The 71496-nt window shown below is 39.2% G+C and overlaps 5 protein-coding genes and 2 long non-coding RNA genes across 13 annotated transcripts in view; 2 read left to right on the forward strand and 5 right to left on the reverse strand.

The window, feature by feature from the left end:
• Positions 1-13247: 13247 nt before the first annotated feature.
• LOC130730413 (uncharacterized) lies at positions 13248-16271 on the reverse strand. Its single transcript, XM_057582425.1, has 2 exons — positions 15065-16271; positions 13248-14887 (listed from the first exon to the last, which is right to left on the reverse strand). Exons 1-2 carry the CDS (start codon positions 16269-16271, stop codon positions 13248-13250), a joined length of 2847 nt encoding a protein of 948 aa, XP_057438408.1.
• Positions 16272-16349: 78 nt separating this feature from the next.
• Positions 16350-17372, reverse strand: LOC130730423 (uncharacterized). The gene has a single exon (XM_057582432.1). It carries the CDS (start codon positions 17370-17372, stop codon positions 16350-16352), a length of 1023 nt encoding a protein of 340 aa, XP_057438415.1.
• Positions 17373-36922: 19550 nt separating this feature from the next.
• LOC130734188 (serine carboxypeptidase-like 40) lies at positions 36923-39680 on the reverse strand. Its single transcript, XM_057586536.1, has 8 exons — positions 39150-39680; positions 38951-39058; positions 38556-38830; positions 38206-38463; positions 37913-38121; positions 37699-37804; positions 37440-37604; positions 36923-37226 (listed from the first exon to the last, which is right to left on the reverse strand). The coding sequence occupies exons 1-7, from the start codon at positions 39499-39501 to the stop codon at positions 37446-37448; spliced, it is 1467 nt and encodes a 488-aa protein (XP_057442519.1). The 5' UTR covers positions 39502-39680; the 3' UTR covers positions 36923-37226; positions 37440-37445.
• Positions 39681-42136: 2456 nt separating this feature from the next.
• On the forward strand, positions 42137-45234 carry LOC130730456 (uncharacterized). Its single transcript, XM_057582470.1, has 5 exons — positions 42137-42334; positions 42420-43597; positions 43688-43998; positions 44081-44943; positions 45049-45234. The coding sequence occupies exons 1-5, from the start codon at positions 42194-42196 to the stop codon at positions 45232-45234; spliced, it is 2679 nt and encodes an 892-aa protein (XP_057438453.1). The 5' UTR covers positions 42137-42193.
• Positions 45235-45458: 224 nt separating this feature from the next.
• LOC130730464 (protein MAINTENANCE OF MERISTEMS-like) lies at positions 45459-48047 on the reverse strand. The gene is made up of 5 exons (XM_057582482.1): positions 47753-48047; positions 47024-47191; positions 46179-46939; positions 45891-46086; positions 45459-45514 (listed from the first exon to the last, which is right to left on the reverse strand). The coding sequence occupies exons 1-5, from the start codon at positions 48045-48047 to the stop codon at positions 45459-45461; spliced, it is 1476 nt and encodes a 491-aa protein (XP_057438465.1).
• Positions 48048-65664: 17617 nt separating this feature from the next.
• Positions 65665-68058, reverse strand: LOC130734189 (uncharacterized). Of its 4 annotated transcripts, none has more exons than XR_009017814.1 (5): positions 67537-68058; positions 66768-67430; positions 66526-66615; positions 66201-66358; positions 65665-66078 (listed from the first exon to the last, which is right to left on the reverse strand). It is a non-coding gene; the product is annotated as an uncharacterized LOC130734189 (long non-coding RNA). The 4 variants fall into 4 exon arrangements; XR_009017815.1 differs by having other exon boundaries at positions 66768-67139; positions 67301-68054; XR_009017812.1 differs by having other exon boundaries at positions 66768-68051.
• Positions 68059-70301: 2243 nt separating this feature from the next.
• Positions 70302-71496, forward strand: part of LOC130731716 (uncharacterized) — a 3952-nt gene continuing 2757 nt past the window's right edge. For 2 of the 4 annotated variants that reach the window (XR_009016791.1, XR_009016794.1), the window contains exons 1-4: positions 70312-70775; positions 70866-70932; positions 71031-71136; positions 71258-71387. This is a non-coding gene — a long non-coding RNA (uncharacterized LOC130731716). Of the gene's footprint in view, positions 70776-70865; positions 70933-71030; positions 71137-71257; positions 71388-71496 lie in introns of all 4 variants that reach the window. The other 2 variants (XR_009016792.1, XR_009016793.1) reach the window with 2 other exon arrangements.

The raw sequence follows: 71496 nt of genomic DNA on the forward strand, positions 1-71496 counted from the left end.
GCGAGGGGAGGACGGATAGGGTCGATAGACTTGGTCGTTCTGGATTCTGATTCAGACGACGATCATGCTAGCACATAGTTCTGAGTGTTGGTATGAGCTCCTCGAGTTAGGATTAGTGTAGGAGTAGAGTTTTAGCTCTGACAGTCTTGCTTCTTTTGTTACTTAGGGGACAGGGTAGATCCGCCTATAGCTTTTTGTGTGGTTTCCTTACGGGGATCACAGAGAGTTGGTTGGACTTAGGAGGTCTTATTTTCAGGCCATTGGGTCAGCTGATTCTCAGTTTTGAGGGATGGTGTTGCGGGCACTTCACCCTTTTCATTTGGTTTGTATATATTGCCTACGGGCGCTACTCTTCTATTACCGTCACTGGAGGTTTACTCGTGACGAGGTTACTACTACAGCGGGGGCTGTTTGTATATTGTATATTAGTTTTATTACTTTTCGCATTTGGGTTTTATTTAATTCAGTCTTGTCTTAGTTATTATCAAAAAAAAAATATTCACGTTTTCCGCATTAAGTTTACTTTTGGTTACTAAAGTGACGCCACCGAAATCGGGGTGTTACATTGTGGTATCAGAGCACGGTCGAGTCTTTCGGGAGTTGTTGGGGAATAGGTCTTCTGTGCTAGGTTGTGTGACTCTGCAAAGAGTGAAAATTGATTGTCTGCAAGCGATTTTTTCGCTTAAAAATTGATTGAAGTTATTGCTTACTCATATTGTATAGTGATGCTAGATGCTATCTTATGATAAGTACTGACTGTTTGCTTCCTTTAACAGAATATGGTGAATAATAACCAGCTAGCTGAGATGATGGCCACTATGGCCCAAGCGGTAACAGCGCAGGCCCAAGCGGTAACCGCACAGGCAAATGATAATGCCATGAGGCGTGCTACTGAAGAAGCACGTGAACAACATCAGCGCCAGAGGGAAATAACTCTGGACCAGAACAAAGGCCTCAATGACTTCAGGAGGCAAAACCCACCAAAGTTCTCTGGTGGTACTGATCCAGACGCAGCGGATCTCTGGATCCAGGAAATCGAGAAGATTTTCGGTGTTCTGCAAACTGTTGAGGGTGCCAAGGTGGGCATGGCGACCTATCTTCTGCTGGGAGATGCTGAATACTGGTGGAAGGGCACCAGGGGGATCATGGAAGCCAACCATGAAGAAATTAACTGGGACTCGTTCCGGACCGCATTCTTGGAAAAGTATTTTCCGACAAGTGCCCGGGATGAGAGGGAGGCGCAGTTTCTGACACTCCGACAGGGAGGTATGTCTGTACCGGAATTTGCTTCGAAGCTGGAGTCTTTGGCGAAGCATTTCCAATTCTTTAATGATCATGTTGACGAGCGCTACATGTGCAAGCGTTTCGTGAATGGACTGAGGCCGGATATTGAGGACTCAGTGAGGCCACTGGGAATCATGCGATTCCAATCATTGGTGGAGAAAGCCACTGAAGTGGAGCTGATGAAGAACCGGAGGTTGAACCGGGCTGGAACTGGAGGGCCGATTAGGTCGGGCTCCCAGAATACTCAGAACAGGGGGAGGTTTCAGAACAGGAGGCCGTATCAGCGTCCTGCTGGTAGAGGGTTTGCATCAGGATCTTACCGGCCCATGGTGGGTGCTGCTGGAGGTTCTGGAGGTCAGACTCAGAACAGGGAACTGACGTGCTTCAAGTGTGGGAAGCCGGGGCACTTTGCTCGTGCTTGTTCCGACACGAGGCCTCAATGCTTCAATTGCAACAAGTTGGGGCACACTGCTGCACAGTGCAGGCTACCAAAGGCGGAACCAACCGTCAACACTGCTAGAGGAAAGCGTCCTGCTGCGAAGGCGAGAGTCTACACCATGGATGGTGAAGATGCTGAGGGAGTCGATGGACTGATTAGAGGCGACTGCGGGATTGACGGTAATCTTCTATCCGTACTTTTTGATTCCGGTGCAACGCATTCTTTTATCTCTAGAGAGTGTGCAATCAGATTAAGACTTCCCATTACTGCTTTGAGCTTCGATCTGATAGTTGCTACTCCTGCCAAGACTCTACTTGCTAATTCAGCATGCATGTATTGTCCGATAACATACAACAATAGGATCTACCATGCTAACCTAGTATGCCTAACTCTTAAGAACCTAGATGTTATCCTAGGAATGGATTGGTTGTCCCGCTATCATTGTCTTTTGGACTGCAACCGAAAGAGAGTGGTATTTCCTGATTCGGATCTTTCCGAGTATCTATCTGCCAATCACATCAGCGTCGCTTTGAACGAGGGATCTCAGGAGTATTCTGTTTTGCTAAGCTTGGAGAGCAAAGGGAACCCAGAAGTTGGCAGTATTCCAGTGGTGAAGGAATTCACGGATGTTTTTCCTGGCGATGTACCTGGATTGCCGCCTGTACGCGACATTGAGTTTGCGATAGACATCGTACCGGGAACAGGGCCGATATCGATTGCACCATATCGTATGGCACCTGCGGAGCTAGTGGAACTGAAGTCCCAACTCGAAGATCTTCTGTCGAAGGGATTCATACGACCAAGCGTTTCACCTTGGGGAGCTCCAGTCTTATTGGTGAAGAAGAAGGACGGGAAATCGAGATTATGTGTCGACTACCGGCAACTGAACAAAGTAACCGTCAAGAATAGGTATCCGTTACCTAGGATTGATGATTTGATGGATCAACTGCGAGGAGCTACGGTATTCTCGAAGATCGACCTGAAGTCGGGTTATCATCAAATCAGGGTCAAGACCGAGGATGTCCAGAAGACGGCATTCAGAACCCGTTATGGACACTATGAGTACTTAGTGATGCCATTTGGGGTAACGAACGCACCTGCAATATTCATGGCTTACATGAATATGACTTTTCATACGTTCCTGGATCGATTCGTCGTGGTGTTTATCGACGATATCTTAATCTACTCGAAGAATGCCGAAGACCACGAGGAGCACTTGCGACAAGTTTTACAAGTGCTGAGGGAGAAGGAGTTGTATGCCAATCCTTCCAAGTGCGAATTTTGGCTCGAAGAGGTAAAATTCTTAGGTCATGTGATCTCTAAGGAGGGAATAGCTGTGGACCCAGAAAAGGTGGAGACCGTATTGTCATGGGAACGGCCGAAGACAGTGACGGAGATCAGAAGTTTTGTCGGTTTGGCGGGATACTATCGCCGTTTTATCGAGAATTTTGCGAAGATAGTTGGACCTTTGACTCAACTGACGAGGAAGGACCAACCTTTTGCATGGACTGAAGCGTGCGAGACTAGCTTTCAGACGATGAAGGAACGGTTGACGACGTCACCTGTACTCGTCTTACCGCAACCGGAGGAACCTTATGAGGTATACTGTGATGCTTCATATCAAGGTTTGGGATGTGTGCTGATGCAACATCGGAAGGTGGTTGCTTATGCTTCAAGACAACTGAAGGTGCATGAGAAGAATTATCCAACTCATGACTTGGAACTAGCTGCGATCGTATTTGCACTGAAGATTTGGAGGCATCACTTGTATGGATGCAATTTCACTATATTCAGTGATCATAAGAGCTTGAAGTACTTGTTTGAGCAGAAGGAGCTGAACATGAGGCAGCGTCGGTGGATGGAGTTTCTTAAAGATTACGAGTTCACTCTACAATATCATCCTGGAAAGGCGAACGTTGTTGTTGATGCCTTGAGCAGGAAGATGCACATCTCGTCGATGATGGTGAAGGAGCTGCAGCTGTTAGAGCAATTTCGAGATTTGAGCTTGGATGTGAGATTGTCCAAGGGAGAACTGGAGTTCGGGATGATCAGAATTACCAATGGATTGATGGAAGAAATCCGAGATCAACAGTTACAAGATGAGTTTCTGCTCGGGAAAAGGAATTTGGTAAGTCAAGGTAAAGACCCAGAATTCAAGGTAGGAAGTGACAATATCCTACGGTGCAAGGATAGGGTTTGTGTGCCTAACAACCCTGACTTGAGAAGATTGATTTTGGATGAAGGTCACAAGAGCAAGTTAAGCATTCATCCTGGAATGAAGAAGATGTATCAGGACTTGAAGGTGAATTTTTGGTGGCCAGGAATGAAAAGACAAGTGGCTGAATATGTAGCTACATGTCTGACATGTCAGAAGGCGAAGGTGGAGCATCAGAAGTCTTCAGGTATGCTACAAAGCTTGGATGTGCCAGAATGGAAATGGGATAGCATATCGATGGATTTCGTCGTGGCTTTGCCGAGAACTCAGAAGGGATACGATTCTATTTGGGTAATCGTGGATCGATTGACTAAGTCGGCTCATTTCGTACCGGTGAGGACTACGTACAACGTGGAGAAACTATCCGAGATATATATAGCGGAGATTATACGACTTCACGGAGTACCGACAAGTATTGTATCCGATCGAGACCCGAAGTTTACATCACATTTTTGGGGAGCTCTTCAAGAAGCTTTGGGAACGAGGCTGAGACTAAGTTCTGCTTATCATCCGCAGACTGATGGACAGACTGAGAGAACTATTCAGTCGTTGGAAGATTTGCTACGCGCTTGCGTTCTGGACAACAAGGGCAGTTGGGATACCTTATTGCCATTGATTGAGTTCACATACAACAACAGTTTTCATACGAGCATTGGTATGGCACCGTATGAGGCTTTGTATGGCCGCAAGTGTAGAACACCTTTGTGTTGGTACCAAAACGGAGAAAATCTGTTGGTAGGACCAGAACTTCTGCAACAGACCACTGAGAAGATCAAGCAGATCAGAGAGAAGATGAGGACTTCTCAGAGTAGACAGAAGAGTTATGCAGATCAGAGGCGCAGAACTCTGGAGTTCGAAGAAGGAGATCATGTATTTCTGAGAGTTACTCAGACGACGGGTGTTGGTCGAGCAATCAAGTCAAAGAAGCTTACGCCCAAGTTTATTGGACCGTATCAGATCACTCGTCGAATTGGACCAGTCGCATATCAGATTGCACTACCTCCATTTCTATCAAATATTCATGATGTATTCCACGTGTCACAACTGAGGAAATATATTGCGGATCCGACACATGTTATCGAGCTGGATGATATTGAGTTGAAGGATGATCTGTCTTTCGAGACACCGCCAATTAGCATTGGTGACACCAGGATAAAACAGTTGAGAGGGAAAGAGATCGAGTTAGTGAAGGTCATTGGGAATAAAGACACTGGTGATGCGACATGGGAGCTGAAGGAGAAGATTCAAGAACAGTATCCAGAACTTTTTACTAACCCATAAGTTTCGAGGTCGAAACTTTCTTTTTGGAGGGTAGTAATGTAAGGCCCGAGTTTTTAAGCTTATGCTAAGTGAATAAACTTCTTATTCACGATTAGGGTTGATGTGATGTGAAGGGAAACCTGAACGAAAGTTTATTAAATGAAATATATTTATGAAGGAGAAAGTTCAGGAAAAGTTCAAGGATTTCATTATGATCGATAAAAGTTATAGCACGAACGTTTTACGCTTAAACCTAGGTCAGAAACCCGAATAAATAGCTAGTTTTTCACTTTTAGGCACGATAGCAGTTAATTCCAAAAATCTTCAGAGAAGTGTTAGAACTTTTCTTTTTCCTTATATCACAATCGTTTCGAGGCGAAACTCTAGGATCTACGAACGTCCGATTCCAATCATCGGAAGTTTGCCGAAACCGAATCCCTGGTATTTCAAAACCCTAGAATTTCTCGACAATGAAGACTTTATCTATTCAGAGCTTCAAATGGATATTCTACACGCGTACACCCATTTCTCTTGATGATTTCAATCTTTCTTCAGAAGGAAGTTTTCCATTCCGACATTCGATGCAAAAAGCAACTTATCGGGTAAAATAGTTTTACACCGACTTTGCACCGACTTTGCATTAGTTGCCAAAAATACAAGGAGACCTCTTTATAGTTTTGGAATTCTTTTGCCAAAACATATCTTATAATTCATGGAGAGTGACGCCGGAAAAATCAGATTCGCGAAACTTTCTTTTTCCCGCGAATTTCCACCTTCTATATATAGCAAATAAAGGAAGAAAAAACCAAATTTTCTACCCATTTCCCCACCCAAACCCGCGGCCACAAAGAGGAAGAAGGAGGAGGAGATTTTGTTCATCGTTTGCTTGATCGTCGATCAATCAGTTGCTACTTCAAGGCTTCGAGGTATAGTCGCTAATCCTTACCTCCGATCGCTTTTTCCATATTTTTTCTGTAGAGTTTTCTGAGTGGATAGTTTATGGGTTTTTGCAAAACTATCCTGAATCTTTCATTTCTGATTCTAAACCTCTTCTATGTATGCCCAAGATCACTTCTGCCGGATTAGATTTTCCGTTATGTCGCCGGAATTCCGTCGGAATCAATTTGAGCCTAAAATACCCATTTATGTAGTTTTTGGTGTAAAGCTCCAATCTTTAGGCTGTAAACTATCGCCTTAGCTTAGTGCTAGTAGGATTAGTTGTTATGAACGTCGTTGGTGACGTCCCTGCAAAATTTTATTTTTGGGATTTCAGTTTTGAAAATCCTAAGTTAAAAATCATGACCAAAATACCCCTGCGACAGTTTTTGATCCGATAATTTTTCCGAGTTCAGAATACCCTTAGTTACGGCTTATGAAAGCATAGGAACCAAGTTTGATCGAAGAAAAATCGAACCCTACAATTACCTATAGTGGCCGAGAGCTATAAGGGGGGAGGAGGAAATTTTCCTTTTCCGAAAACTTGTCTTTTCGCGCTAGATTATCGTACCTTAGAGTATAGATTACTTCGAGTAACCTTAGTAAGTATCGATAGCTTAGTTTCCGATAGATTCTGATTGATTTTTGTGGTTTTGTTCTAAAGGTGATTTTGAGGAATTTCCTGAGGATCAACGCCTTGCTTGTGAAGAAGAGTTTGAAGTTTTTGCTGGAGAACCTTCAGGTGAGGGCTTCTCACTGAATCTCTAGTTAATGCTTAGGGTCGATATTTCGACATTGTTTACTGTTTATGCACTGAGATTGTGTGTGATTGAAAATGTTTTCTGAGGCTTCGGCTGACAATGTAGATGATTCATCTACTGAATGTTTTTGAAGATTGACTTACATGCTATGTGCTATGTGGGTAATCTAGGATGTGTGGTGCATGCTTTATATGCTAAGTGCTAAGTGTTTTTGATGCGATTTATTGATATATGACATGTTGTTGATTGTGATGATTTAAATATGCTTTACACTGAAAATCTGAGATTCTAAATGGTGAGAATAGCGGGCAGGTCATGCCGATTTTATTTTGAGAGTTTTGAGAAAGTTTGATAGGACGAACGAGGTTCGGGCCTTGTATAGGGTTTATGGATCGAGACATTCTCTGGAGTCATTTGGGGATTCGAAGATCCCGAGAACTTATAGGAATTGCGATAAGACTAAAAAGGATATTATTTTGAAAAGAAAATTCATAAGACATTAAACAACCTCTAAATCTTTAAGTAAGGGTAATAATCTCGAAAGGAGGCTTTGGATGAAAATCATAGTTTGGAAAACGAGAAGTGTCGTCGGATCCAAGTGTTGAGTCTGTTGTTGTTGTGCTGTTGGAGCAGCGTTGGTTGTTGTGCTGTTGGAGCAGCTATGTTGTGGGGCTATCCTGGGGATAAGTCCGGGGAACCTTTAGTTCCCGAGTATGTGATACTCTAGTGCTGTTGGAGCAGCGATGTGTGTTGTGAAGTGTGTCTTTTGTCGCAGAATCGACTTTGCCTTAGGGTAAGATTTTAGAGACTTTAATTTACCTAGAACACGTGGCGACGTGTCGAGTGAGGACGGAGACGTTGATTGACTAATCATCTTGCATTCATGCAACATTAATGAGGTATTAACACAGGACGTACTCTGGACCTCGTCGGTTTCCAAAATGGTCATAAGACCCGGAATGCCGTGAAAGAGCGTTTGTAGACGTCTCTTGTAGCAGACCGAAATGGCAGACCTACGGGTTTACTGCTGATCTGACTACCCAGTGGGAGTAAGAGACATCACGGGCCGAAATGGCACCACCGTGGCTGGTGAAGGGCTGATCCGATGATGTCCATCCGTTTCCGGATTGCATATTGGTTGACTGGGTTAACCTGCATACATATCACGCAACATGCATACTGACTTAGTTGATGAGTGTGGTTGCTATTTGATAAACTTACTTGGAACATGCTAATTGTTAGTATTGTCGTTATGATTTTGTGAAACATGCAACCCTAGGAATGATATCTCTAGTTATAAGCCTAAGTGGCTATCTATTACTTGTACCTATTGGGTTTATTATCTACATAGTTCTTTAGAGTTGACCCTCGCGTCTTCTGTGTGTGTTTTGGCGGACAACGCCTTTTGTCAGATGAATATTGCGGACTGGTACACCATGGTCCACCCTTCGGGGGGGATTAGGTATGAGATGATAGATCAGGACGACCCCGGGTCGTGGGTGGTTGACCCCGCGAGCCACCGAGCGACGTATTCGGGGCGTATCATGGAGGACCACGTGGATAGTGGAGGACTCTTGAGGTCAGGAGTGTTGAGGCGATGCTCTATCAGCTTCAACTTGCCACCGGGCGTTCACTGTGGACCAGGTCTTGGAGGAGCACCGCCGCCACCGTCATCTTCAGAGGAGGAGGATCCCTCAGAGGAGATTCCAGTGGGAGTGCCCTCGGCAGGGTCTAGTGCACCCTCCGTTGCGATCATTGATGATCAGGGTTCGGGCCCTAAGCCCGTGAGTCCAGCATCGGAGGGCGTTGCAGGAGCGAGGGGAGGACGGATAGGGTCGATAGACTTGGTCGTTCTGGATTCTGATTCAGACGACGATCATGCTAGCACATAGTTCTGAGTGTTGGTATGAGCTCCTCGAGTTAGGATTAGTGTAGGAGTAGAGTTTTAGCTCTGACAGTCTTGCTTCTTTTGTTACTTAGGGGACAGGGTAGATCCGCCTATAGCTTTTTGTGTGGTTTCCTTACGGGGATCACAGAGAGTTGGTTGGACTTAGGAGGTCTTATTTTCAGGCCATTGGGTCAGCTGATTCTCAGTTTTGAGGGATGGTGTTGCGGGCACTTCACCCTTTTCATTTGGTTTGTATATATTGCCTACGGGCGCTACTCTTCTATTACCGTCACTGGAGGTTTACTCGTGACGAGGTTACTACTACAACGGGGGCTGTTTATATATTGTATATTAGTTTTATTACTTTTCGCATTTGGGTTTTATTTAATTCAGTCTTGTCTTAGTTATTATCAAAAAAAAAATATTCACGTTTTCCGCATTAAGTTTACTTTTGGTTACTAAAGTGACGCCACCGAAATCGGGGTGCAACAAATCATCCGCTCTTACACTACTTTACTATGTTTGTTGATGTTGGGGGTACATCTTGTGTAATTCTGGTTGAGAAGGATGTGGAAGTGCATGACTATGGTGTTGTTGAGGATATGTCGTCCACGCCGGTAAAAACATATAATTCTGAGGAGGAGGAGGAGGAAGAGGAGGAGGAGGAAACAAATGATGAGGTGAAGGAGGATGAAGCCAAAGATGATGAATTATGGTTTGAGGATGTTGGAAAAATTATTTTTATTTTTTATATATAATTAATTTTATACAATTTATTATAAATTTTTAAATATTGTTAGTTTTTGAAAATTATTTTTATTTGTTAGTCAACATCCTTGCCAAAAGTTTTTAAATATATTTTAACATAAAAATACAGTATTAGTATAAATATTATTAATTATTATGTTATTAAAAAAATGAATGCCCTTTATACTATCATGCAAATTTATTTCTAAAAATTTTTACTATATAATAAATTCTCAAATAGTAAAATATTATATAACTAAAATTACTTAAAAATACTAAATAAAAAATAATTAACAATGATTTTACATAAATATTGAAAGATTCTTAAATTATCACATATTATTTTATTGAAAATTAAATAAAAATTTATTATAGTGTATAGTAAATTAATTATTAACGCAAGAAAATTATATACAATAAAACACAATTATCAAAAATACTTTCTATATCAATTTGTATCTTTATATATTAGCATATATAATTTAAATTATTAGGTATTGTACTTTCAAAAAAACAAAAAATTTATTAGGAATTGATGATATTTCTGTTAAAGAATCAAAATACAAAGTTAATGATACTTATTAATATATATATATATATATAATATTTATTAAAATATAATTAATATATAATAAAATAATAAATAATGAATTTCTTCTTATATGAATTAGTAATAATTACTCATAAAATATTAATATAAGAGTAAAGTACACTCACCCCTCTCAAGGTTTGTTAGAATTACATTCCACCCCATTCTTGTCTAAAATCTACACCCCACCCCATTTTATATAGATGCAAATTTAGTGACGAAAAATATTCTTCATTAATAATTAGTTATTATTTAAATTGTAAATCAATTATTTCAAAAAATATTTTCAATATAATCCAATAAATTTAAAAATGAAAACATCACAGTCCTCCTCATTCTCTCAATCGCGGTCTTCCTCCATAAATTCAAAATGCAAATTCTGCAATAGCACACCCGACCGGTTTACAAACCATATCTCGAACATAGGGAAACATGCTTGTGTTTTCATATTTGGTAATAATTCAATTTTAATCAAAATAATCTCTTTATACCTCAAATTTTGAAAATTGGATTGTAGACCCAAAAAGCAAGACAAATGGGTGAAGAAAATAGAGAAACAAAATTAAGAAATATGAAGTGGATCGGAGGTTATTAGAACCCAACGATGCGGTGGAGCACCTTTTTTAACAAAATCCAACGACATCTTAAACCAACAGAGTGTTCGCTTGCAACTTAAAGGGGGTGAAGTTCACAAGAAGTAGTTGAACATATAGCTTTGGGAATGTGCGATTCATGTTCTGTGGTTCAGGTCGCAACAAAACTTTGATGCATGGTGGTGTCATGGGGTTTCACATTCTGGGACAGTGGCCGTCGTGTTAAAGGGAGCAAAGGCTTGGTGGTGACCGTTTGTGGTGAGAAATATGATTTGGAGACAGATGGGACGTGGACTTAACAGACAGAGTGGATTGTTTTTTTAAATTTAATTCAGTAAAATTATTTTCATAAATTAATGTATGATAGTGTATATGCATTAAACTTATTTAAATTTTGACTAATTAGTAATTATTTTTTATTAGTGACGAATTTGTTTTCGTCACTAAATTTTGCCTTTATAAAAAATGGGGTGGAGTGTAGATTTAAAAAAAGAATGGGGTGGAGTGTCATTCTGGCAAACCTTGAGGGGGTGAGTGTATTTTACTCTTAATATAAATATGAAATATTATTATCTTTAATTATTTATTATATTAGTAAGAATATTAATACTTTTCCATAAAAAAAAGAATATTAATACTGAGCAAAATAATAAAGACTAAGCAATTAATATATTTGACTTGTTGATTACGTGGGATTGTGGAAGACTTATGATGATTATTTATTTATTATTTTTTATTACACTTGTTTATGTGCCCATGATTTCCTATTCCCACTATATAAACAAAGGCTTTTTCCACAACAGAAGAGTGAAAAACGCATGTAAGTATTCTAGATTTTGAATTTGATTTGTCTTGTCATTTGATTAGAGTCAGAGATTACTCTTTCAAACCTTTTACATGAAATTGAGATCACAATAGTATGTACGTTCATCTTAATATTTGTAATTCAGTGCTTAACAGGATTTTCAATTTTTGTTGCGGTTGTGAATGCATTGCAAATTTTCTAACTAATTCGGGTTCATGCGGTAACAATTGAGGTTGCGATGAAAAAACAAGAGTAAAATCCCTTTAAGTTGTGGCCGAAATTTTGATTGTTGACCGTAGTTCAAAACCCTAGTTCTTGCAGAGTTCATGAGATAGGGTTAGATTAGGCTTGACAATTTATTTTCACTTAATAAGTTCCATTTTATCTCTTTCATAGCAGGACATGTATTGGGTTTGAATGCTTCGGTGCCTCTCTTGATACTCCTTCGAATTAAGGTTAATTTAAGTTTTGACTTGTGTGATTTTGTGTATCCTGAAAACTACTAATCTTTATTCTTCACCCCATTTACAGATTTTGTCTCCTTGTACTTGGTCAAATTTTGCTGCCTGACTCGAGTCAACATGAAAGGCCAAACTCCGAAACGTGGACTGAAATGCAAAGGAAAAGAGAAAGTTTCAATGAAACAAGTCAATGACGATGGATCTAAGCAGAGCTTCGAGAAAATTTTGGTTCCAACCAAATCATGTGCAGAAAATTCTCCACCACCACAACAGGATATGGATTTGGATTGTGAAAAAGTTGTAGATGTAGTTCCCATCCCTTGTTCCAGCAAGAGAAAGAAGCCAAAAACCAGCAAATTCAAAGGTGTTCGTCGTAGGTCATCTGGGAATTTCGCAGCAGAAATTCGAGACCCGATTCGAAGGGTCAGGTTGTGGTTGGGTACTTTCAAAAATGAACTAGATGCTGCTAAGGCTTATGAGAATAAGAAGAAGGAATTGCGGCGTGAACTCAAGTCAACTCAATCTAGTAAGAGTCGTAAAGGAAGGAATGTTTCAGGACCATGAGAAGATAACTCAATTTAAAATGAATAATGTTTGGGTGTCTAAACACTCATATAACAACGTAAGAGAGTATGAAATGGAAGAGAGATGTTAATTATAGAGTTTAATGGATATGCACTGACAGTGTAAAATAGTTTTACACAGACATCCAATTGAATTCCGTCAAATCAGAAAATATCTTATTCTTTTAATTAAAATTAAAGTCAAATGTAATTATCTCTCCTATGTGGCATGCTTTGATTGGATGACTGTGTAAAACTATTTTACACTGTCAGTGCATATCCATTAAACTCTTAATTATATATATGATATGATATGAAGAAAAGAGATAAAAATAAGAGAATGTGATGTAACGTGATATAAGCTCACTTGCAAAAAAAAAATTAATAAATTTTGTTTTAAATTATATATCGAGTCCCAGTATAAATCATCAATGTAACTAAGTTGCATGAAATTTAATTTACTAAAAATTTAAATTTTCATATATAAACTTAAATTACATGTAAATCACAAATTGAAAGTTGATCTAATTATTTTGGAACAAAAATTTAGCAACCTGACTTATTAATTAAGTAAGATCACAAAAAATATTTTCTAAGATTGATTTTTTTCTTTGAACCATATGGGTATTCTCTCTCGCGGCAATTCAATTCAAGTATAGAACCACGTACTTTTTTTTTTTTGAAACTGGATAATTCATTAAAGAAATCAAGAAGCCATAGAGGCTAGTACATCAACTTGAATCAAAGACTCCAACTCTGACGACACCTCCTCGATCCAAATAGAGTTATGGATTTTTGAGGAGTTCTTAGCCAAGTGATCGGCTACAGAATTGTCGGTTCGACGAACAAAAGACAAAATAAAATGCGAAAAAGATGAGACTAAGTCTCTACAATCATTAAGAATTGAAAACAAATAGGAATCACCACGCTTAGACTTCTGCCATGTCTCAAAGAGATATAGACAGTCTGTTTCAAGGCACACCTCCCGGAACCCCAAGTCTTTGGCCAAAGAGAGCGACCACCGGAAAGCTAAAGCTTCTGCAATAACTGGTGAGGGAGCATCCACTGGAGACGCTACTGTCGCTGCCATAACCTCAGCTGCGTTATTTCTGGCAATAAAACCAAGGCTCGTCACTGCTTGTAGCACCCATGAAGCATCAAAGTTAATCTTGATAATATCCCCATGCGGTTTGGTCCATGAAGCACGAGCAAGGATCCTTTGTTCCACCGGAGCTCGATCCAAGGCCATATCCTCAACTGGCGAAATAAGGCTGCTGAACCGTGCCATAATACCTGAAAAATCTGGTAGCTTCTGCTGGTAGATAACATCACTACGGAGCTCCCATAGTACATAAAGAAACCTAAGGCACAACCCTCCCAACTCATCGTCATGGTGCTCAAAAAACTGTTGCAGAAAATCCATAGGCTCCTCGCCATGACGGAAGCGCACACACATGGGAGAAGCGAACCACCATCTGGACACAATCAGGCACATGAAGAGGACGTGAACCACAGTTTCTGGGCTCGCGCAACAAAACGGGCACTCCTCCTCCACTTGCATCCCACGAATCCGCAAAGCATGTCTCACAGAAATAATCTTCTTAGCCACTCTCCAAGCCATCTCCTTACAACGAGGTAGAGCTTCGACGGACCACAAAGCTTTCCAAAAACTTGCATGAGATTGCTGGCCCAATGAAGAAGAAGGCTCCTCTCGGATCCTTCGTTGCCGAATGAAGCCATAAGCAGACTTCGTAGTGTACCCGCCATCACTAGTATGCGGCCAAAACAAGACATCAAGAGACGGTTGCATAAGGAGAGGAAGCTGTAAAATCTCCTGCGCCGTCGGGGGCCAAAACATTAACTCCACCAAATTCCTGTTCCAAACCTGCATGTTAGCCACAAATAAGTTTGAAACAGTACGCAAGTTTGCACCAGTTGCTAAATCATGTCTAAACACAGTTGGGACCCCACTTGGGAGCCATTTATCCCCCCACAAATCAATACTCCGCCCATTGCCCACTCGCCACCGGGAACCTTCCTCAAAAATCCATTTTGCACGAAAAATGCTTGTCCACGCATAGCTTGGACGCCCATGTTTCTTAGCTGCAAAAAGAGAAGATTGAGGAAAATACACAGCTTTGAAAACTCTACCCAACAGAGAGTCTGGGTTTTTAAAAATTCGCCACCAATTCTCTCCAGCCAGTGCCATATTGAACGCTTTAAAGTCCCTAAAACCAATTCCTCCATCAAACTTAGACCTGCATAAGGAGTCCCATTTTAGCCGATGAATACTCCTACGGTCTGCGTCCCCCCTCCAATAAAATTTACTGATCATTCGCTCAATATCTGCATATAAGCCATCAAGTAATAAAAAACAAGACATAATATAAGATGTGATTGCCTGGGCAACCGCCTTAATAAGCACCTCTCTTCCCGCTCGAGATAGAGAAAGCTCCTTCCAGCCCTTTAGTTTCTTTCAAACTCTTTCCTTGACAAATTGAAATATTTGGGGTTTTGACTTACCAGTGATGGTAGGAATGCCCAAATATCTGTCGTAGCTATCCACAACCTTTACACCCAAAAGCGGCTTTAGCTCGTTAAAACGGGGACTAAGCACATTACGGCTACAAGATAACATTGATTTGTCAAAATTGATGACCGGACCAGACACCCGCTCGTAGGAAGCAAGCACCCTCATCACTGTGGAAGCTTCCTCCGTCGTTGCTCGGGCAAAAACAATGTTGTCATCTGCAAAAAGAAGATGTGAAATAACAGGGATAGATGCAGGGCGTGCAATTTTAATACCATGCAAAGTAGAGGCCTCTATCTCCTTCTGAATCAAGGCCGAAAAAACTTCACCACAAAGGATAAATAAATAAGGAGATAGAGGGTCTCCTTGCCTCAAGCCTCTACCTGGATCAAAAGGCCTTTGAGGACTTCCATTTAACATCACCTGGAATTGAACTGAGGTAACACAGTCCATAATTAAACCAACCCAGGCTAAAGGAAAGTCTATTTGCGTAAGCACACTACGAAGAAATGGCCATTCGACCCTATCATAGGCTTTCGACATGTCAAGCTTGAGAGCCATCATGCCATTGCGACCAGACATCTTTTTCTTCATAAAATGAAAACACTCATAGGCCACCAAGGCATTATATGTTATAAGCCTACCAGGAACAAATGCACTTTGAGGACCAACAATAATATCAGGTAGCACCAACTTAAGCCTATTTGCAATAGTTTTTGTAATAAATTTAAAAAGCACGTTGCAAAGGTTAATAAGCCTAAACTGTGTTGCATGGACAGATTTTTTAACCTTTGGAATCAAAACAAGCAGGGTTTTATTGATAGTACCTGGGGAGACTCTGCCATGCAAGACCTCAAGGCAAAAGTTGGAAATATCATCTCCAATTATGTGCCAAAATTTCTTAAAAAATAAAGCAGGGAGGCCATCAAGGCCCGGAGCTTTGGAGGGGTTCATATTAAAGACCGCCTCCTCAAGCTCTTCTTGAGTAAAAGGATCATTAAGAATGGCCAAATGGCCCTCAGAAATACGGCCAGCCACAAAAGAAGTGGCGGTCTCGATATCCGTCGGGTTGGATGAGCTAAATAGAGTAGCAAAGTAATCGATAAGCACTCTTGCTATATTCCTGTCATCCACCCACTTCCTGCCGCCATCATCAAACAGCTCTTCAATTCTATTTCTCTTCCTTCTCTGAGTGGCCATCTGGTGAAAAAAATTTGCGTTACGATCTCCATGTTTAAGCCAAGATGCCTTGGATCGCTGACACCACAAGACCTCCTCCTACTTCAATAAAGATTCTAACTCAGCCTCTGTACTCCTAATAGCTGCCACCACCTCATCTGTTTGGGTACTCCTTTGCAGGTTCTGAAGCTTCACTTTCAAATCTGAAACCTTCTTGGGAATGGCACCAAACTTCAAACGCCCCCACAGCTGAAGAGATTTCCCCACATTTGTTATCTTACTGTTTACATCCTGAAAACCATTCGACCATACCTCGGCCACTATCTCTGCACACTCCTCACTGTCATGAAGTCGTACCTCTTCAAACCTAAACAATCTCTTCTGCTTTCTGAAAACTTCCCGCTTAGTGGATCCACACGACACCAAGATAGGGTTATGATCTGAACTGAGACGGGTTAAGTGAAACACCTCCATAACAGGCCACAGGGCCTTCCAACTATCATTCATCAGAGCATAATCCAAGCGCTCCTCAATCAAATTAGGAATACTTCTCTTATTAGACCAAGTGAATTGGTAACCTGAATACCCAACATCCTGAAGGCCACAATCCTGTAGCGCCTGATCAATTAACTGTAAATGGGCCACATTAACTGGGTCACCACCCAGCTTGTCTGAAGGACTTAAGACATCATTAAAATCCCAAACACACACCCAAGGCGTAGTATCAGGTGGCTTCAGCCTCTGAATTAGTTCCCAAGTGCGCAACTTATGCTGCGCCTCTGAGAACCCATATATTGCAAGAATATGCATCTGACTTCGGGATTGAAAGTGCTTCGCCATACAAAGAATATGATTTAAGGACCCATGGGTTATCTTCACATTAGTATCATCATTCCACAGTAAACAAACTCCTCCTGATCGTGATCTACCATTACCTGCACAACCAATAGGAAATAAATTAGGGAGGCCAAGAGAGCGCCTCATAGAAAACATCTTCGTAACTGATTTACGAGTCTCCGAAAGGAAAACCACGTCGGGAACTTCTGAAGAAATAAGCAGTTTCACGGCTTGAACTGCCCCCGGGTTCCCAAGCCCTCGGCAGTTCCAAGCTAAAATCCTCATTGATGTGGGCGGTGCTGCCCAGCAGCATCTGCCAATCCCAATCCAATATCAGAATTTTGTTTCTTCAAAGGTGGAGTGTATCCGGTGTTGGTCCGATCAGGGGCTGAAGAAGAGACTCCTGACCGCTTTCTATGGACATTCCCATCACCGCCCGTGTACTGTGAGCTGGTTGCTGGTCGGTCCTTTCTAGAGGTATCAATGCCTCCCCGTTGCTGCTCTTTTGGTTCCTTCAACTGTGTTTTGGGGACATTCTTAGAAGACGACTCATCATTCCCATCTCCATCGGCCTCAATGTCAAACTCATCATCCAAGTTATCCTCATAACCGCTGAAATCTTTCCCAACAGCTTTTCTCTTCTCTGTGTTGCTCTTTGTATAACTCCCAGCTGGTCTGACACCTTCATGCTCACGGCCCTGACCCTGCCGACGTCCCGGCTGCTCAATCTCAACATTCTAATCATCATCCCTTAGTCCCGCATATGGTGCTGCACCACGTACTTGATGCGGCATAGCTTTCTTTACAGCTCTAGAAAATTTATTTTTTTGAACTCCAGCTCTAGAAAATTTAAACATGGGTTAAATATGATTTTAATCTCTAACTTATACACTTAAATTTTAAAAGGTAAATAGAAAAAAAAATCATAGTTTTTTTGTTCATATAATTTTTTTTTGTTTTAAAAAGTTTTTGTAATGTCATTACACATGTTTCACATTTTCTTTCACTCATTAGCCCATGTGGCAATCCGAGCTAGAATTTTTCACATAAGTTTTAACTATACAAAATTCTTTCTAAGCGTTTTTTATCCTTCTCTTCACCCTTCTCCCTCTACCTTTGCCCCTCTCCTTCTAGACACCACTCAACCTTTACCACAACCACTACCCGACCTCCACATCCTCCCTCCACTTTACCAAAATCTTCCACAACTTTCTCTCCCAGTCAAGAACTAATAATCCTAAAAGTTAATTAAAATTGATAGGTAAGGTCTACATGACTGCTTTTATATTATTATTTCTAACACACCTCCTCAACAAGGGCTCGTTTAGGCTTGAATTGTGCACAATCAATGTACAAACTCACCTACGATGTGTTAATACTCAAATTTTTGTTAGAAGAATTGGTGGTGACAATAATCGAGCTCTAGGTCGCTTGGTCATAGAGATACTGATACCATGTCAAATAACCAAAGATAGTTGGTTCTTGATATGGAATTAGAGCCTCTATGATCAAGCGACTAGAGTTTGATCATTGCCACCCCCAATTCTTTTAATAAAAAGTTGAATTATAGCACATGACAGCTAAGTTGTGTATTCTCCACACTTCAAGTACAAATGAGCAAGCTCAAAAAGGTTTTTGCATGAAAGGACGTGTTAAAAATAATAACATAAAATTATACATCTGACCTTACATAATCTTTTGAGATAGTTGGTTATTTGATCCTTCCCCTTCCCCACCCCACTTCCCCAGTGGCGGAACTAGAAAATCATATTTGGAAGGGCCAAAATTAAGATTTTGATGCATGAGCTAAATATATTATATCATGTTATATATTTAATTTAAAATTTAAGTTCAATATTAACATAAAATTAATCATAATTGTTGTAAATAAGGAATTAATATAAGAATTATTATTAGAAGATTATATTCAGTATTAGGAGATTTATTCTCTTATTAGGAGATTGTGTACATAATTAGTTATTTCCTTATTTAGGATTAGTCTTCTTCTATATAATGTAATTACCCTTTGTATTCTGATTAAGAAGTAATAATACAATTTCTCCTACTTTCAAGTTGGTATCAGAGCTCCCGATCTTGGGAGTTCTGCTTCTGCGAAAAAAACCCTAGGCGTCTTATTACGGCCCTTTTATCTGGTAACGTTTCCTGTTTTGCCACTGTTGGCTTATACCGTTTGGAGGCCTGTGTTCTTCATCACCGGCCTGCCATCCTCTGTTCGTTACTCCGATTGCACAGAGAGGGTTCCCCGTGCCTTTTGGTCTTGTTCTGAGGGTCGTTTCCTCACTTTGTTGGTGTTTTTTCTTGAGAAGCCTTTGGTTCTTCCATTCAAGGAGAGTGCAATCTTCTCTGTTTCTGTTATTTTTCCTCTTGTTTCCCTTCTACAGTAACATCTCTCAGTATGTCTGGAGACGAGATTCCCATACCTAAGGAGAAACTCACTTCTGGAGTGAAAGTCTCTCTTCCACCTTTGACCCACAAAGATCTCCCGGTATTACAAGGTTCCTTTCGCTTGGATGGGCGCAACTACCTCCAATGGTCTGAGCTCATCCGTCACACTCTCATAAGTCGCAAGAAAATCAGTTATATTGAAGAAAAAGCCCCTGCTGAAACTGATCCACAATATGACACATGGCGTGAAGAGAATTCTCTTATTATGACCTGGTTTTGGTACTCCATGATTCCGGAAATTAGCCGGAATTATATGTTTTTCCCTACTGCTAAGGAGATTTGGAATAATCTGGCCCAGGCATATTCTAAGAAACAAGATCTCTCAGCTTGTTATGAATTGGAAAATAAAGTTTTCAATTCTAAGCAAGGAACTCTCTCCGTGACAGATTACTATGGGACCTTGAATGGTCTATGGATTGAATTAGATCAGTATCAAAATCTGAAGATGAAGTGTGATGCTGACTCCACAACATTGAATAAATTTATTGAAAAAGCGCGAATCTTTAAGTTTCTCTCTGGGCTTAACTCTGAATTTGATCCGATTCGGGTCCAAGTTTTGGGTAAAGAGCAACTCCCTTCTCTCTCAGAGGTGTTCTTTATAGTTCGTGGTGAAGAAACTAGGAGGACAGTGATGGTGGAAGACAAATCGGTTGATGGTTCAGCCTTAGCCTCTGGAAAGGGTCCCATAAAAGGATCCACCTCTTCCGGACACCCTAACCGTGATGATCGCCCCAACCGTGATGATCGCTTCAACCGTGATGATCTCTTCAACCGTGATGATCGTTGCACTTATTGTAAGAGGTCTGGTCACACCAAAGAGTACTGTTTCAAACTTTATGGAAGGGAAAACGTCCTTAGACGTATGAGGGGGTCCAAAGGTGCTCCGCAGAGGCGTGCAAATCACACAACTTCTGACATGGAAAATGATGGTGAAGTCCCACCTGTACCACCAGTAGAAGATGTCCCTAGCCTTAGCAAAGCAGAATTGGAGCGTCTGAGAGCTTTTATGGACTCATTGAGTAAGCCCTCTGGTTCTTGTTCTCTCACAATGACTGGTAAGAGTTCTACCTTCTTATCTCTTAATGCTTTGAGTACTGAAAATGGCTGGATTATTGACTCTGGTGCTACAGATCATATGACACCTCACCCCTCACATTTATCTTCTTATTCCACTTACCCTGAAAAACACTATATCACTGTTGCTAATGGATCCCAAAACCAGATTACGGGATGTGGTAACATTCACCTTAGTCCATCTCTTCCCTTAAAGCATGTGCTTCATGTCCCAAAGCTTTCTAACAATCTTTTGTCCATCCATAAACTCACTCGAGACTTGAACTGTGCTGTAACCTTTTTCCACTCACATGGTGTTTTTCAGGATCTTGCCACGGGACAGATAATTGGGATTGCTAAGGAACATGACGGGTTATACTGTCTGCGGCACGAGGAAAGCAAGTGTCATCAGACGAGTTCAGAGTCCTGGAATACTTCTCAAATATGGTTGCGACACAAGCGTCTTGGGCATCCTCCTTTTAGTATTCTAAGGACCATGTTTCCTCATTTATTTTCAAAAGTGTCAGTCGAATCTTTTCATTGTGATGTTTGTCAGTTTTCTAAGCATCATCGTTCAACTTTTCTTCCTAGTAATAATAAATGTGCTCAACCTTTTGATCTTGTTCACTCTGATGTGTGGGGACCTTCGTCCATTTCTAATGTTTCTGGTGCAAAATGGTTTGTTACTTTTATTGATGATTGTACTCGGATTACATGGGTTTTTCTTATGAAAGATAAGTCTGAGGTGTTTCAATTATTTGTTAACTTTTTCCACATGATTAGAACACAGTTTGGGAAACCTATTAAGAGGTTAAGGTCAGACAATGGGAAAGAGTATGTTAACAAGAATTTTTCTGAATTTCTTACAAAAAATGGTGTGGTTCATGAGTTGACTTGTGTTGACACCCCACAACAAAATGGGGTTGCTGAAAGGAAAAATCGTCATCTTCTTGAAATCACTCGAGCTTTACTCTTTCAAATGAATGTTCCTAAGTTTTATTGGGGGGAAGCTGTCTTGACTGCTGCTTATTTAATTAATAGGTTACCTTCTAGGGTTTTATCTAATGTTAGTCCTGTGCAGGTTATGACTAGCTTCTTTCCGTCTGTGCCCATTAAGTCAGGTCTTCAAAGTCGTGTATTTGGTTGTTCCGCCTTTGTCCATGTTCACGGTCATCATCGGGGTAAGTTAGATCCTCGGGCTATTAAGTGCATCTTTATAGGATATGCCTCAGATAAAAAGGGCTACAAGTGTTATCATCCTCCTAGTCGTCGTGTCTATATATCCATGGATGTTACTTTTCAAGAATCAGAGTCTTTTTATCCCAATCCTCAGCTTCAGGGGGGGAATACTCAGGAAGTTGAGTCTCCAGAATTGTCTGTTATTCCTCTTCTACAGGATCCCTTGATGCCTTCCTCTATTCCTATCACTGAGGACAGTGATGATGATGACAATGGTCCTGAACTAGTACCAAATCAGAATGATGACAATGGTCCTGAACTAGTACCAGATGAGAATGATGACAATGGTTCTGAAGTAGTACCAGATCAGAATAATGTTGACAGGTTCAGGATAAAGTACCAGCGGACAGTAAAACCCGTCCTGATCCAACAACAAGTCCAATCGTCTGATCCTGAGGTAAGTGTTGCGAACCCTGAGCCTAGTAATTCCTATGAGCATAACCTTGATGACTTACCTATTGCCTTACGAAAAGGAAAACGTTCTTGTGCCAAGTACCCTATATCCCAGTTTGTGTCTACTCAAAATCTTTCTGTGCAGCATCAGAGTTTTATTTCAGCTATTGACTCTATTAGAGTCCCTACATCAGTACAAGAAGCATTAAAAGATAAGAACTGGATTCAAGCCATGAATGAAGAGATGCATGCACTGGACAAAAATGGAACTTGGGAGATTGTTGAGAAGCCAAATGACAAGAGGACAGTAGGTTGCAGGTGGATTTATACCGTGAAGTACCGATCTGATGGCACACTTGACAGGTATAAGGCGAGGCTAGTTGCAAAGGGATACACCCAGACCTATGGAATTGATTATGAAGAGACATTTGCTCCGGTAGCAAAAATGAACACTGTAAGGATCATTCTTTCCTTAGCAGCTCATTTTGATTGGGAGTTGCAACAGTTTGATGTTAAAAATGCTTTCTTGCATGGAGATTTGGAGGAAGAGGTGTATATGGAGATTCCACCGGGGTATGACCCTACTTCAGGAAGAAATAAGGTGTGCAAACTGAAGAAGGCCCTATATGGGCTCAAACAGTCACCTCGAGCTTGGTTTGGGAGATTCACTAATGCTATGGTGTCTCTGGGTTATAAACAAAGCCAAGGTGATCATACCCTCTTTATCAAACATACTCAAAATGGTAAACTCACTCTTCTGTTAGTCTATGTAGACGATATGATCATTGCAGGTAATGATGAACTTGAGAAGCAGAATCTGAGGAAACAGTTGGCAGCCCAATTTGAAATGAAGGATCTTGGAAAACTGAAATATTTCCTAGGTATGGAGGTGGCATACTCGAAGCAAGTGATTTTCATATCTCAAAGAAAGTATGTCCTTGATCTTCTCAAAGAGACTGGTAAATTGGGTTGTAAGCCCATTGGAGTGCCTATAGAGCAAAACCACAAGATTGGAAGTAGTGAGGAGGACCTTAGGGTTGATAAGGCTCAATATCAGAGACTTGTGGGGAAGCTCATTTATCTATCTCACACTAGGCCTGACATAGCTTATCCTGTTAGTGTTGTCAGTCAATTCATGCATGACCCACAGGAGAGACACTTACAGGCTGTGGATAGAATCTTGCAGTATCTGAAGACAAGTCCAGGGAGAGGTCTGTTGTTCAAGAAGAGTGAGCAGTTGTCTATGGAGGTTTATACTGATGCAGATTATGCAGGGTCAATTGTTGACAGGAGATCCACTACAGGATATTGTATGTTCTTGGGTGGAAATTTAGTTACATGGAGGAGCAAGAAGCAGAATGTAGTTGCCAGATCAAGCGCAGAGGCAGAGTTTAGAGCCATGGCTCAAGGAGTTTGTGAACTGTTGTGGATGAAGATCATACTGGATGATTTGAAAATAAAGTATGAAGCTCCCATGAGACTCTTCTGTGATAATAAATCTGCCATTAGTATTGCTCATAATCCAGTCCAACACGACAGAACAAAGCACATAGAGATAGACCGGCACTTCATCAAAGAGAAATTGGATAGTGGTCTAATATCTACACAGTATGTCCCCTCAGGACTTCAGTTGGCTGATGTGCTCACCAAAGGACTTCCCTTGGAGCGGTTTCGAGAGCTTACTTGCAAGCTGGGAATGATAGATATTCATTCACCAGCTTGAGGGGGGGTGTTGTAAATAAGGAATTAATATAAGAATTATTATTAGAAGATTATATTCAGTATTAGGAGATTTATTCTCTTATTAGGAGATTGTGTACATAATTAGTTATTTCCTTATTTAGGATTAGTCTTCTTCTATATAATGTAATTACCCTTTGTATTCTGATTAAGAAGTAATAATACAATTTCTCCTACTTTCAAGTTTGTTAGAATATAATATAAAACCATTAAAGTGACCCTTACCCAACAGCTTAAGCTTTTGGGATTAAGTGGTTGTTTGACATGGTATCAGAGCCTCTATGGCCAAGAGGTCTAGAGTTCGATCCTTGCTCCCCTCACTTTCTAATTAAAAAGTGGAATTTAATTAAGCACATGGTAGGTGGGCCTGTGCAGTTATCCACGCTTCAAGCCCAAAGGGCTCTTACGTGAGGGGGCGTGTTAGAATATAATATAAAACCATTAAAGTGACCCTTACCCAACAGCTTAAGCTTTTGGGATTAAGTGGTTGTTTGACAATAATATTGGATTAAATATTGAAAGTGGCCTTCAATTAAAGTTCCGCTTTGCCCTTTTCAGTGACTTGAAATCATCAATAAGTGAGTTAGAATTGAAACTTATTGTGACCTTCCTTTCAATGTGAACTATCATGCCGGCTAGAAAATTAGCTTCAAATTTGTTTCTCAACCTAATCTTGATTATTTTCATTGCTGAAAAAGATCTTTCAGATGTATTGTAGTTGTAGAAACTAGAAGAGTAATGATAAGAAAAAGTAATCTACTAATCAAGTAACAAACTTCTAATTTTTTCGTTGCTGGCAAATATGGACACAATTCTTGAATAGTTGACAAGTTCTTCAAGTTTAATTCTTAATGAGTATCAATGATGAAATCTTTAAGTTAAAATGTTAAATCAATCTTCTCCTGCTCACTAAAATTCATAGGATAAAATTGAAATTAACAAGAGTTATATTGAACAGATAAAAAACATGTAGATCTTGTCTTAATTTTTACTAGGCTCTTACTGTAACAAAGGAGAAGTAAGTTGTGTGAAGCAAAGCATGAGAGGGATGAGTAGATAGAAGTTTACAAAAATTAAAAACCGTTGAATGGAGTTAGGTAGTATATTATTTATATATGGTATATATAAGCTAATTTTTTTGGTGGGGGAGGCCAAGGCCCTCCCGTGCCATAACTATGTTCCGCCTCTTTTGAGATAGTTGGTATTATTTGATCCTTCCCCTTCCCCACCCCACCTCTCTCTCCCCTCCCATTGCAACGCCACATTCCACACAATATTAATAATGGTCTGGTTAACATTCCATATCTAACCCGCTTATGATTGGAAGAATATCCTTAGAAAACACATTCCATGGGCTGGAGAGACAACTTCTAGGAGTTATAAGGCCTAAGGAAGGGAAAGCATGCTGAACGAAAGACCATGAGACTCTTATAGTTAGGAGTTTTACCATACAATTTAGTATAAGGACTATGTGTTAGAATTTTGGGTCACAAATGTAACTTTTAATTGTGTTAGGGCCATTATTTAATTAGCCAAAACTAAAGTGGTCTATTTAATATTGATCTTATGGCTAAGGGCATATGTGTTATGAAAAGGTATTGTGCGGATACCATAAGGCAATATTTTAATTTGATGAGGGGCCAAATTAGAAATATTGAAAACAGAATTGTAACTGATGCAGTTACTTATAGGGTTATGGTCCCCAATTGTAGACACAATAACGTAATAAACGTGAAAAGTTTCTCTTCATCCCCATCAGAGGAGAACATCAGGAAACCTAAGGGTGATCTACAATTGGAAGATCACAACCCCAAATCCTTCAACGGTTTCCATGGCTCATTCAGGTACGCATCCGCTTTATGTGTTTCATCTTGAATTCGGGTATGGGTTAATCAAGTGTGGTTTAGGATTATGCTCCTGTTTTCTATATGGGTAGAAAGCATGTGGTTAGGATCAAATCCTTATTTGTTAGAAACCTACAAGTGGTATCAGAGCCACCCATACTTGATTCATGTATGAAATTGGGAAATTTTTTTGAGATTAGGGTTCTAATTTTGGTTATTAATTCATGGTTACGGTTTCGGTTTTTTATATATTAGAAATCGTGGATTCACGTTTTTCATGGGTCATCACATCTTTCGTTATTGAAGGATTGGGTCATTCCCCACTGAGTATGAAAAAGACGCATAACATGGCTTAATTTTCAATTGCGGTGTTCAGTATATTAAACAAGTTGCTTGCAGACATGAGAAATGCAAATTCGCTCAATCGATTATATTCATATATATAATTGTAGAATAACAAATCAAGTTTGAAATTGAAATTGAGATTAAGCAAGAAATTAGTTACTGAAGTAAGTATAATTTTTTATCTTGATATATTCAGTTTTGTCACCATGTATTGGGTTCCAATATTCAATTTCGTTTATGAATGAATATGAATACTGGGTTTTTTAGTGAATTATAAATTTCAATTTCATATATATATATTCATACTATTCAGTTTCGGTTTCTGCAATTTGTTTTTTTATGTTCACACAGTATATGATTTAAGCTGCAAATTTTGTTTGCAATTTAGAAACGAACGATTGAAATACATGCCATGATTCTTTTGTTAAGAATGAATTATGCTAAAGAAAAGTAAAATTTCCAGTGTTCAAATTTTGGCTATGGTTTGTATTTTTATACAATTATTTAATATTTTAAATGAGTCAATTAAAATAAGAAAGTCACAAAAGTGACCTCTTTTTATGGAGATTACTCATAAGAAATATTAAAAGTTTGTGAGTGTGTATGTTTATCCATGCGAGTATTAATGGACCCCAAAGGAAAAGTTAATGCTTGGCCGGATTTCATACACACCTGTGATGATAAACATGTGATAATTTTAAGGGTTTACATGTGAATGATAAATCAATCCAAAGAAGGGTTTGTTATTTGACATGATTTATTATCAATGTTTGATCATTACAACAAGAGTACCACTAGCAATTAGTATTACTGTCAAAAGACATGATATTGATGGTGCACTAGGTATCTTGAGATGGGTTATGCCATTATTTGAACGTATTGATGATTCAATTTTTCTTAATGTGAGTATATTTATAGCATTTGTTTTTGTTCTATTTTCAGCTACTATCGGTTCGATATCTGCTAATCTGAATTCGGTTCCGATCCTTGATGGAACAAATTTTAAGGATTGGAAAGAGAACATGGAAATTGTTCTTGGCTGCATGGATCTTGACCTTGCACTAAGGGTGGAGAAACCTACGGAATCTAGTACCTCTGAACAGAGGAAAGATTATGAGAAGTGGGATCGCTCCAATCGCATGAGTCTTATGATCATTAAGCGCGGCATTCCTGAGGTCTTTAGGGGTACTATCTCGGAAGAGATAAAAGGTGCCAAAGATTTCCTTGCTGAAATCGAAAAGCGCTTTGCAAAAAGCGATAAGGCGGAAACAAGTACTCTTCTTCAGAACTTGATTTCCATGAAATATCAGGGCAAAGGAAATATAAGGGAATACATTATGGGCATGTCAAATATTGCTTCAAAACTTAAGGCGCTAAAGCTTGAGCTGTCGGATGACTTGCTCATTCATTTAGTATTGCTTTCTCTTCCTGCACAATTCAGTCAGTTTAAGATATCTTATAACTGTCAAAAGGAGAAATGGTCTCTTAACGAGCTCATTTCATTTTGTGTGCAAGAAGAGGAAAGGTTGAAGCAAGAAAGGAAAGAAAGTGCTCATTTTGTTAGCACCTCTAAAGACAAGGGCAAAAGAAAGAAAACTGTTGAGCCCAAGAATGAAGCTGCAGATGCTCCAGCACAAAAGAAACAGAAAGAGGATGATACCTGTTACTTTTGCAATGTGTCTGGGCATATGAAAAAGAAATGTACTAAATATCACGCTTGGCGTGCAAGGAAAGGTACATTTTTTGCTTTGGTCTGTTCTGAGGTCAATTTAGCTTCAGTACCTAGAAACACTTGGTGGTTAGACTCTGGTGCAACTACTAACATCAGTGTTTCAATGCAGGGTTGCCTAAGCTACCGGAAGCCAAATGATGTTGAAAGATACATCTATGTTGGAGATGGCAAGACGGTGGAGGTGGAAGCTATAGGGCATTTTAGATTATTATTGTGTACTGGATTTTATTTGGATTTGAAAGACACTTTTGTGGTACCGTCATTTAGACGGAATTTAATTTCAGTTTCTAATTTGGACAAATCAGGTTATTCATGTTCATTTGGAAACAGTAAAGCCGAGTTGTCTTTTAATTCAAATATTGTTGGAACCGGTTCACTTATTGGATATGATAATATGTATTTGCTGAGCACTGTAGCCACCTATAGTGAATCCCTGAATGTGGAATCACGTGGTACTAAGCGTAAAATTGATAATAACGATTCAGGAGCATTATGGCACAAGCGCCTAGGTCACATCTCTAAAAATAGAGTTGAGCGGCTAGTGTCAGATGGAATTTTGGATTCCATTGACTTCACAAACTTTGATGTTTGTGTTGAATGCGTTAAAGGTAAACAGACCAAAACAAAGAAATTTGGTGCATATAGAGCTACAGGCGTCTTGGAATTGATACATACGGATATTTGTGGACCATTTCCAACACCTTCTTGGAATGGTCAACAATATTTTATATCATTCATAGATGATTATTCGAGATATGCATACTTATTTCTTATACATGAAAAGTCTCAATCATTGGATGTGTTCAAATCATTTAAGGCTGAAGTTGAGAACCAACTCAACAAAAGAATTAAGAGTATCAAATCTGACCGTGGTGGTGAATATTACGGTAGATATGATGGTTCAGGTGAACAACGTCCAGGGCCTTTTGCCAAATACCTAGAGGAATGCGGAATCGTCCCACAGTACACCATGCCAGGGTCACCTAGCATGAATGGTGTGGCTGAAAGACGAAACCGGACTCTTAAGGATATGGTAAGGAGTATGATTTGTCATTCTACTTTGCCAGAGTCACTCTGGGGAGAGGCACTAAAGACTGCAGCTTACATTCTAAATAGAGTGCCAACTAAAGCAGCTGCCAAAACACCTTATGAGCTTTGGACTGGGCGAAAGCCTAGTTTGAAACATTTTCATGTATGGGGATGTCCAGCTGAGGCAAGGCCTTATAGGCCAAATGAAAAGAAATTGGAATCCCGAACAGTGAGCAGCTACTTTATTGGTTATTCTGAAAGATCCAGGGGCTATAAATTTTATGATCCCAAATTAAAGACAATTTTTGAGACGGGAACAGCCATGTTCTTTGAGGAAATTGAGTTTGGAGGGGAGAACAAGATTAGGGACTTTGCTTTAGAGGAAGAGTCAGTAACAATTCCAAAAACTGATTCATACAGTTGCTTCTGATGAAGCAAGTACGGAACCTCTACAAGACATTGTTGTTGAATCTCCTCCTACTCAAGATGATATGGTGGTTCATGAAGAACAAACTCAAGATCCTCAAGAACAAGTGTTACAAGAACCAATACCTTTGCGGAGATCCACTAGAGAAAAGAGAAATGCTATTCCAGATGATTACATAGTCTTTCTCCAAGAACATGAGGAAAATAATGGTATGATGGAAGCTGATCCAATCAACTTCCAGCAAGCCATGCAGGATTCCAACTCTGAAAAGTGGATTGAAGCAATGAAGGAAGAGTATAAGTCCATGCAAGACAATAAGGTTTGGGAACTTGTCCCATTACCGGAAGGTGTGAGACCCATTGGTTGCAAATGGATATTTAAGACCAAGCGGGATTCTAATGGTAATGTGGAGAGGTATAAGGCTCGTCTTGTGGCTAAGGGTTATACTCAAAAGGAAGGGATTGACTTTAAAGAGACTTTCTCTCCGGTTTCATCGAAAGACTCTTTTAGGACAATCATGGCTCTTGTTGCACATTATGATTTGGAACTCCATCAAATGGATGTCAAGACAGCGTTTCTCAATGGAAACATTGATGAGACAATCTATATGGTGCAACCAGAAAACTTTGTGTCAGGAGACCCAAAGAATACGGTTTGCAAATTGACAAAATCCATTTATGGACTAAAGCAGGCATCTCGTCAGTGGTACCACAAATTTCATGAAATAATTCTCTCATTCGGTTTTGAGGTGAATGTTGTTGAAGATTGTGTGTATCACAAATTCAGTGGGAGCAAATATATTTTCCTGGTTCTGTATGTTGATGACATACTGCTTGCCACTAATGATATAGGCATGTTGCACGAAACCAAGAGATTTCTATCAAGAGAATTTGAAATGAAAGATCTTGGTGACGCTTCCTTTGTATTAGGAATTCAGATACACCGAGACCGATCTCGGGGTATTCTGGGATTGTCACAAAAGAGCTATATCGAAAAGGTACTTAAAAGGTTTGGCATGCAGAATTGTACATCAGGGGATACTCCAGTTGCTAAGGGAGACAAATTTAGTCTCAGTCAATGCCCAAAAGGAAACTTAGAAATTCAGGAAATGCAAAAGATTCCTTATGCATCAGCTGTAGGGAGTCTTATGTATGCCCAAGTTTGTACGCGTCCAGATATAGCGTTCATAGTTGGGATGTTAGGCAGATATTTGAGCAATCCAGGAATGGATCATTGGAAAGCAGCCAAAAGGGTTATGAGGTATTTACAGAGAACAAAAGATTATATGCTCACATATAGGAGGTCAGACCAATTGGAGATCATTGGATATTCTGACTCTGATTTTGCTGGATGCCAAGATAGTAAGAGATCCACTTCAGGCTATATCTACATGTTGGCTGGTGGTGCAGTTTCTTGGCGTAGTGCCAAGCAAACTCTCATAGCTTCATCCACCATGGCAGCAGAATTTGTAGCATGTTTTGAGGCATCTAACCATGGGATTTGGCTGAGGAATCTTGTCACTGGGCTGCGAATTGTGGAAGGAATTGAAAGACCGCTTAAGTTATACTGTGACAACAAATCAGCCGTCTTATTTTCCAACAATAATAGGAGCTCGACCAAGTCAAAACATATTGACATCAAGTTCCTAGTTGTTAAGGAAAGGGTACAAAGTGGACAGATTTCTATAGAACACATAGGGACAAACTCCATGATAGCGGATCCTCTTACAAAAGGTCTTCCGCCCAAGGTCTTTCATGAGCACACTGCTCACATGCGTGTTTTGCAGTGTGAGGAATGCTTAGTTTAGTGGGAGTTACTCATATATAAATTTTGTGTTCTATGTTTGGTATTATGCATGCATACTCTAGTATTTGGATATTTTTTGGTTAATTATAAAGTTTGATATTCTGTTATTTATGCTTTGTACAATAAGGTTATTGAATGATCTCACTAAAGTAAAGTAGGATCAGTTGAAAATTGACAAGTACAGGCCACCTTCTTGTGATTTTCATGCTGCACATTTCATAATGAATCTATGTCATTTAGTTATGTCAGTACTAGTAATCATTGATGGGTTTAGTTATGATTGATATAACGAAAATCACTTTGGTTCTATGCACTGGCATGACTAATGGACGAGATTATTTGGATATGCTTAAGGTATATAATGGCATTTTTTGAGCTCATAAAGTCTAACACATGTGTAGAGTTACATATGTGACCAGTGGGAGATTGTTAGAATTTTGGGTCACAAATGTAACTTTTAATTGTGTTAGGGCCATTATTTAATTAGCCAAAACTAAAGTGGTCTATTTAATATTGATCTTATGGCTAAGGGCATATGTGTTATGAAAAGGTATTGTGCGGATACCATAAGGCAATATTCTAATTTGATGAGGGGCCAAATTAGAAATATTGAAAACAGAATTGTAACTGATGCAGTTACTTATAGGGTTATGGTCCCCAATTGTAGACACAATAACGTAATAAACGTGAAAAGTTTCTCTTCATCCCCATCAGAGGAGAACATCAGGAAACCCTAAGGGTGATCTACAATTGGAAGATCACAACCCCAAATCCTTCAACGGTTTCCATGACTCATTCAGGTACGCATCCGCTTTATGTGTTTCATCTTGAATTCGGGTATGGGTTAATCAAGTGTGGTTTAGGATTATGCTCCTGTTTTCTATATGGGTAGAAAGCATGTGGTTAGGATCAAATCCTTATTTGTTAGAAACCAACACTATGACCATGTAAAGTAGCAATAGGCATTCTATTAATATAAGTGGTTGTTAAGAATGCATGATCCCAGGAATGAATGGGAATATTAGCATGAGAGAGTAATGCAAGTCCTGTTTCAACAATGTGCGTGTGTTTCCTCTCAACACTACCATTTTGATGGTGAGTGTGAGGACAAGTTATTCTATGGATTATCCTTGTGTTGTAAAATAAGAGGTTAAAGGTTTGAACTCCCCACCCCCATCAGTTTGCACACTCTTGAATTTGTGGGCAAATTGCTTTTCTATCAGTTTGGATTATCCTTTACGTTGTGACCAAGTCCACGACCTCCACGATGACCGCCATGACCACCGTGAAAATCACTGGGAGAGCGTTAGTCTGTATTATAGCCTCTGTTTGGATCATATTCTTGCTGTGAACTAGGAGGTCCTGAACCAGACGCGAAATGATTCGCGTTAAAAGCAGGTGGTACAGAAGCATTGTTAGCTTGTGTAATTCCACCACCAGACACTATCTGAAGGTGCATTAGAGGTTGAAGTGGGATTCACAACAGTCAAGAGTGCAGAGGCAGAAACATCAGTTATCTGACGCTTCTTGGCAAGTCGCGCTTCATGCAGAAACGCGATGGATTCAACTTGTGAAACAGAGCCTGGTGTTTCGCGATTATACACAATCGTCATCAGAGAGGTAAATTGGCCAGGAAGACCATCGAAGATAGCTTCAAGATGATCGCGATGACTTACATGATCATCCATCGAAATGAAGGTGTTGGCAATGCTTTTGATTCGCCAAAGATACTCGCAAATGGATTGCGATCCCTTGTTGATGGTTTTCAACTCTGTTCGAAGCTGCGTAGATTGCGCATGAGATTGACCTTGGAAGAAATCATAGATTTCTTCCCAAACTTGCCACGAGTACTAGCAATTCACCACTGGTGAAAAAATAACGCAACACTCTTTGTGCAGCCTGAAAATGTGTTATAGTTGGTGAAGCAGTTGGTGAAGCAAGAAATTGACTCAATTGCTGGACAGCATATTGAATATCAGGTCAAGTAGTTGTCAAGTACAAAAGTTTACCTATTAATCTCCTATATTGAAGAATGTCAGGATAAGAAGGACCTGAATCCTGATGATATAGTTTGATACTAGGATCAATTGTAATAGTCACAGGTTTGCAACCTAAGACTCCAGCCTCTTGTAATAAATCCAAACAATATTGTTTCTGGCAGAGGGGAATTCCTTGAGATGAATGAGCTGCTTCTAGGCCAAGTAACTGGGCCAAGTAAAAATTTCAGAGTTCCCAAGTCCTTTATTCCAAACTGTGGATGTAGATTTTCTGAGTGGATTAATCTCTTGCATATCATTTCCAACAAGAACTATATCATCAACATAAACCATCAAAACAGTAAGAGAAACTCTTCTTCTCTTTATAAAAACTGAATAATCATCTGAGGCTTGAGTATAGGAAGAAGCACAAAGGAGAGAGGACAGTTTTTCCACTTTCGGCTAGCTTGTATCAGGTCTAAGAATTAACATCAATGGGTGACCCAAATATGGGAGGTCTCCACAACAAATGGATCTAGGATAGACTCTAATACCATATTAGAATTAGAGAGACCTAACTCAACCCAAAAGCTAGCTAAGAGTTGAGGGTTGCTCTACCCTTTATAAGCACTTGTTTGGCCACATCTCTAGCCAATGTGAGACTTCTAACAATACCTTTGTATTCTACCATCCCGCTTTCTCTTTATTCTATAAACCCATTTACTCCCTATGGGTACTACGCCTGTTGGTAAAGGTACCACATCCCAACTCCCGAGTGTGATTAGCAATTAAAGCTGACAATTCTGCTTCCTTACCTGTGACCCAACACGTTGATTTACAAGCCTCCACATAAGAAGTTGGTTCTGAAATGGTAGATAAGGATATAGTGAAAGCTTTATGTGATGGGGATAACTTGTCATAGGACAAGTACGAAGTAATAGGATAAGGTGTTTTATGTTTGGAGATGGCATTGCAATAATAATCCGATAAATACACTTGCTAATTGCTATGCTGTGGATCTTGTGGATCTTGTAGTAGGTGCAGCAGCAATTGTTTCAGCAGAGGGTTGATTCATGGCAAGATGCTCAGGATGTGGTTCTGAATTTGATCCAATAGGCGATGTTCGGAGTTGCTGGGGTGAACGAGGAAATTCCACATGATCACAAGAAATTGCAGGACCCTGAGATACAATAATTGGATCCTGAGTAGCAACAAAGAACTATGAATCTAAGTTGTCCAAAAACTGCCAATTGGAAGAAGTAGCTGCAGCTGAACTATAGGGAAAAATTAAACTCATCAAAATCTACATTTCTTGAAATAACAACATTGTGAGTGAGTAAATCATAAGCCACAATTCCTTTTACACCAGATTTGTAACCCAGAAAAACACACTTGTTGGCTCTTGAAGCAAACTTTGACCTGTTGTGATCTAAAGTAGAGAAACAACAAAGAGATCCAAGAATATTGATCTCATTCAGCTGGGGTAAATAAAACACCATAGAAAATCTGATAGGGAATCTTATCGTGCAAGACTTTACAAGGCACTCTATTATGTAGAAAAACTGCATAGGAAACTGCAAAATTCCAGAACATTGATCCAAGCCTTGTTGTTTTCTCTCTACCCGTCCATTCTGCTGAGTAGAGACACAACTTGTTTGATGGATAATCCCTTTCTTGGCATAGAAAACAGGTAGCATGAATTCTGGTCCATTGTCTGACCTTATCATTTTCACCTGTTTCTCAATCTGTGTTTCCACATAAGCAACAAAATTTTGTATTGAGTCTGAACTTCACCCTTATGCTTGAGAAAAACTATCCAGGTAAAATGACTATGGTCATCAGTCAAAAAATACCTGTGACCATGAAAAAAATGGACTCTAAAAGGTCCCCAAATATCCATATGCAACAATCCAAAAACTTGATCAGCTCTACTAGTAGTCTAGCACTAACAGTAAAAGATAGTTTTCTTTGTTTTGCATAATGGCATATATCGCATATGCAATGTTAATAGAGTATACACTCTGTTAGGCAGTTAGGTTGTTATGATTCTGTAACAGCAAGCAATAGCTTGCTCAGCAAGCTATGACTTGCTCTCTATAAATAGCACAAGCCACAAGCTATTACTATTGTAACTACCAATAACAGAATGTATAATCTATTAAATGTTTAGTAAACCGTACATCAGGAAAACTTTTGGATAAAATCCTCAACTTGTCATTAGAGACATGTCCAAAACGAAAATGCCATATGGCTGATTTAGGAAGCATAGCTATAGTGTTAACACTATTTACACAAGTAGGAGTTTACTGTATTTTCCGTGTACCAAAAACTTTTCCATCTTCTTGTATATACAAGTAATATAGGTCACAACCCGAACCAATCTTCACCATCTTGTCTTGTGGTCCTGTATATCGCAAGTAGTTCCAGTAAAAACAAAGGTGGCTTGCAAATGCTTAGCTAACTTTGGAATCGAAGTCAAGTTGAACTTGAACTTAGGAACAAACAGAACATCTATAAGAAAAATAGATGTTGTTAATGCACATTTCCTAAAATTGTTGCATCTACTGAATTTCAATTAGGTAGCTTAACTGCTATAGGCTTAATTCTCTTATAACTGTGAAACCAATCCTAGGATCCACATATATGATTTGTAGCTCCAAAGTCTAAAATCCACACACACACCATGCCTTCTATTTTGATTTATGATACATGAATCTGATTCACTTGTGCTTCCTGTCCTCCCTTAGATTGCTGAAGAAGTTCCTTTAGAGCCTGAAATTCTTTAAAAGTAAGACTCTGTGAAGGAAAACTTAGTGAAGGAAAACAATCTGTTTTTTTATTGCATAGTTCTTTTATTTCCTTCCACTTTCTTTCCTGTCCAAGTAATCACCTATATAATTGTGTCTCTCTCATAGTAATCTCACACATGACTCTCAGATTATCAATAATGGAAATATTGATAATATCCAATCTGTTGGAATCCTCATTGCATGAAATTTAGATCTTGACTACATTTTTTCAGGATATTTGGAGCTGATATTGGCAATGGTGTCATTGGAGCTACTGAGCAACCTCTTGGTATTTTACCTCATCAGATCCGTGGTTCCCTGTCTTGATTTTAGTCTTCTTGATGAACAGTGTCTGTTTTTTTTATAATGCTTCTGCAATTAGGTTTTGTATGCAATGCATCATCGTTCTTATCATTTTTGTGGCCGTTAACTTTCAGGGTCACTGCCAATTAGCTTGAAAAACCTGTTTTTACTATTGGGATAGCAGGACATACTAATTTTGGGGGAGATAATCCACTACATGTATTTATTTTAAATAAAACCCCAAATCTGTCCCTACATAAACATGATGGGACACATTAGTTCCTAATCATCAAAATTGCAATCTGTTGCCCCAATGATTTTTCCTTAATTCCCAAATCTTCACCCCCACCACATTCTTCCCTATTTTCTGTCAGGCTACTGCTGACAAATTTTGTAAATGGTAGGTGGAGGTTGAGAATAGATGTATTTAAAATAAATGAGCCACATAACAGACATAGTGTGCATCTCAAATAATGTAAGCAATTTAAACAGAGCATCCTACTTTTTCAAGGTGATTCCACTTGATGCTGAAGTTCATTCATAGAGCTGATTTGCTTTATAAAGATCAATGGCAGATGAGAATGGAGTTTGATAAGATTAATTCTAACTTAGGTATTTAAAGATCTATGTTAAGATGTTAGGGATTCTTTTGATGATTTTCATGTGGCTATTTCTTATGGTTTGATGATAGGCAATATATATTTTTGAAGACAAATTAAAGCTTCATTACTTAGAAAAATCAGAAACAGCAACATCCAGAATGTCCCAACCACAACGAATCAGAACTAGCACACGCTAAATTAGCTTACATAAGAGTTTTTTCTGCTACCTATTAATGTGAACCTAAGAAACAACAGACAAATCCAAAGCTAGAGGGCGACAATCATCCACAATGAGCATGACATCCGGATAAACCTTCCCAGAGGCAAAACCACGAACCACAGTAAGAGAGTCAGACACAACACAGATCCCCTTCAAACCAGCTTGGCCAACCAACCTGAAAGCCAGATGGGAAATATATATATGAGTATAGGGAGATTTGATATTTAATTAAACAGTATTTTGCAACAAAAAATCTAAAAGTTGAGTGAAGATACTCTTTTTCTCAAATATTTAATTTTCATTGTAATCAAAACGTTCACATCTTTTCCTTTTCCTATAGCTAGGCCATGTTCAACCTAACTAAAATTATTATTTAAAACAGCATTACCAGAAACTAGGCATTTGTTCCAGGACTTGGAAGAGGAGTGCCATCTAAGAAACTTTTGATCAAAACAAGGGCTCTTGCTGGTTGGTAACTTGGCACTTGATGCCCTGCTTCCCTCACTGTAGCAAATATCATGTCTCCCTTATACACTTCAGTATAGCCACCAACCTGTGTCACATGAAAGATTTGTGAAAATGCACTCTTACTGTATATTTGGAAACTCATTTGGAGAAGTGCATTTGAAACTCATTAAGTACATTACCTCTCCGTAGGCAAACCAAGGGCGCCAAGAAGTTTTAATTGGAAGATTCATCTTTCCAATTGCATACATAGTTGAAGTGAAAGGAACCACTCCATCTGTGTCACCACTGTTTCAAACAAAGATAGATAATTAGAAAATAGGACATTGGAAAATATATGTTTATTGCAAGTATTAACAAATATTGTTATATAAAAAGGTGGAATAAAAAATTTACCTGAAAATCCAAACTCTAAGGCCATGATCAGAGAGATCTTGTAAAATGGGAAGAACTTTTGAAGGGCTATCACTCCACTTTAAAATGACTTCACTGCAGCCTTCCCAATCATGCTGGAGCTTGGTGACATTGGCATGGAGGGCCTCTTGAACATCCCCTCTGTTTAGATATGCATGCACATACAGCTCACTACATGGGTCAATCACAACCTGCAAAACAAAAAACAAGTATCAATTCTAATAAATTAATCATCAATGTAGTTAATTTAAAAAAGTTTGAAATTTGAAACTTACAGATGTCTTCTTGGGCAAGGCAGTGAGATTGTGATTTTTGCAAAGTGGAGCAGAAATGTTGTATATATCAATGTGTGCAAGATTCTCAAAAGCTTCACTAGTAACTGCTTTGCATTCCCTTGTAACTGTTTGATTAGCTGTGACATGACAAAATTTGTGCATGTCATGTGCTGCTTTGCTTGATATGATTGCATGACTAGCCAGATAATCATAAAATCCTCGAGTGTGAGTTTCATCATCAATCACTGCATTCCCAATCTGCACAACACACCTATTTTTTGTTAGCTAAAAAAGGAAAATAATAGGATTAAAGCCCCTAGATTATTGAGAAGTAGGAGGAAGACACATACCAATATCCCTTTTAAATTAATGATTGTATTGTTTGCCAATTTGTTATGATGCATAATGGTATATGCAAGTTGAGGAACATAATGCCCTGCATAGCTCTCCCCAGCAATATAGAAATCTCTATTCTTGTATTCAGGAAACCTCTTCAACCAGTTGATCAAAAACACATAGTTAGTCCTTGCTGTTTTCCTATCTCCATTGGCTGAATATTCTGATGATCTGTTTGAATATGAAAATCCCACTCCAGCAGGTGACTCCAAGAACAAGACATTTGCAACTGTAAAAATCAAATTAATCCAAAGTCAGATACTTATAAAATGACTTTTTTACCTTTTTTGTTTTGTTTTCTTGTCATAGAGAAAAATGTCAAAATTGAGAACACGAATTGATATATTACCCTTGTTCCATGAGTAGGGGTTTCTGAATAGTGTTTTTCCATCACTGTTTGCTCTAAAAGGTCCAAGTTCTTGCAATGCTCCATAGCCTAGAGATGAGCATCCAGGACCTGAAAAGTGAAATTATTAATAGTGTAATTAGCCAAATGAACCAATAAATTTAATTAATTAATTTTCTTATAATAAAATCTAATATTTTACCTCCATTGAGCCAAAGAAGGAGAGGAAATGAGTCTGTAGACGAACCATGAGCTTCAACAAAGTAGTAGTAGTAGGCACTCCCAGCCAATGGATCCACTGTGACATAGCCTCCATACTGAGCAAAACTCACTTGGGGCTGTCCCGGAAGGCTCACAATCCTATCTTCCTCCTTTGAGCCTTCTTGTTGTGGAACAAAGGCATCTTGCTGGACAAGCTCATGAACCTCGAAGTCACTCCTATCAATTTGTGAAATTTTGTGAAGATTGGTGAGTGCTTGGATTTGCTTGTTTGCACTGATTTCCAGTGCAAACAGTGAGAGAAAAAGGAAGAAGGATAGAAGAACAGTTCCCATATTTTCTTTTCTTGTGTGAGAAAGGTAGGTGGGTAACAAGAGAGCACTAATCCTAATTGAAGAACACTTCGTAGAACAAGTTGATTTTGCTGAGAGCTTTATGTTTTCTTTTCTCGTGTGAGAAAGGTATGGGAGGGTATTTATAAGAAGAGAGCACTAATCCTAAGAACACTTCGTAGAACACTTTGATTTTGCTGAGAGCTTTTCTAACCCGCCTCATGGGAATAATTGTATCCATTTCTATCCTAACAATTTCTTGTGGGCCAAGTTAAACGTTTAAGAGTAAGTTCTCCTTCTAGGCCACTAATCCTCCAAATAAATCAGTTCACTTTGCCTAATTAATTCACGTTGCTTTTCATATGCGATTTGAAACTTTATAAAATAGGTGATCCTTTATTTTATGGACTAAAGCAGTGATATTAAATCTAGTGACTATTTTCTGTTTAATTAAGCGGGTGTCATTGGTCTCCAAAACATACGAAAACAGAACAATTTCTGATTCCATTTCAAACTTTCAGATGCTTTTCATTCTGAAAATTGACATCACATTTGTTTCATTTACTTTGCCTCAATTAATTGATAAATTGTTAGAATATGCATATGAAGTACCAACAAAGAAAAAAGTAACCTCTTTTGCTCGCATTTCATCTTTACTGACTAAGTGTTCTAAATTTACAATGACAATAATTTTCAACCAACAGTAAGTTTAGTTGCTGTAAATAATCTCTCAAAGCACTCTTATCTTTGAGTAAACCATAAGTGGATTGGACACCACTTTTTTCACCTAAAATCTCAAGGCATTATTTTTATTGTTCATGTCACTTATAAACTACTCAAAGTTATTCTTATCTTCCAAAATAAGACTTACTCACACTGGATATCACAACAAATTCAATTCACCCATATTTTACAAAGACTAAAAACATGTTTAAAAACTAAACATACTTTTCCAATTCTTATTTCTAACACAACCAATTTAATTTACCAAACTTAATTTTTTAACAATTTGAAAACCAGCCTTTTAAGATAAAAAAAAATGGGTCCCCTAAGGGCTTATATGCTTTGGCTCCATGTTATTTTCAAGCTTTAAATCAAAATGAAGTCTAACATTCTAGTATAGCTAATGGCAAGCCATGGCCTATTTTCTTTTCTTGTGTGAGAAAGGTAGTGGGGGTTATTTATAGGAAGAGAGCACTTCATAGAACCCTTTTCTGATCAATTGCCTAACCAATTCACTTTGCCTAACCAATTCACTTTGTCTTTTACATGTGATTTGGAACTTTAGAAAAGAGTGATATTTTTTGTTATGGAATAAAGCCTCACATTTCATCTTTCTGACTATGTGTTCTTAACTTTTTTTTTTGATAAGCTAGGTAGTATAGCAGAACAGTAAAAAAATACATCACTAAGACCCCTTGGTTATTAAAAAACCAACACACACCTCCAAGGAGAAAAAACAGACAAACAGTAGCAACAAGCAGCAATCACCACCAATATAGCTTCTTCAAGCAAATTCCAGTAAAGGCCCATCTCTCAAAGGAAAACACCAAACCCTTATCTTGAAAAAACAGCATCCATCAAACTACCAAATCCAAGTCCATCACTAGTGATCAAAATAGACTTGGCTTGAATAAACTGACCATGGGTAAACTGCAGAAAATGCAGCCTACATTCAAGAGGGAGGGCAGTACAATAACCCAACCAATTGAAACACGAATACCGAACCAAAGTTACCAAATTCACTCTAACCCCCCAGTACCGCGTTCCAATTCGTGCGTACCGGTTCACGGTACATTTGCGAATTGGTACTCTCCAATTCGCTGTAGAAAACGTTGATATCAGCGACTTAGCGTTCCGAAAGCTATGGAAGCAGAGGACGAAGACACATGTAGACGTCATGGGTGCCACAGAAATGGTCTGCAAGAGGCAACAGCAGCTTGTAGCAAGCCAAATAGAAAAGAAGAAAAAACGATGAAGACAGGGGCTGTTCGGGGATTTGGGTTTGGCACCCCACCCTTTAGGCTACGCGCCCCAGCATTTTTTTTTTATTCCAAAACTACCCATCGGTAAATGATTTGCCGATGTCAAAATAACAATCGGTAAATGATTTACCGTTATTGTTCCTCAGTATGAACACCTTTATCTCATTACCCAGAACACGAAGAACAATATCGGTTAATCATTAACCGATTCTTATATTGATATCGGTATATCATTTACCGATTGGTAATCTGGCAGTTTGATCACCTTTTCACCATTACTCCTCCCTCCACCAACCCCTCCACCATTACTCCTCCCTCCAACAACCCCCCACCAGCCCCCCATAACTCGCCCAAACTACCTTATTCTACCATTACTCCACTCCTCCCTCACATTTCACCTTCCCACCACCACCACCATCTCCACATTTCCACCACCACCACCACCAACACCACCACCACCAAGGGAAAGCTTTTAACTTCTGGTAAGTGGTGTTAGCTTTGGTACTTTATTTATAGTTAGTTTAAGTAGTTAGTTGTTAGTTTAAGTAGTTAGTTTAGTTAGTTAAGTTGGTAATTTAGGCTGCTGAATCGTGAATCGAATCGGTAAATGAATTGTCGTTAATGTATCGGATTATGATTTACCGTTATTATACCGGAATTTGATTTACCGTTATAGGGTCGGTTATTGATTTACCGTTTTTGTTCCAGGGATGACAGAGTCCTTTTTCTTTGGTGAATCACAATTGATACATGCTGCTGGATTGGAAAATGATAATCCAGAGGAGCAACCATCACTAGCTGAACCTCCGATTATATCTATAGATGTCTCTCATTTGTATCATACTGATCAGGTACTCATTGCACAAATTTTTGCATGCTTTGTTTGCTTTGTTTATGCCTTGTTTTATGCCTTATGCCTTGTTTATCCTGAAACAGCGTTTCCCTTTGAAAGATGATCTTATGAAATGGGTTCGCGACATTTCTATGGCAAATAATTTTGTTTTGGTGACAACAAAGTCTGATAGTGGTGCGAAGGGAAGAAAAGAATATGTCATTCTGGGGTGTGAGAAGCATGGTGCGTATATTCCCTACAGAGAACCGGATCTTGTTGAAGGAACGTCAACACAAAAGACAGGTTGTCCTTTTAGGCTAAAAGGACGACGTACGAAAGATGATAAAGGTTGGTGGTTGAAGGTGATGGACGGTAGACACATCCATCTCGCAGCTGAGTCACTAGTTGGCCACAATTACGCTGGTAGACTGAATAGTGAGGCGAAGGAGGACGTGATAAATCAGGCTAAGACTTGGGTTCCACCTAGAAAGATGTTGGCGTCCTTGAAGGAAAAAGATCCTTCAAACTTGACTACCATCCAACAAATTTATGGTGTTTGCAAGCGGTTCAGACAATCCGTTCGTGGGTCACTGACAGAGATACAATACTTGCTGAAGAAGTTGGACGGTGAGAAGTATGTTCACTTCGAACGAAATGAACCCGGATCGGAAGTGATTAGAGATATATTTTGGGCTCATCCGAATGCCGTCAAACTTTTCAACACATTCCCATATGTAGTGATCATGGATTGCACATACAAGACCAGCAAATACAAACTACCCTTGCTCGAGATTGTTGGCCTGACCTCCACGGATAAAACATACTCAATAGCATTCTGTTACATTGGCAGTGAGACCACAGAGGACTACATTTGGGCATTGGAGTGTATGAAGTCTCTGATTTCCGACCAATCCAAGTTGCCTAGAGTGATTGTGACGGACAGAGATCTTGCTTTATTGAGTGCTGCTTCACAAAGCCTTCCCACCACCACCCATTTACTATGCTTGTGGCACATCAACAATTGTGTTTTGGCAAAGTGCAAAGAGTATGTTGGCACGGATGATTTTGCTCAAGAGGTTATGGACAAGTGGGCCGAATTGGTAGATGCTCCAACAGTTCCAGAATTTGAAGCTCATTGGATTGAATTGTTTAACATGTGCAAGCATAAACACAAGTTGAAATTTGCCACTTATTGTTCTACTACATGGTTGGTCCACAAGCAGAAATTTGCCAAGGCATGGACAAATCATGTGATGCATTTTGGAACAACAACAAGTAACAGGTACAAAAATTATGTTATGACTTGTTATATGTATTTCATTTCATAGATTATTACAATATTAATTCTTACATGTGCGTTGTTGGTTTGCAGGGCTGAAGGTGCACATGCCAGCTTGAAGTTGATGTTGCGGAACAGTAAGGGTGACCTGGCCACATCATGGGATGCGTCGCATAGTTTGACCACCAATCGCCACACTGAGATAGTAGCATCGTTTGAGCGCAGTATGAATAAAATTGATCACCTTTTCAAGACCCCTTTCTACACAAATATTAGGGGATTTGTGTCAATCAAATGCCTGAAACTCATTGATGCTGAACTGACAAGAATGCGAGCCTGCGGCGGCAGATGCGATTGCTTATTGAGAGATACTCATGGACTACCTTGCGGTTGTCAACTTGCAGGTTACCGGTCAACCACTCTCCTCTCAACTACTTCCAATTATTTATATTTGTGATTCAATGTAACATGTCTGTGAACTTGCAGATTATGAGAGGATTCCGTACGAGGCCATTCATCCATTCTGGAAGAGCCTAAGTTGGGAGCATGTACCTGTTGCAGATACTGGCAGCTCAGATATTTGCGGACTAAACCATGGAGAGATGCACCCAGAAGTTGAGGCACTGACACGTTATTTCCATTCTTTGGATACTGGAGGGCAGAGTATGGTAAGGAGGAAGCTTCAAGCGATATATTGTCCTGAAAGGAGTACACTATGTACTCCTGAGCTTCGGATAAAGTCCAACCGCACTCCTAGGTTGAAAGAGAGCAAACAACCCAAGGGTCGAGCAATAGGATCCTTGACTCGTGATCCTTCAGCGTTTGAACTTACAGACAAGAAGATTAAAGAGGAAAAGAAGTCTTCACAACCAGCAAAGAGGAAGAAGCGTGTGAAGAAGTCTGATACAAGCCATTTCATGTGTAACTTTCCAGCCTTTCTCCATCCATATATTGGCACAATTACAGATGTTGAGGATGATGGTAACTGTGGCTATAGATCCATTGCTGCATTAATGGGGCATTCCGCCGGTCAGGACGGTTGGCCTTGGGTTAGGGCTACATTGATACAAGAACTTGAGACCAATGTGGTAATGTATAATAGGATGTGGGGCACAGATGTTGTTTATGGCTTACATAATCGTCTCACTCTTCCTATTGGTGACCTGGCCACCCCTGACAAATGGTTTCAACTGCCAGAGATGGGATACCTTGTTGCCACAAAGTACCAATTGGTTCTCGTATCCTTATCCTCTATGGGTTGTAACACATACTTTCCACTGATAGGAGCCGGCCCACGAGATGAGCATTCTGTTATAGCTATTGGACATGTGATAAATCACTGGGTACAAGTATATTTTGACCAAATACACTAATATTTTAGTTGCCTACTAGCTTGTCGATTAATTTTTGTATGTGGAAGTTATCTAATTTTATGGTTATTCTCTAAAATGCAGCTCCAATTAACTCCTGGACATCCTATGCCGACTATTGCTCCCCAGTGGGAATGGCACAGTGATCTTGCCTCCAAATACTGGCGCAACCTATATGGTCCACGTTTAGGCATGTATGATGCACAATTCCAAGCTTGGCTTGGTGCTTTTAGTGGTCATGCGGACTATGTGGACATCACCACAGATTGAATGTTCTTGTATTGTATAATATTAATTTGTAAACTCTCTGTAATTTGGTAGAATGTGGCCCTTATCACAGGTTGTTGTTAATGATGAAAATCTAGACATCATCGTAGATTGGCAGGTTCATGCGTGTACTTTTGGTAATGTTAATTTGATGCACTTTTGGTAATGTTAATTTGATGCACTTTTGGTAATGTTAATTTGATGTACTCTTGTCATTTTCATTTTCATTACCCTCCACCACCAACCCTGACATTACTCTCAACCACCAGCCCCAACCACTCTTCTACCATCCACCAGTGCACCTTAAATGTTTTGACCGCACGCCTGAGCTATATGGATTACTACATGCTTTGAATTATTTATATGTTGTCGTTGTTTCTGTTTTTTTCATTATAAGAGTCATAATATTAAGACTAAAAATATAACACATGTAAATAAAACGAGGCAAGAGTCATAACATAACATAAAAAGTCCTAACATATACATAATAATGGATCCCACATAACAAGTGTAATAAAATCACTCTCCCCGACCCCGCCCCCTGCGACCTCTGGGTCCACGAGCTCGACCTCCACGAACACCCTCTCCAGGATCACCCTCTCCACGAGCTCTGCCTCCACGAGCTCCGCCTCCACGGGGTCTGCCTCCACGAGCTCTGCCTCCACGAGCTCTGCCTCCCGCAGCTGCGGCTCCTCGAATAGCAGAAAAGGCAACTCCCTGGGTACCAATGAAGGAACTCCGTCGAAAGAGATCGAGCGCCCTCTCCGTGAGGATCCGGGGCTGTGTCCCTGGAGCAAGAGCACCTGGCACCTCCAGGGACTGCTCCAACAACTCCACACCCCTACGTATGGCAGACTGCATAAAAATAATATACAAAAATAATTTCATTAACATAAATCACAATTGAATGAATAAAAATAATATACAAGTTTAGAATCCAAACTTACCACGGCACTAAGCTCCTCCCTCCTATCCTCAGGGATGATGAACACATGTGACACTCTGCTATACCACCTCATGTAACCCTCCACCGCCTCTCCCGGATATGTAGCAGGTATCCCCTGAGGGCGGAGGTGCGGTTCAAACTCAGCATAGGCAGCATCTGTGGTCTCAGCAAGGGACCCCGTCGTCTGGATCTCAGAGGGGTGTCGAGGGATGTCCTGTATGAAGCCAAACTGGCGCATAACCCGCTCTGGTAGATGTCGGCTCACAGACCGGCCGTAAGGTGTCCGGATGTTGCCGGAATAGAGGGCCCTGGGATCCCGCGGTCGAACATCTCGATGGTCCTCAAAAGGGGTCCATGTGATATCATCCACTGTAAGCTCATCGAGCATGACTCGTCTCTCATCGAGTCCGGAATGCGCGATCCGAGACGTGGACCACCGCTGCGCCCTAGGCTGGTCCTGTGTGTAGCCGGGGACCTCCGTCCTGATAATGACGCTGCTGGATATGTACTCATACGCCCATGACAGCACGAGGGAGGTGAACCCACCGATCTGCGTTGTCTTCCTGCGGGATGCACGACTCAGTTGTTCGTACAACGAAGCCAGCGCAATCGCACCCCACGCGTACTCCGACACGCGACCGAGGTCCTCAAGCATCCCGATCCAGTAGACAGTAGTGTGGTAACCACCACTCTTGCTGGCAAAGAGGGTGGCACCAAGCTGGTTCACCAGCCAGATCCTAGCAGCATCCTCATAGCGTCCCCCTACAATGAAATGAATTAAGTTAACAATTATTAATAATACTCTAAAAATAAATACAACTTAATAAAGTAATTATTAAGACATACCATCCATAGCAGACGTGTACATGGTCTTCAGAGTAATGAACCGAATGTTCTGGCCACCCGCCGCCTCAAACTCAGCCAGATAAGCAGCAACAGATCCTCCCAGGAGCTGGGCGCAGAGCGCTGCAACCTCGTCTCGCTCCCCTCTGCCTGGAGTGTAGAACCTCGACCCTGTGGGAAGATGGAGAAAAGCAGACACATCGTCCAGGGTGATAGTCATCTCCCCGAACGGCATGTGGAAGCTACTCGTCTCCTCATGCCATCTCTCAACAAGGGCCAGTACGACAGCTGGGTCTGTCTCCGGTAACCCGCACCAAGGCAGGTGATACAAACCCGTCTGCTGCAGCAGCTGTCGCACATGTGTGTGGGCCTCTGAATCGCCATCACAGGGGAGGTTCCATACCTTCCCCCCAACAGTGGCCACCCTCAATGTCCGACGGTCCACGTACCGCGGGTCTGTGCGAAGAAGTGCCTGCCACGTCCAAGGAGCCTTGTGGTCAGGATAATGCGCAAGAAGCGACAGATCCTCAGGCCCCCCGGGAAACGGTGCCACCCTCTGGATGAGGTCGTCATCCGCACCGCCCTCTGCACCGCCCTCTGGCACCACATCTGGCACAACATCAGCAGCATCAATCTCCTCCTGCAGAATAAGAGGCTCCTCCTCCTCACCACTAAGCTCAGAAGAAGAAGAAGACTCCTCGCCACTAGGCTCAGAAGAAGATGTCTCCTGACGAGGTAACTCAGCCATCGGAGACAACGGAGCAGGGTCCAGCTCAGCCGGAGCCCTAGTAGCAGACGGAGCGGGGGTAGCTGACGGAGCCCCGACCGGAGTAGCAGATGGAGCCGGGGTAGCTAACGGAGCCTCGACCGGAGTAGCAGATGGGGATGGAGACGGAGCTGAAGCCTCTACCGCCTGAGTGGCTGCAATATGGTCGCCGCGCCTGGTAGAAGCATGCAAGCGCTCGTGTCGATCCGCTGGATCCTCACTAGTAGAAGCATGTCGTGACCTCTTCCTCCCGCCCTTCATTCTCGCTATATGTGCAAAACAAACAAATTTAACAATACTTGTCATAATAAGTAAAGCATTTTCACATATGAGCATATCATTTGAGTCATTTTTTAACTTAATCAGGAAATTTCCAATCAATCGTTTAGCAACTAACCATAGGAAAAGGAAAATATAGAGAATTAGTTGTTAGTTTGCATGTGAATGTGATTAAATTAAATTTCTAGCTGTGTTAAGGTGAAGCAACCATCATCACAAGCAAACAAAAACAATAAACAACTTTCCTAATTACAACACATGAAGCATATGATTTGAGCGCTTAATCTTTTCCAATAAACAATAAACAACTTTCCTAATCACAACACATCAAATCTATCTTGATCTTTTCCAATTCTCAACAAATCAGCAAAGTAATCCTGGAAGCTTAATACATGCCATGGTTAAATATTGGAAATAAATTTTGGAAGTCTGCACTGTCATACTGTCATATCGGAAAATCATTTTCCATTACCATATCGGAAAATCATTTTCCATTATCATATCGGAAATTGATTTTCCGATATTACAGTAAACCCAGAAACAGACCCAAATGCACCCCACTCGTGCCCGTACTCGTTTCATGGAATTTCAGGCAACAAAACACAACAAAACCTACCTCTAATCATCAATCAACTACCCTAGTGTTCAACCATTGACCTAATTCAAACTTCAAATGTGAAAATCATTGAAATCAAAACTTACCTTTTGAATGTAATGGAATGGGTCTTTGTGGGAGCTTTGATGATGATTAGAACCGACCTTTGAGATGATTGAAGTGGTGGAACCGAGCTTTGAGAGAGGATGCGATTGAGGGAGGGAAATTTGGGTTTTGAAATAATGGGTTTCAAAACCCAAACTGTCGTGTTTATATGTTTTAAACACGATCGGTAAATGATTACCCGTTATAGAGTCGGGTAATCATTTACCGTTTTTAATCAACTGGTTTTCTGGTAATTTCGCCCCCCAAGGTGGGGCGGGGGGCCTAATGGGTGGGGTGTTAAACCCAAATCCCGGCTGTTCGGCGCTACAGATGACATTTTTTTTTACATCTTTGTTTTTGCACAAATTCATAATAGTTGGGCCACTATTTTTCTTACATAACCTAAATAAATAAAGACTAAATCACCTTAAATTTTCTCCAAAAAATAAAATACCTTAAATGAAAATGATATGTACTACTCGGAAAAATGAAATTATATTATGAAAAAATAATAATAAAATAAATATTATAAGTATATATCTAACGAAATATTTTTAATGTAAATTTATTTAGAATGAACTGCTCGAGCCCCGACTATATATGCCCCTCTCGTACCGAATACTTCATAAGTTGCGTACAGCGTACCCGTACCACGTACTAGAGTGTATTGCGAACCTGGTAACTATGTACCAAACAGCCGAGGAGCGTTTGCAAGTAAAAAGAAGATGATCTCAACAGTTCTCATAAGTAGAGCCAGCCATGATAATTCTCATTCGCGTAAATCATGTCGCCATGAAAAGGACCACCTCCAAATACCATTCTACCAAGATCCCATATCTTCCAAAACACTTTGTTTCTGGGAAGAAAGCTGATAAAGCCTATCGAATCTAACAGCCAAGGGCGCATTTCCTATCCAGGTGTCCAACCAGAACCTAACAGTATTACCATCCCCTAATTTTCTAACAACAGCATTGGAAAACCACTCACCGGAAGGGGAATCAAAACACATCTTCACTATATCCCTCCACCAAATCGATTGCTTACCGGGCTGAATTTCTCCAATGAGACCATTTATCACCTGATATTTAGATCTGATTATGTGAGCCCAAAACCCATTATCACCAAAACATAGCCTCCAACGCCACTTACCAAGCAAGGCTTTTTGAAGTCACCTCATTCCTTAATTCCGAGACCTCCTAAGCTTTTGGGTTTACAAGCTACATTCGAGCTAATCCACGCTATTTTGGATTGGGTCTCATCATCACCTCCCCATAAAAATTTTCTGATAATCTTTACACAATCTTGTTCCACCCCCACAGGCATTCGATAGAAAGATAAATAAAACAAAGGAATGGAAGACTGTGTGTTGTTACTCAAACACACACGCCCACCAAAAGATAAGGATTTCCTTCCCCACCTCGAAAGCCTGCTCCGGAGCTTACATAGTAGAGGATTCCAAAAATCCAGATTCTGTGTATTACCTCCAACCTATAAGTCCAAGTAGAGAAACAGAATTTTCATCTTCTTTCTCAATTTTGCCTCGTGGACCCATTCGGTGGACACCACTACACTATCTAGGAGACCCCGACCTTCCAGAAAAGCACTTTGAGACTCATCAATTACAAATGGTAGCACCTGTTTTAGACGATCGCCAAGACCTTCGAGACAACATTATAGGCACAACCGATTTGAGAGATCGGTCTATACATCTTTTGAACCTCCAGAAAGTTTAGATGTTGTAAATAATCTCTCAAAGCACTCTTAGTCCTATACATATTTTGCCTATTTCACAATTTGAGGAACTTCATTTCCCTTTAGTCATTCACCTCTTTCTCATATTATTTAACAAGTAAGGAAAATGTTGACACTGTTTCTAAACCTAATACAAATTCGAAATTTCTCTGTACAACTGTTTGTGAGCATATTATATATTTTTTACACCCTTAAGTAATATGCACGGATGCAATCTTGTTTCAAGAAGCTTTATAGGACCATTGTGGGCGACAAAACACTCCATATCAAGTATTTAACATCATTGCATTCAATGTACTCGAATCCAGTGAATAGAGTTTTACTTTTGAAGGAAACGGGTGTTGGCTAAAGGAGATGATTTAAAACTATTGGGGACCATCACATTGGGTTAAAGAGCAAACCACGAGTGGATTGGACAACACATTTTTCACCTAAAATCTTAAGGCATTAGGTGTATTGGTCCTGTCACTTATAAATTGTTAAAGTTATTTTTATCTTCCAATTTAAGACTTACCTACACTGGATATCACAACAACAAAATCAATTCACCCATATTTTACAAATAGTAGAAACATATTTAAAATTAAACATGCTTTTACAATTCTTATTTCTAACACGATTAATTTAATTTACTAAAATTAATTTTTTAACAATTCGAAAACCAGCCTTTTAAGATAAAGAAATTGGTCCCCTAGGGTCTTATATCCTTTGGCACCATGTTACTTTGAAGCTTTTAATCAACATGAAGTGAAACATTCTAGTAGCTAATGGCAAGCCAAGACATATTTTCTTTTCTTGTGTGAGAAAGGTTGGGGGGTATTTATAGAAAGGGAGCACTAATCCTAGTGGAAGAACATGATGACCCTGTTTTTGTCCTACTTTTTCGAGTTTTTCGAGTTAATCTTTATTTCTTTCTTGCATTTGTTCGTGTCTCATGTTGTGTTTCATGCGTTTTCATGCATTTTTCCTTTTATTTGTGCATTTGCATGTTTTGGGTAATTTGGTGGTTCTGTAGGGATCTTTTTCACATTTTAGTAAAGTTTTGGGTCTATTAGTGGTTGTCACGGTTTTTGGGTCCTTTTTGTTAATAAGTTGGTTGATATTCTGATATTTTGCCCAAGTGCTTTGATTGTTTAAGCTCAGGAAAACTTATGGAAGAAGGAAGATCAAGGGGTTGTGAGGCTTGAATGAAGCATTGAAGGAGGCTGGAGTTAAGTTTGGCTACGTGCAATTGGCACTCGAGCTCCCTACCTTACAGTAGCTTCATTGGTTGGTTTTTGGTGGGTGGCGCTCGAGCACCCTCAAGATAGAAACTCTGGAGGTTTTGGATGGTGAGCCGGCGCTTGAGCGCCCACATCTAGCGCTCAAGCGCCCAACCTCGTCAGCTTTTGCTATAAATAGTTGTTAGTTGTTTTATGTTAGTATCTTTTATCATTGGAATAAACTTAGAAACTGAGATACTCTCTAGTGCTAGTGGGAGGTTTCCAGGCTTTGTAACTCAGGTTCTTTTTCATTTCTTGTATGCATTTCATAGCCATGTTTGGCTAAACTCTTTATGCTTTGGGTTTTTGTAAGACTTATGAAGTTTAAGTTATAATTCCTATTTATATTAATGTGTTTTTGAGTTTATCCTTGAATTTCATTTCTGTTATTTAAATCTAAACTTGAATTCATGATTGCTTTATGCTTTTCTACAATCAGAACGGAAGTTAAGTTGTAGATTATAGACTTGTTTTGGGATTACCTCTTCTATGCTTTCTGCTAGGAATAGAGAAAGAGTTGGGGTTTGTTGATCTGAAATTGCATGCTTAAAGCCTCAAACAATTGTTTAAGTTGGCAAGGAATTGTGTTTATCCTTTGATTTGAGAGAATTATCTATGCAAGGCATTGATAGGTAGTTGTTTAGATTAGAGCATCAAGGAGAGACTCAGTTCTTCACATGTTTAGAATAGTTTTTCTTTAATCGATTAGTCAAGCAAGAACTCAAGGCATTCTCATCTCTGATTTCTTACAATTCATCATTGCTACTTCGATATACTTTATAAAATCAAACAACAATCACATAATCTAGATTTTATTTGCTTTTCTTCTTCAAACCTAAAACTGAACTTTTTTCACTCACAATCCCTGTGGTTCGATATTTAAAACCGAGTGAAATTTTACACTTGCGGATTAACTAACAGAATACATCGTAGAACACTTTGATTTTGCAGAGAGCTTTTCTGATTAATTTCCTAATCAATTCACTTTTCTTTTTATATGTGATTTGGAACTTTATAAAAGAGGTGATATTTTTTTATGGACTAAAGAATTGATATTACACCTTGGAAAAATTTAAAATGCACAAGCAAATCTTTGTGCAAGGTTGCTCAAGCCATTATCTCTTGTAACAGGTTTTCAAGTGATTTAGGAAATTTCTGAAATTTAAATAATTAAATTGTTATTGAAGGATTAGTGAATGTTAATGAATAGGTAATATAATTTAAGTTAGGATAAATCTCACCTTCATTTTCTAACATCATATATGTAGAAAAAAAGTCCTTCTCAAATCTCCTCTTTGTAACCCATAAGAAAATGTCAACCGATTCTGAATCAAAGACGATGCTTGCTCGTAGTCGTTTTCCATGCTCACAGCTCACCTACTCCCCCTGGCTACACCGAAACCACCGATCACGTCTTCCATTACCGCTTCTATGCTCAATCGTCGCCGTCGACCATCAACAACACCTTGAGCATCATCGAAGCACCAGATCGATGTCTCCCAAGATTGAGTGTGGCCTGGCCGAGACCCTAGGGGCCCTCGCCCAAGGACGCTTATCCAGAGCGACGCGCGCACCAGGATGTTGGGCCATCTCCCAGGAAGCCCAACTAGCCCACTAAGGATAGTTCAGGACACTAGGTCCATCCCAAGTCTATAAATAGGGGGCGGTTACTAATTGTAAGGGACTCTTAGCTCATTTGAGAAATAACAAGCTTGAAATTCAGTTAACTTTCTCTTTCTAAGCGGTTACGCTCTAACTCTCTCTTGATTCTCACATCACGATCCTTTCACTCTAGGTACCATACCTCATCTCTATGTTCTTGGATAGAATATTTGGCGTCGTCTGTGGGGATCGGTAGATTTCGATTCCCAGACTATGTGGATTATGATTTGGTTGAGAGAAGTTTGATTTTATGAGCAATTTTCTTCGATTTCTGGATTTTCGGTTGATTCCTAGTTTGCTAGTGACGTTTGATGGAGACAAGTCGTCGACGGCGCGATGGAGAGCAGGAGCAGCGGTGCGGTTCGCCACCGCGTCGCGTGAGAGGTAGGCTGCGACGCGATCAGGTCCGCCGCGAGGAATCTGAGCAACTGACTCCTCCTCCGCCTCCACCGCCTCCATTTCCAACGCCTCTGCTACCTTCTCCGTCGTCCTCACCGGAGCAATGGAGGTCACCGGTGCACTCGCCAGGAGTCTCAGGAGAAGGAACACCGCTACCGCAGGCTCCGATCACCGATCTAGATTGGAGGCGTCTGATCCGCAGTGTCGGTGATATACGGCAGCGGAACGATTACTTGCAGGAGCAGGCTAGAGTATTATCGCTTCGGCAAGCAAGACGAAGGAGAGCGTGAGGCAGAGGTCGTGGCGGAGTTTGAGCCATACTCAGCGGCGGTGAGGGAGGTGGCTATCCTGGACAATATGAAGAACATCGTTCTTGAAACGTATAGTGGAAAGGCCGATCCAAAGGAACACCTGTTTTATTTCAACACGAAATGGTAATTAGCGCTGCTTCCGACGCGGTGAAATGCAGGATGTTCCCGTCGACGTTTAAAGGCACAGCCATGGCTTGGTTTACGACTCTACCTCGGGGATCTATTATAAATTTTTGCGACTTCTAATCGAAGTTCCTCGTTCAATTCTCTGCGAGAAAAACCAAGCAGGTAACGATCGATGATCTGTACAACGTCCGTCAATCAGAGGGCGAAAATTTGAAACAATATGTGAAGCGATTCAGTGCAGCGTCTGTTAAGATTGAGGAGTCAGAACCACATGCCTGCGCGCGCGCTTTCAAGAACGGGCTGCAGCCGGGAAAGCTGGAAGAAATCCAAGCGCGGGCGAACACCTACATCTTGGATGAGGAGGATGATACTTTCAAAAGGAAGCGTGCAAAGATGGAGAAGGATGGCGATCAGAGGGACGCATCGTCAGAAGGCAAAAAAATTAAGGAGAAAGGGAAAGGCAGTAAGCAGCGAGACAAGAAAGTAAAGCCAGGGGAGAAAGTCGCGAAGGAGCCGTTGTATCCTAGGAAGGAAAGTTTCGAGCGCCGGCGCCCTTTGCATCAGGCCGATTCTCGCCGGCGAGAGGAGTCGGGAAAAAGTCTAAGTGCACATTTGACAGAGCTACTTCTGGAGGTCAAGGCGACGCATGCAGTTGAGGAGGGCGAGAAGGAGGCCAACCCGCCTCGGGCGGCGGTGGATAAGACAAAGTGGTGCGAGTACCATCGCTCGGCGGGTCATGACACTGGAGATTTTTTCACATTAAAAAAGAGATTGAAAGGCTAATCCGGGCGCGACGCTCGCAGTTGAACGACCGAGGTGACCGTTGGCAAGGCGAACGACAACAGGGAAATCAATATAAGGGAGGTCGTCAGCAGGATGATCGCAGGCGGGATGATCGCCGTCGGACACCAACCACTGACAAGAAGGAGACGTTGGCAACGAGAAAGAAGGGGGCTGAAGAAACCTTCGTCAAAGAACTTGAACCGTCGGTTGGGACGATAAATACAATCGCGGGCGGTTTTGGTGGAGGCGGCGACACATCCTCGGCGAGACGACGACATGTAAGGGCGGTGACTTCAGTGCAAGAGTATGCAACCTCATTCGGTTTTCATCACCCAGATATCGTGATATCGTCAACAGACTTCGAGGGGATCAAGACACATAAAGATGATCTTGTGGTAGTAATGGTAAGAATCAATAGTGTTAATGTGCGATGAGTTCTTTTGGATCAGGGAAGCTCTGCGGATATTATTTACGGTGATGCGTTTGACCAGTTGGGACTAACCGATAAGGACTTGATGTCATACACTAGGACTCTGGTAGGCTTCTCAGGAGAGCAGGTTTGGGTGCGTGGTTACTTGGATTTAGACACGGTTTTTGGCATTGATGAGAACGCCAAGCTTTTGCATGTAAGGTATTTGGTATTGCAGGTCGTGGCATCATACAATGTCATCATCGGACGAAACACGCTAAATCGACTCTACGCAGTGATTTCAACGGCTCACCTGGCGGTGAAATATCCACTAATCTACTGTAAGGTGGAAAAAATCGTGGTCGATCAGAGGAGGGTGAGAGAATGCTATAACAATTGCCTTAGTCTGTACGGGAAGAAGGGAGCCAGCGATGGACACAGGTGCCACGAGATCGAGATCTTAGATGGCGATCAAGGGGAGTTAGGCGACCAGGGCCAGGGGCGAAGTGGTGCGGGAAGGCTGAAGCGAATGATTGATCGAAAGATTGAGAGGCTGAGGAGCAACCAAATTCAAGGAAGGCTAGATGGCAGGACAGGAAGAGACAAACAGTTCACTGATGCTCACGCGGAAGAGCGCTGGGCGAACGTAAAAGGGGATATGGAGATGTACAAATTTAGCAGAGGAGCTAGTAGAGGACAATTTTGACCTCTTTAGTTGAAGTCAGAAGGATGCGGCGCTTTGGGGGTTGCCTAGATTCAGGAAGTCGACTCTCTTGGGTCCGGGCCAAGAGGAGAGAAAGGGAAAAGGGGCAGCGATGCAAGGAATGGGTCAGCTAAACCTTCAGCGAGGTGACGACGAACGAAGTGGTCACAAGGCACTTGAGCAACCTCAGGGCAAGCCGAGGAAAGGGAAAAGGAGCCAAGCGTGCCGCCGCGCGAGCAAGGAAAAGGGGAAGGCAGAATATTGGAAACCAGCGGGGTCGGCAATTTTTAAACCTAGAACAGCTCAGCGCGACAAGCAAAGAAACGAGTTAAGTGAAGTTTCCCGCTACTATGGGGCGAACTGCGAGAAGGTCGGCCTCGCAATGACAATGAGTGGGAGGCAAGCACATCGGGTTTGAAGGACGGGGTGTTCGGCGTGGTGCTCTGATCCGAGGGCTAGAGACAAGAGGAAGGGCGCGGCAAGGAAATGAAGGAACTATGGCAAAAATAAAGATGCACTCTTTTTCTCCACCGTGGGAGTTTTTAAACGAGGCATCCCTCGCATGTAAAATCTTTTTTACAAATCAAATACAAAAGGATATTCTCAGCAATACTCCTAACTCTACTAAATTATCACGGTCGCCCGGTGGGAAAAGTTCCCTGAAGGTGGCGATCCCAACACGACCTTGATGTCTGGGATCGCTCCGGAAAGGCGCGAACCGCTGCTACTCGTTGGCGAAGTGTGCGGATAAGTTACTTATCCCAAAAGCCTCCCTGAAATATGGGCAAGCAAAACCTCCCCAAAATATGGGTGAGAACTCAAAACTAGGCTAAGTCTCGAGCAACCTACACGGCCATTGGGACCCCAACAACTATAAGTCCTCGCCAGGACAAAATTGGCAAGGCCACACCTGATCTTACGGGAAACATGGTGTGAACAAAGCCTCAGTTCAAAACTGAGCAAAAGTCCTAGTTTTCTTTGGCACACATTCAAAATCGCTACACGAAACTTAAACTTAAAAGTGTAAAACGAACACGAGGACAAAATATGGCAGGACGGTGAATAGAAGAAGACAGAAGGAACTGCAACAAATTTTCATTCATAACTAGCCCGCAGGGAAATATTAATTACAAAAGGCATCGGGTAAGGAAAAATCAATACAAAGTACTCAGATTGCATTAACATTTTCTGCTCTTCTTGAGTTTTCAGCAGCCAAAAAGTACGCAGCGTTGAAACCTGGAGGATCATCAGGGCCGACCAAACCCTCGGGGGTGACTTTCTTGAAGGCTCTCATCCCGTTGAGATCTATTCCTTCAAAAAGATACTGGACCTGGGCTTTAGCAAGGAAGAAACCGCGGGCACGCTCTTCCACAGCCTCAGCAGCAGCTTCGACCTCCAACCTCGTTCGAAGGGTTTTGGCTTCGGAGGACGCCCGGGCTTCCGCCTCCACAACAACTTTGGCCTTTGCTTCCAGATGGGTTCTCACCGCAGCGAGAGACTCGTTCTACAACACCAAGTCGCTACGCAAGGACACGAGCTCCTTGTCTTTGGTGACACAAGCTGCCCTACTCACGTCAATTGCCTAAGAAATTATTAGCATTTTCATAATTTCATAGGACAAGGTAATAATACTTATCTCTGAGATGATTTGTTGAGCAGTAGCATCAATCAGCACAGACAAAGAAATAAAATTTTGCTTCAGATTGTTGGAAATATAGCGAGTAAGAGTATTGCTGTGTCGTGGCAAGCCACTGCCCTGAAGCAAAATTTCTGACGGACTCCGGTGCAAATCCCTACTGCCGGTTTTGCTCCTCAAAGTTAACACAGTCACGATCTAACCCGTGCACTCGAGGCAGATCGCAATGGAGCAACACAAACATTGTCCAGAATGAGGATAGAATATGAATTAGAAGATTGATTAGAACTAGTGAGATAACCCGTGCACTGCACGGAATTTTACGTTGGAATTTTATAATAAATAAATTAGTTTTCATATATATGTAATTTTTAAATTATAAATAAGTCAATTGTGTATAAGTCAATATGTAATGATATATGAAGAGAAAAATGGAATAAGTAAATTAAATTGTGTTGTATACATAAAACATTTTCAAAAACTTCCTTAAACACTACATTTACAGTACTGATATGTTGTTTGCCTGAATCATCCAATATACAAAGTTTAAGACCATTTCTTTAGCGTACTCTAGAGAGAGCTACATATAACTGACACTGAGTGCAGATGGGTCTCGGAAGGAAGAGCTCAACTTGATATAGTGTTTGTTATTGGCTTTTGTTTATGGTCATCACAAAGTATAGTGTAATTGGAAACTGTCTTCTTCTGAATTTAATTGGAAATTTGGAATCTGAAGGAACCAAGTCCATTCTTAAAATGTGCACTTTGTCATTAGCATTTGTTCCCGTGATAACAGTTGTACTAAAAAAATGTTCACCAAGTTCATCTACAATTAACCTGGTTCCATTGCATAAACTTGTTGCTTGGTCTATATTTCTCAAAAACATGATTGAAGTACCAACTTTCAATTATTGTTTGTGGTTAGGGATTCTTGAACTTTTAGTGCCGTTCAAAAATTCTGTGGTAAACAACTCACGTCGGATTTCAAAATTCACATCAGATCGCAAGGAGAGTCGGAGCTCGGATATTCAAGTTCTGGTGCAGCTATCATGCCTAGCATGTAAGTGTTTATCATTTCAAAGCCTCTAGTGTATGGGAAAATATTACTCTATCTTGAAAAATTGCGGGTGTTTCATTTTGTGCGGAAAATCAGAGTATGTATATTTAATCAATTCCATTAATATGTCAGGACTAATTGGGATGAACAAATCTGGCGGGATTTGAACATCATACTCTCCTGCTCCGGAATCAGAATGATCGTTATTTCCAATTTTAAGAATCCAATCTGCAAACTCTTTGATTTCTTTTGCCTTATCAGTCGTTTCATCTGTGTTTAGCCGCATGTTATTAGATAATTTTATAACTTTGCAATGTTTCCACAATGATGAAAAGTTTACAGCAGCTTCCACAACTTCATGTCTGCTTCCTCTAGTTATTACAGGTAATATTTGTCTAAAATCACCTTCAAATATTACTATTTTTCCTCTAAACGGTTCATGTACGTTGTCTTCATTTTTCAACCTTATTAAATCTCAGAGTGTAACGTCTAGAGCTTCAAAACACAACTTTTTCAACATTGGAGTTTCATCCCATATAATAAGGCTTGTTTCAAGTAGAAGTTTTGCGTGTAGACTTCCCTGCTTTATATTACATCTTGAGGTCTCTATAGCATCTAATGGAATGCTAAATTTAGAATGAGTTGTTCTGCCTCCGGGGAAGAGTAATGATGCTATGTCACTGGAAGCAACATTAAGCACAATTAGTCCTCTAGATCTAAGTGACGCGGATAAAGTGTTCCAAACAAAAGTCTTTCGAGCTCCACCATAGTCAAATAAAAAGTAGAAGCCTCTTGTGGCCTCTCATATACAGACTTTTGCTCAAGTGTAAGCATACTAAGCAACCCTCTCATGTACCTTTAATGCATCTTTGTTACTTTTAGTTTAAATGGTAATATAACTTTATTTTTTAAAATTTAATTCTATTCAAATTCAAATGTAGTGATTTATTCAATTGTTTGTTTTCCAACAACATTTGTTTTTCAATCAAAGCCCACTTCTAAGTACTTTGTGGAAATTTTAGTGCTAACGTTGTATTAAAGTGCACATTGCAACTATATTATTAAGATTTTGTTTTCTCTATCTCCTTAGTTAATATTTGTTTCCTTTCTATTTGAGAAGTATGTGATACTCAACAAATATATGTAGATAGTATTTATGTCACTATTCATTCATAGAAGAAAACACAATATAGATTCACCCCATTATTCTTTCAGTTATGCATAAAACCTTATGAATATATATACATTTTATTAAAACATATATTAAAGGTTAATCCTTTTAAAAGAATATATTAATTGATACTACTAAATATAATTTAAGAACTGAAAGAGATAAGTCAACTTTATGCTTATTGTATAAGAGAATTTTAAGAAGTTCTTCTTGTGAAAGAACATTTTTCCCTGTAAAGCTAATGGAAGAGGAAGACAATGAGCAAAAAGTAAAAAGAAAAATCTGCATCTTTCTTTTGAATGCACAGCAGGGTCATAGTTTAATAAAAAAACATAAATTGTTACTTAATTAAGCCTCATCTATAAAAAATGCAATCTGGCTCAACCCAAACTAATATGAAGTTAAACAAATCCCTATCAATAATTCAACTTGACTTATAGAATTTTTAAAGCACAAATATTGAATTGTAGACAAAGAAAGCTTGGGAACACACTCTCCCAATACATAGAAACCTCAATTACAATGTATGAAAAAAAAAGAAACACCCCCGATGTAGTACATCATCACGTGACATCCCCACCACCAATACAAAATAAATCACGTCCCAGTGCTATCTCAGATCAAGGCACAAATGAAAAAACAAAGAGAAGAATAAAGAGGTGGAGGCTATCTGCGAGAGATAAGACCAAGAGGGAAGAGTATATGTCCATTTACTATAGGTCTCTCAAAACGCTATTCAGAACCAACAAAAGCAGATACAGAAGCTACCATAGAATCACATGGGTGATTATACACTCCATAATTACTTTAGTCCATGCATTATCTTAAGAAGACACAGCCCATCCAGCTCTATAAAGTAGAATATAGCACAAAGAAGCAAACTTAGAACTATCAATGAGTATTAAAACAGGGACCAAATTTGATTTTCCTTGTTGCACCCAGACTCTCAAATTTGACTGCCCTCTCATTTTCCTTTGTCCAGACTTTCAGTAAATCTCAAATTTGATTTGTCAAAGGGCAGTCAAAGAAATCATTTTCCTTTGCCTTGCTCCAATGATAATGTCAAGTAGATTCGAACATTCACTAATAAAAAAAAAAAACCACAACAACATTGTTAGGAACCTCAATAACACAGAATAAAATTGTCAAAATACTCATTAAACTCTCAAACAATAGACTCATAAAACAGTTCTACTTAGTACATTCCAAGACAACATTTTCCTCATTTCATTTTTTTTTCAAACTTTTCCACTAATTATCATATCTAGCATACCAATAATACCATTTCCATGTCTTTTTTTGGTTACATAGAGGGGCTACGCCCCATTGAATCTAAGCACTACGCTCTACCGAGAGAGAGGACAAACCCTCAGCCTTATCCCGTAAAATCAGACGTTGAAAATCCCATAGAGGAGAAGTGAGTTTGTGAGATCCAAACAGGAACATCAGAGCCGCTGTTGCGAGCCAATCCGCTACTAAATTAGCCTATCTAGGAGTACAGCAGCAACTAATATTTTCATGGAAAGAAATCCTTTTCCATGTCTGAAAAATGATTAATACATTGCTCAAATTACAAAAGTTAATAAATAGAAAAGCTAAGTTCAGTAAAGAAAATCTAAGGGCAAATTTTCATTCTGATCATCTGATGGTCCTCCACAACTTGGGACTGATCCTCCAACACTTTGATGGGATGAGCCCGGGTTCTTCAATATAACTAACCTATGCAACTTCTGCAACTTCAATGCATAAGGCTAAACATTAATCAGCAACCTAGCTGTGCCTCCATCATTTCCAAGATAAAGGCAACCATATTCTCTAGAAGGCTTCTATACTTCTGTCACATCTTCTCTTAAGTGTATTTCAAGTGGCTCATCCATAAAAGAAAATAATCTGAATAATTGAATACTAAAGAAGTTAGGTCGGCTTTAATGGAGCTAAAGTGACACCAAAAGCAAAAACCTTTCGAATATCTTCCCCAACATGATAAAGTGTACACTGCTCCAGCTACCTCCACTCCTCTTGCTTTAGTCACAGTCACAGCTTCTACAACTTCTCTTCATATCTCCTTGGTTGCTCCATTTATCGCAACTTGTTCGAGAAATGGGTGGAATCAAATAGTTAAGTTCTGAAAAATCAATTCAACTTGGAAACGAAGTTAAAAAGTCCCTATTTAGAAACATTGAAAGCAAGCGCTTGAAAGAAATCTTGAACAAAATGAATACTCAAAGTGAAAAGATGAAATCAACAGTATGGAAATGAATTATTTTCGTGCTTGAACTGTTATGCAAATGAGGAGTTTTATAGCATTGAGTATATGAAATGGTGCAATTTTTGAAATTTTTTATTTTTTCAAAAATAAAGGCATAATTGCACATTTGCTTCCTCATATTTTACCATTGTGCGAAGTCCCTCCCCATGTTTAAAATGCACGAATTTCCTTCCTTGTGTTTCAAATTGTGCTGCCATTAGCTTTCCATCCAATTTTTAACGACGGTTGCTATTTTCACCTCCTCCTTTTACTAACCACACCCCTCGATCATAAATAAAAATAAATGAAATAAGTTAAATACAATTAATAGAAAAAAAATATTTTAATAAAATAAAATAAAAAAACAAAATTAGTCAAAAAAAAAAATTACATTGAAGATATAAATTAAATTGTTTTTTATAAATAATGTAGGTGGTGCAAATAGTAAAAAGGGGGGCTGAAAATAGCAACCGCCGTTAGCAATTGGATGGAAAACTAATGGCAGGACCCAATTTTCACAATTTGAAACATGAGGGAGGAAATTTGCTCATTTTAAACATGGGGGAGAGACTTCGCACAATGGTAAAAAATGAGAGAGCAGATGTGCGATTAAGAAAAAAAATTGGTTTCGTAAGAGTGCAATTTTTAAATTTTAAATTTTTTTGAAAAGGGCACAAGCATTTTGTAAAAAATTTCAATTCTAAATTTGTAACATATGGGCCAACCAACATAGCATAATTTCCGTTTTTCAAAAAAAAAAAAAAACCTAGCATAATTTTCAATGCCAACAATATGTAAAAACGTATGAGCATACTAGTACTTTGACCCGTGCGATGCACGAGATATTCATTTTTGTTTTTTGTGTATTATTTTTAAATCTGTGTGTTTTTTTAAAAAATATTTTATGGATTAAAAGAACTAAATTTATTGAAGATATATGAAATAATAAATTTATCTTTTTTTTTGCACTAAAAGTTTTTTTAGTTGTTATTTTATTTTTATATTTTGTACTTGTTTTCCTAAATGCTCGATTTATGTTTTTTTTTATATCTATTGAATAATTTATTAGAGAGAGTTGAAGTTACATGTATGTGCTAAAAGTAGCATCTGAAAATGTTTTTTTGTTTTTGCAATTGGAATAATTAGATTGAGAATAAACTGAGAGTGTATCGTTGCACATTTCCTGTAAAAACATCTTCTTTATGTGACATTGCAAACGACTTCTTGATGAGAATTTTTAATCCTTTACAGTGCGTGACTCTAGAAAATGCTACATATAATTGGCCATGTGAAAACACTTGTTTTGGCAAATATTACCCCACCTATTTTAATGATTGTCCTTGATTGGATCGCTATATAAAAATAATAATAAATATGAAATACTAAAAATTTAAAACAATCTGAAAAAATTGGCAAATCTATTGTAGTATCAAATAGCATAAGAAAAGAACGATTGTGAAGTGTGAGAAAGTGAAAAGTGAAGAGTGAAGAGTTAGGGTTCTAGATTTTACTTAATTTAGGTAAAATTATTAAAAAAATATATTTAATAATATATGACAATTATGTTTGGGGGCTCTGGACACGGCGAAGAAGAGTACCGGTACCGGCAGTAAGAAGAAGGGGCCTACGCAGTATAGGATTTTCAATATGGGTTACACTTCACCGATGCCGGTGAGTGAGCTTGTGAGCATATTGGAGAAGCTTCTGAAGGTGAAGGCCAAGAGGAAGGTGATGCCAATGCCTAGAAATGGAGATGTGAGGTTTACTCATGCCAATATTAGCATAGCACAGGGGGAGCTTGGTTACATGCCCACAACTCATTTGGCTATTTAGTCATGACAAAATATTAGCTCTTTCTTTGATGTTTATGCACATACTATTGTATCTATATATAGAGCTCAAGAGTGTGGATTCGAACTTCAAAAAAAGGAACCAAAAGGCAAGAATAATTTAAATTTTAAATAGACTAATAAATACTAATTTATCACATAATGTATTGAACTTGAAAATGAGTTAAGTGGTTTATTGAAATTAGAATATTTTTACAACCTATTTTGCCTAGGAAGCTGGATCATTCTTATTTTCCTTTTAGTTTTTTCTTAGGTGTGTACTGGGTGGTTAATTGACATCAGTTTCATTTTTAATAGGCTTAATGGTGTTTAATATTCAATTGCAGCCTTCACTAAAATTCCCTTGGGATTCCATCACTTTGTAACTCTCCTAATAATATATCTTTAAAAAATTAATTTAGTAATTTATGCACATTTATTGTTCAATTGTAAGCTTCACTAAAATCTCATTGGGATTCCATGACTTTGCTAACTTCTCTATGTTCTAATTTAATGAAATCATTTACACAATAATTTATATCAGTTACAATTTTTTGTAATATTTCTTTTGTGGTCAAAGAGGAACCGGAAACAGTAAACATGTAAAATAAAGAAGATCATACCAATAGGTTAAAAAGTTAAATAAAAAAGTGAAAGTATATATATGTTTAGCACCAGATATAAGGCCCAAAAAGTAACCATCCAACAATATATATTAAAGAAGTTAATCTTAATATGAGTTGTTTGGGAGCCACCATGTCTTATGCAAGCATATGTATTTACAGAAGCCTATTTATAAGTTAGGAGATGCCAAGAAAGGATAATGAAAAAAAAGGAAGATTTAGTAGACTCTGTTGGCAAATGAGTTCCTTATGCAATCATTGTAAGAGGAAAACTTACAATTATTATACCCCTAAAAGATTGCAAATGGTATCAGAGCAAAATTATTATTATGCTACATAATTGAGTATATACACATTGGAACCAAGAAACTAAACCTATGTACTATAGGCCAAATAAATTATGCCATTTTTTAGAATTTATACATTTGGATTTGTCCCTTATGTTTGTTCTACTCATAATTTCACCTAATCTTTCGTCCATCCTTTTTCTGTTTTATGGATTGTGATTGATTAAGGTATATCAATCATACCATATTAAAGCCATAAATTAAAATTGTCTGCGCTGATGAGATATGAAATCTGGATATTAATATAGGAACCAAGAAAATTAGATTTAAAATAGTTAATTTCATTCCTTGATGATTTTTAAGATATTTCATTGAAAGTACAGTAATAACTACATAGTTTTGAGAACATTGAGAAGTCAGAAAGAACTATTATAAGGGTTGGGTGGGGTAAAGGGTGAAGGGTCCCGGGTTCGAACCCGGATGAGGGATTAATTTACTAACATTTATAACAACTAACATTTTCTTATAAAAAAAAAAGAACTATTATAGTAAGCAAGCATTTCAATTTTTTCTTCAGAGAATCTTATATGGATGAATTACCATGTGAAAGATATTTGACTTCTCTACTTTAGAGGGAAAAGTGAGGAAATCTACAGTTATAATCATTAATCAAAATATCAACAGTTATAATTGTAGTTATATACATATACGTGTATAACAAACTATACAATAATTTGGAAGCACAAAAGCATCTTGCCTAAAATATAATGTTGCATCAATAGAATATTATATCAAAGGGGAAAAGAAAAAAATGTGATGGAGCAGTGGAAGTCTGAATTTGTTTTTCTTGATCATAATATCTTATTTGTTCTTTTTTTCAGGTTCTTGATCTTTCTGTGGACCTGAGTGCAGCAAGTGCTACAACTGAAGAATGAGAACGCTTGCAGTTATATAAACATGCCTGAAAAAAAGCTTCCACTCTAGTACTTTTTCCCATGTTAATTTCTTCAATGCAAATTAGAAACATCAACTGCTTCACTTTTATTGAGAGGCTTCTGCACAAAATTATAGTAAAAGAACTTAAAAGCCTCACCAAGCAAAATCTCATACTAAAGTACATACATCCACCACAATAGAAAATGGGAATCAAAATAAAAAAAAGTGATGAATCTAATACCTTCTTTTTGAAAGGTTATTCCCTAGGATGGAGAGAGCACACATATCAGTTTCAAAGGCTTCATAGTTTCCGAATTCTGCCTCTTCTTACTGCATAATCTACTAAGTTCTATGGCTGACTAAGTTTTCAAGGTTATGTATCACCGGTCCAAGCATAATCTATTAATAATGCATTTGGAAAAGAAGATGAAGTTAGCAAATCAGTCCAGCATACTTTAATGTTATTTGACTTATTTCAATAGCAAAGAAATATAGTTTTCCAAGTAAAACCAAAAAATGGTTATGAGTTATGACAAAAAAAAAAACAAAAATGTCATGGTTCTTACACATTCATGATATGCCTTGGCTATATCATCTTGCTGTAGATGGTTTTTCGATGTTAATTTCTTCAATGCATAATCCAATGGGTTTGTTTCCTTAAAAAAAATCATTAAGTCTGAATACTTGTACCCACCGAAAAATCAAAAACTCCAATGAAGTTTCAGTTTAGTATACAAATAAACCCAATCCATGCTTGGTAAATACCCAACATATACATATTGTGATGCAAATACATATGAACCCAAACCTGCGTTAGTGTCGTTGGCAATTCTGATAGGATCCTCTTCAGTTTTGAACCTCAAAAGGGGCGCAACAGGTCCAAATGCTTCCTCTCTAGATATGCACATATCATTGTGGACATCACTAACGATGTTGGTTCATAAAAAGTGAGTCCAAGACTATGTCGTTTACCGCCAATAATTACTTTTTCCCTCTTTGATGTAGTATCATGAATTAAGGACTCAACCTTTTTGACAGGAGCTTCATTGATCAGAGGGCCCTGAACAACACCGTCACTAAAACCATCCCCAACTTTCATATTCTGAACAGCATCAAGCAAAGCATTTGCAATTTGCTTGAGAAAATTATGTATACTTCATTTGCAATTTGCTAATAAATCCTGTACTAATTACATGTAGTGTAAGATGCCATTGAAGTTGCTTAATTTAAGCTAATTTAGCCATGAATTTTGCATAAAGAAAGGTGCAGATCAGCAAAACAAAACTGGTGCAGTTAGCAACATTGATGAAAAAGTACCAAACACAGAGAGGGTATTTATACCTGAAGCGTGAAAGAGAAACCCAAAACAGCAAATTACCCATATTATATAGTCATTCATGAATCCGAAATTCCAGAGACATTTTGCCTCGTGCCTCAACAAAAACAGCCAAGGAAAATCAAGAAACCAATTCTGTATTTGGGACATTAGCAACAAATTAGGGAAAACATCCAAAGCTATGTATTGGTTTATAGAAATTCTTTGGGGGTAGACTGTAGAGCAATTGATGAAAAAGTACCAAACATAGAGTGGGTATTTATAACTGAAGCGTGAAAGGGAAACCAAAAACAGCACATTGCAAAATTCTTCTTCATCCCCATGTTGATAGAACCGATCCATCTCCGGCATCGGCACCGACCCCAGCGTCGCCAAAGACCTCGCTGATAGAGCCATGTTCCTCTCCCATGTCACTCCCTTCTACACTGACCACCTCGCCGATCTCCCGAGCAAACTCATCCAGTTGCTTCGTGAAGCCCACCGCACCTTGCCTCCGCTGCCACCTCAATCGATCGGTCTGTCTGCGTTTAATTCCATTTCCGTTGAATTGTCTTGCCGTCGTTCCTGCCAGCCTCGATCATATCTCCTCCATCGACTTCAATTCGTTTCCCTCTGGTGTGTGTGCAGCTCCCTATTTATCTATTGAGAAACTGATCAATTGAAAATGAAACGAAGGGAAAACGAAAAGACTGTGGGAGTGAAAAAAAAGGAAAAAAGAAACGTAAGAAAGAAAGGAGGAGGAAGGGCTGAGATGAAATGTAATTGAGGAAGGTACAGCTGTGATTCATTCTTTAGGAAATGATGTAAACTTTTACTAAAATGTCCATGCTAAAAATTAGATGGTAGTGCATTGAAGGATTGAATTCCAAAGTTGTCCTCCATGCTGCACAAACTTTCCCTTTATAGAGTTTATAGATTTTAATTTATTTTGTTACTTAATTCGGTCATAATATCATGATAAATTTTCGGTTGCTGAAACTAATTGTGCAGAAATTTATGGGTGGACCAATCCGGCTTTTTATTTTTGAACGTGGCTTAATTTGGGTAATAATTTAATTTTTTATTTTTTTTATTTATTGAGTCATTAATATGGAACAATGAAAAATCATCTATATGGACCAATTAAAAATTTACATTTGGAAAATTATTATAACAACCAATAAGAGAAAAACATGTGGTATTTTAATTGCAATATGACCCACTTTGGTGGATGAGCCTTATATATTATTAAGATTAAGATTAAGATTTTGGGCTTTTAAAAAACCGTTCAATTGCAACATAAATCAAGTTTGGCTTAATTGTCTCAAAAGAAATCAAGTTTCTTGTTTGGCTTAATTGCAACTTTGGCTTAATTGCAACGTAAATTAATTTTTTAAAAAAATGTAATCGACATTCAATGCTTGAAATAGTCAAACAATCAAAAGAAATGTTTACTGGCCAATTAATGTCGACCAAATTTCAAATTGTTTGATTTATGTATTTACTTATTTATTGTTTAATGTTGTAATTAATGTCGATCAATCAAAAATTAAGGATTTGGACCAATGAGAAATAGACATGTGGAAATTCAATGAAAACATCCAATAAAAACATGACATGTGGAAATTAGAAAACATTATGACTCACTTTAGTGGATGAGCTTTATATATTACTAGTGTGATGACCCGTGCGTGGCACGGAAGTTTTAGGTTGTTCATTTTTTATATATGAATGAATTAACTTAAGTTTATTTAAATTGTGATAGTATGTATCTTTGTTCTTTCGTCCTTTATGCTATGTATTCCTCTTTTGTTGTTTCCCTTACTTGAGAGAGGTTGTTCTCAAGAATCCTTTTATTCTAATATATTTTCATTTTCTAAAAATAAATGTATCTTTCTTTGTTGCTGATGAAAACGTGTTAATATATATCTTATATGTTTTTTTTTTCTAAAATAGAAATATGTATTAATAAAGTGATGAGGAAATTTGTAAGATTTACATCTTCCTCACAAGAATAAAAAAGGAAGCAACCTAGAAAGAGTCAAAATCACCAAGAGAAAAACCCGCACCCGGGGAGACACCAAAAAACCCACCCCCAAAGCCTAAACACAAATTTTGTTGCTTATAGGCTAGAAAAGAAATCATCACTCGAGGACAACCCGTGAGACTTAAACATAGAGGCACACCTATAGAAAAATGAATACACAATTATATGATCGCTTACTCCAATAGCATTTTAGTTGTAGCTTTTGCCTTGAATGAAATTTCCGTGTTCATATTCAGCTCATGAATCTGAAAAGACTAAATGTTGATTAAACTCAATAATCATGCGTCAAAGAGAATGAATTAGAAAAAAAAGAAAAAATAGATCTTTAGACTTTGCATAAAACGATATTCGTAAGTAATAAAAAGTATATTTATCATACATTTAATTAGATGGCATTGAGTTCTAATATGAGATCTAATAATAAGAGAAGGTATGAAATTTGGCCTAAATGGAACCCAAGTACAGTTCATGAACGATGGATGGCTAACTGTCGTCCAAACACCTAAGCATTAGTTGAAAGTTATGCTATCCAGCAGTATGATCATTTTCAAATCAATCATAAATTCACAATCAAGGAAAGATATTTAATTAGTCGCTGCTGTGGAAGCAAAGGAGAGTTGTGGATCAAATAAAGTGACCCCTCATTTTGGTAACTATTAAATAAATTCTAGAGAAGAAAAAGTCAATTTGAAACCAACAACAACAAAGACTAATCTTAAAGTAATAAGATCTGAATCAAGAAAGAAAACACTACCAAGTTATCAATTCCATGAATAGCATCAATTAGAGAGTCTTTATCATTTTGAGTGCACATCTATAAACTCTATAAAAGAAGAGTTTTTGTAACCTTGGGGTAAATCTGTCAATCAATATATAATTTTAAAGATTATGAAGCTTGACCATGGATATTTTCGTAAAAATGTCTTTTATTTCACTTGGATTGAATCTCAGCCATTGATTCACAATAAATTATTAGTTACAGATCAAATCTATACCGTTGAAATCCTCCAGAAATCGTTTGCGTTTCTCAATTTTCATCCGTTTTCATAATGGAGAAAGGTTTCTCTCTGAAGTCTGAACGTTCAAGTTTCTCGCTGTGCTCCGTTTCACTTCCCTTTTCCTTCCCATCTTCCCATTCGACGGTTCCCAAAATCTACCACGTCAAATAGAGAGAAATCGAGAGAGAGAGAGAGAGAGAGAGAGAGAGAGAGAGAGAGAGAGGGAGGATGAGATTGGAGGCGAGAGACGTTGAGCGGCCACCGTCAGCGGTAAAAGAGAGCACTGGTGAGGCCAAGCCTCTTAGCGGAGGTGAAGGAGGCGACGTGGAAGACTCGAAGGAGGTTCGTAGGTTGTGGTGTTGCTACGGCTTTGGGTTCGTGTTGTGTGGCGCTTCATTCCCTTTTCCTTCTTATTCATTCCTTTCTCTTTGCTGATTCTTCCATCTCCAAACTCAGGTTCTCCTTTTCTTAAATTTCAGTTGTTATGTTTTGTATTTTTCATCTTCTGGGCTTTGTGAATCTCTGATTGTTGTTTGCTTCTTGCAGGCGGTGGTGCTGCGATCTACTCTTCTTCCTTCCCTTCTCTTTCCTGATTCTTCATCTCCCAGCCCAGGTTCTCATTTTCTTAAATTTTGGTTCTTTTCTTTCGTCTTCTGAGCTTTGTGAGTCTCTAATTGTTGTTTTTTTAAGGGGGTTGTTTGCTTCTTGCAGACGGTGGTGAAATGATCTGGGATTTAGGGTGTCGCTTTGCATCACCTCCATAGGTCTGCCGCTCTTTCGATCATCAGGATTTGGTCAGGACATTCTTCCTTCCAAGGTTCTATTTCCATGTTTGTTGTTTTCGTTTTGCTAATTTCTGCTTTCACCCAATACCATTGCATGTTTTGTTCTCTGTCTGTCATTATGTGGGAATGACTTGAGTTTGACATTTTTGTTAGATTATGGTGGCTTCTACATAACCTTGATGCTGGTCTGGATTCAGGCTTGCTGATCCCTTGGCCTATGGAATTGTCAATCCTTTCTTTCTTTGGCTTAATATTAGCATCCATGTTTGCTAATGAGATTTAGGTTTGGCTACCCTGCTATACTCCTACCATTCTTGGTTTCTTTGCTTTTCTTTATTATGATTTTCCCCCTGCTATTAAGGACACTTTATCCTTGCCCCAATGTGCTTACT

This window comes from Lotus japonicus, chromosome 1, assembly GCF_012489685.1.
Source record: "Lotus japonicus ecotype B-129 chromosome 1, LjGifu_v1.2".
Taxonomy (NCBI): domain Eukaryota; kingdom Viridiplantae; phylum Streptophyta; class Magnoliopsida; order Fabales; family Fabaceae; genus Lotus; species Lotus japonicus.

Coding starts and splice junctions, on each gene's coding strand:
- LOC130730413 (XM_057582425.1), bottom strand. CDS start 16,271: ATGGCCACTCAGAGAAGGAAGAGAAATAGAATTGAAGAGCTGTTTGAT. Junction 14,888..15,064: donor GGGCATTCCTACCATCACTG/GTAAGTCAAAAC, acceptor GCTTATATGCAG/ATATTGAGCGAATGATCAGT.
- LOC130730423 (XM_057582432.1), bottom strand. CDS start 17,372: ATGAGGATTTTAGCTTGGAACTGCCGAGGGCTTGGGAACCCGGGGGCA.
- LOC130734188 (XM_057586536.1), bottom strand. CDS start 39,501: ATGGGAACTGTTCTTCTATCCTTCTTCCTTTTTCTCTCACTGTTTGCA. Junction 39,059..39,149: donor CCTTCTTTGGCTCAATGGAG/GTAAAATATTAG, acceptor TTCACTTTTCAG/GTCCTGGATGCTCATCTCTA. Junction 38,464..38,555: donor TTAATTTAAAAGGGATATTG/GTATGTGTCTTC, acceptor TGTGTTGTGCAG/ATTGGGAATGCAGTGATTGA.
- LOC130730456 (XM_057582470.1), top strand. CDS start 42,194: ATGACAGAGTCCTTTTTCTTTGGTGAATCACAATTGATACATGCTGCT. Junction 42,335..42,419: donor ATTTGTATCATACTGATCAG/GTACTCATTGCA, acceptor ATCCTGAAACAG/CGTTTCCCTTTGAAAGATGA. Junction 44,944..45,048: donor TGATAAATCACTGGGTACAA/GTATATTTTGAC, acceptor TCTAAAATGCAG/CTCCAATTAACTCCTGGACA.
- LOC130730464 (XM_057582482.1), bottom strand. CDS start 48,047: ATGAAGGGCGGGAGGAAGAGGTCACGACATGCTTCTACTAGTGAGGAT. Junction 47,192..47,752: donor TCCGATGGCTGAGTTACCTC/GTCAGGAGACAT, acceptor ATCTTCCCACAG/GGTCGAGGTTCTACACTCCA. Junction 46,087..46,178: donor GGGAGGAGCTTAGTGCCGTG/GTAAGTTTGGAT, acceptor ATTTTTATGCAG/TCTGCCATACGTAGGGGTGT.